Below are 51473 nucleotides of genomic sequence, written 5' to 3' on the forward strand. Positions count from 1 at the left end.
TATAAAGACTAAGATTCGTCGCCCCTCAAAAGCTAAGAGTTCAGTAGCATATAAAGTAATAGGTCCAGTATGGTGTGATGAGTGCGTAAATATAGGCATGTGCAAGGTATGGTGGCATAAAGGACTTCGTTAGAAGACTCTAGAAATCAATGGAAGCAGCTAGTGTAACTAGAGCAGGGGGAATTCTGGGAGATACAGCTTGACAGGTAGTCGGTCCAGATCACAAAGTGCTTTTCAAGCTGGCAATGGGAAGCGACCAAAGAATTTTAAATAGAGTAAGATTTGTGTAATTAATATTTAAAGATCCCTCCCAATATAAGCTCCATGTGGGTGGGACTATTTGTTTCATGGTTATGGTCTCAGTGTCTGACACATAGTAGTATTCCGTTTGTTAAAAGGAAGAAAAACTGGTGAGATTCTCATGTTTGACAGATCACGACAGCACTATGTATATTAATATTGAGACTGGAATCAGAAGACCAATTCAGAAATCTTTTAACTGGACTGCACAAGAGATCAAGAGGGCTTGAACTACCAGGAGCAATGAAGAAAGAGGGGAGACAGTAGAGAACATTTGAGGATTGACCGATACAAGGAGTGAGAGAAAGAGTTAGGGATTCAAGAATCATTTGGCATCATTAACTCATTTGAAAGATGTCAACTGCCAAATGGTCATAAGACATGGGCCTGCCATCACGACATTTCTAGGGTATTGGGGAAGATGTAGGGTTATACCAACTATTATGATACTGTGTAATGTTGACCATGTATGATAGAGGCACATACGGGAACTCAGAGGGGGGACAGGGACTTCTAAATATGCTGGAGAGCAGGGAACACTTTCTGGAGGGTATAGTCACGGAGTTTTGAAGGATGATATGAGTTATCTTACAAAGTTAAACGTTTAGGACGTGCTGAATATTAAGTGGAATGATAAGAATAGGGAATGCAACACATTTAATACACAAATCACACACAGTTTCAAAGGCAAAGCCAAGATCATAACCTTCGTTCTGGATCCCAGGCATCAATCTTTTCACTTCACGATGCTTGCTATTAATCACATGCTCAGTAGGTGGGGAGGCCCTAATGAAATGATTAGCATCGATTCAACACCACTGGATATTGCCAAAAGGATTTAAGAGGGAACAAAACAATGACCCCTTCAGGGTAGTGTTCATCCTAGTAAGCGGTTATACACTGTAGGAAATTGAAGCATGTCCTTCCAAAACTCAAGTTCACCCAGAACCAAAGACCTTGTTTGGACGCAGGTTCTTTGCCAATGAAATTAGCTAAAGAGCTCAGCGTGAATAAAGGTAAGACCTAAATCCAATCATTGGTAGCTTATGAGAGGTCAGAGACACAAAAGGAAGATGGCCATGTAAAGACCAAAGCCAAAGTTGGAGTTCTGCAATCACAAGCCAACTAATTAATGCTAGGGGTCTTTAGAAGCTGGAAGAAGCAAGCAAAGATTCTCCCTGTGATTTTGGCCCATGGTCCCGCTGACACCTTGATTTCAGACTTGTGGCCCCAAGAACAGTTGAGAGAATACATTTCTGTTGTTTTTAGCTACCAAGTTTGTGATGATTTGCTGCTGCTGCCATAGGAAATGAATACAATCACATTTTTTCCTGAATACATAATACTGTATAGTTAAAAAATCAAGAATAAAATTGTATACAGTGAAAAGTGTCCCTCCCATCCCTGCCTATTTGCTTGCCTCCTTTCCCATCTCAAACCTGTAGGTAACCTCTGTGTTTCCTATATAGGCATCTGGAGATGTGTAATGTAAATAAACAAGGAAGTAAATACATATTACTGTACATAGACACAAACTTCCTTTTTTAAAAAAATCAGAAAAAATGGTTTGCATATTTTTTCACTTCATGAGATCATGATTTGCTTCCACAGTTAGTCCACAGTTCCTTAAGGACACCCATGCATTGTTTCCCCATTATAGAATTGTGGACTGTGCACATAGGAGCATTTGCTGAATGTTAACTAAATCCTATTCCCAAGCACCTGGTCCTCACTGGACTCTCCACTTCCTTACCTCCTGCCTGTCTCTTCTGTTCCTCTAAACCTGCACTCACCAAAGTCACCAATAGTCTCCATAGCAACACAGTTTAGTGGAATCTTGAGAAGTCCTTATGTTGCAGCAACTGACACTGACTGCTCCTTGAAACGTCCCCTTCTCAGGGCTTTGATAACTTTACGCTGTCCTCCTTTTTCCTCCCTTGCCCTCCACTATTGCTTCTCTACCCTCAAGTTTCTGTTCTAGAGCTTCTCAATCTCTTTCTTTTCTCTAGATGATTTTATTCACTCCTGTGAATAACTCCCTGTTCTATAACAAAACCAAGTCCCTGAACTCCAGCCTATCTTTTTAAAAAATATGTATTTATTTATGGGGAGAGTGCAAGTGGGGGAGGAGCAGAGGGAGGGGAGAGAGGATCCAAAGCAGGCTCTGCACTGACCGGTTGACATCAGCGAGCCCAAAGTGGGGCACCAAGGAGACCATGAACTCAACCCAAGCGGACGCTCAACTGACTGAGCCACCCAGGTGCTATCTGTCTGTCTCTCATCTATGCACCCACCCATTACTTGTCTCACGGCCCATAGTTATGTCAAATTCAACATCTCTAAGAGGTAAACTCTATCTTCTCTTTCCCAAACCTTGCCCTTCCTCCAGTATCCCCATCTCAGTGAACACTGCTTCTGCCTAGTGGCTGCCGAGGGCAGAAACCCAGACATCGTCCCCAGTGTTTCTGTGTCCCTCCCTCCCCGCTCTCACCAAGTTCTGTTGAGTCTCCATGCTTCCTAATTATCTCTCAAAATGGTCTCCTCGACTGCAGTTCACTACTCCAGTCCAAACACTATCAGCTCTCCCAAGATTCCTTTGACAGCGTCAGCTTTTTTCTGTAGCTAGTGATCTTTATAAAATGCAAACCAGAGCACGTCTCTTCTCATTTAAAAACTCTATATAAACTCCCTTATTGCCTTTAAAAGGCAAACCTTCCTGGGAGCATCTGGTGGCCCACATTGGGCTGTCCGCTGTCAGCTTCAGATCCTCTGTCCCTCTCTCTCTGCCCCTCCTCCAGTCTCTCTCTCTCAAAATTAAATAAACATTAAAATATATATATATATATATTTTAAAAGCATACCCTTCTTAACTTAATTTCAAGGTGCAAAATCTGCTTCTTCTCTGCTCCTTCAGCTTCATCAAACCCCTTCTCCCACTTTCCTAGACTTTTCAGTTTCTCCAACTCCTACTTCCTCTTCAGGGCCAGAACACAGACACTAGGAACTAGGTGTATAGATTTGGATCCTAGCATGGCAACCTACTAGTTGACCTTGTGCACCCTTCTTTTCTTAACCTCCCTGTGCATTAGTGTCCTTATGGGTAAAATAGGGATTGTAACAACACCTACATCAAAGATTGTATTAAATTCGTTAATATATGCAAAGTAGTTTAAGAAGAATGCCGACCCTCCAGTAAGCTCTATATAATTAGTAACTACATTTTTACACAAGTGCCAGGTGTTGGGGGATGCAATGCTGCCTTTTTCTTAATCAGGCTTTCAGTCTGAGAGGAGGAGAAAGATATTAAATAATTATATGCAAATGTGATAAGCAGAAAATACAAAGTGGAAAACAAAAGAACATAGAACCCAGGTGTTCCTTGTCCAGACCCCTAATGGCCTAAAAATCCATAGCAATGGGTGGGAAGCGGAGATCCTCCAGACCCTAGGTGGCGCTGCAACACCCTCGCAAGCTGGCCAGATAAAGGGAGATGGCAGGACGCGCTACACAGGTCACGTGTCCTCGCATTCACCGCTCCGGCGTTCACTAGCCCCTAGTTCCACGTGACTCACACTCTCGCGGATGATTGGCCTGTGCGAGGCACGTGGGCAGGGGCGGCACGAGGCGGGGCGGGGCAGGGTGGGCGGAGGGGTGGGGCCGAGGGGCGGGGCTGGAGGGGGGTGGTTCGGCGCGGGGGCCGTTGGCTCCAGACAAATAAACATGGAGTCCATCTTCCACGAGAAAGTGAGTGTCCGCGTTCGGTGGGGAGCTGGCTGTTGTGCCGCAGCTGCGGTGGGGCGCTGTACTGCTTCCTCCCGCAGAGCTGGCGGAGGCCCGAGTCGCCCCCATCTCAGTCTCGCCCCGATCCCGGTCTCGCCGGGCGGGAGGAGCTTCACAGGGAGGGGAGCTTCACCGACGCCCCCACCGCGCCCTTTGCCAGAGAGGCCGGTGCCGGAGGTGTCCGGGGCTCGAGATGCCCGGGCAGCTGGGAGGGAGCGAGGGCAGGGCCGGGGACACCACGAGGGCACCGGCAAGCGGTGGCACCGAATGGGTTAGCTTCTGCGCTTCCCTTCCACTTTCCGTGGGCTTTGCTCTCCAGTCCCGTCTCCCCCAGGCTCCCTGGGTTCTAGCTAGTCTCCTCTTGGACACTGCCCTCGACCCTCCCCATCTCCACCCCACTCCCCCAGTCCCACTTCTGGCAGAATTAACTTTTCCTCCTCTGGGCTCCTCAGTTCGATATTGGAACCTCCCGTCCACTTAGATCTCTGCGGTTGTGTTCTCGTCCTCCTGCACGGGTCCCTGAGCCTCCCGAGGGCGGGGACCTTGGCTCGTCCCTCGTAGGGCCTGACACTTGGGGAAGTGAGGTCGGAAATCCTGAGCGCCCCTAAACAGGGAAGTCGTCACAGGAGTTTTTGTTACGGGATGTCTAGGTTTCGTTTCTTCTGGTAGTTGCATCTTTCCGAATCAGGAGGCCCGCTTTCCTGTTAGTTATGAGGGGTGGACTGGAATAGTTTCGTTGTCCGCCAGCCTGTTTTGCTTTTAGTCTTTGGTGACCACGCACTTGAAGATACTATTGCTGGCATGTGGAGAAACAAGCTATTTGGGTGTGAGTGAAACCTTCCTCAGGACAACTTTGGCACATCATAGAATTACTGTTTCATAATAGTTTCGTGTTTGGAAAGGATTGTTGGGAAGGCTTTTATTTAGTAGGAGCAAAGGGGTTTGGTTTTGTTAAATGCTTGTAAATGATCATTTATCCATTCACACACAAAACAAACATCACACACAAAAGAGGCACAGGATAAATCTAGACAAGTTGTTCAAAGGGATGTTTTTCTTTGTAGAAAATATCTTAGAACGTTTTGGCACTGGCCTAGACCAGTTTTTATGTGTGTGGAAGGAAGGACTCGTACAAGTTATCACTAATCTTGTGACTTGATCGACGTGGCTGATGAATCTTGGACAAGAGAAATGTAGTTGCCTGGCTACATTGGATATAGAGAGCTCTAAATATACACTTTTTTGTTACTAATTTTCAAAAGCTTTGTTATAGGACCAGAGGTTTCATATGGAAGACTTTAAACTTTCCACACTACCTCTGGAGAGTTACATATATTTACAGATATTGATTGACAGACACAGGGCACTGTTTGGCTAGATTTTGCTGAAGGTTAACTAACGGGCGGTTTAGTAGCTGGGTGCCAGCCTCATAAGGGTCTGCTTTTCCCGAAAGAAGTCACTCTCGATTATCAGCATCTGTGTAGGCTTCAAGGTGCTTAAGGAATACATGTACCCTTATCATCAACTTATACATACTTAACAGATGAGGGCTTTTAAAGTTTTTAAGAGATGTTTCAAGAGTATGGAAAATACCTATAGCCATAGGGCTAGTTGTTAATCTCATACCCAGTCCATTCTGGGAATGTTTGAGCTTAATATGCCATTTTCCAGCACCTTCCCTTCCCCATCTGCCTCATACGTACAACCTTTGCCAGAGCACCGGCGTTGGCTCTAAGGAAGCTGTGTATACAGAGATACCTGCCTACACCAGTCCTTGCAGCTACTTCCTCCTGAGTATTGGTTTCCCCATTCTCAGCACCACTTTGAGAGCCCTTTGTCAAGTTAAGATGTAAACTGAACAGTTCTTCAGTGGTATATCCCCAGTGCCTAAGATAGTACTTAGCACATAGTAGTTGCTCGGTAAAGATTTGAATGAATTGAGAGAGTTCCTTGAGTTTCTAGGATGTGGATGGTGGTGGTTATCTAAAGTAAACCATTTTTCTGTAAATATTTTCGGCTTTGCAGGTCCTCTGTGGTCTCTCACAGGTTCTTGTTTCCGTGTGGGTGTATTACCCAACCATCTAAAATCATAAAGACCACTCTTAACCACTGGAGCAGGTTGTATTTGGCCTCTTGGCTAGAGTTTGCCAAACCTTAACCAACCCTAGTACTAAATGTCCACTAACCGCTCGGTGTTTCTGGTGGTTGTTTTAGTTCTGATGTCTGCGTTCTAGTCATTTCTGTTAGCCTTCCTATTGCTAAGTGCTTTCTGTAAGGTCACGGTGCCATCCAAATTGGTACTTTCAATGTAAATTGAGAAGGTAGCCAAACTTGTTGGGATTGTGTTTAAAATTAATGAAAATGCTTAGAAGATGCTGAGCTTTGACTTTATGATGTTCATTTGGCCCTTTTGTGATTGTTAGTTTCTAGCTGTCTTTAGGATAGTTGGGGTTTAGGAACAACCAAATTCCAAATAAGTGGCTCTAATGATAGTACAGACTTGACTTCTGCCTGAGTTTGAATCCCAGCTCTGCTATTTACAAACCATACGGTCCTGAGCCAGTTACTTATTATCTCTCTCTGTGCCGTTTCCTCCTCTGTGGTGTGAGGACAACGAAGTATCTACCTCAGTGGTAAACCCTTGGACTGCTTCCTGGCACAGGTGCAGCGGAAGTACCGCCATTGTTACTCAGATACTTGAGTTTAGTGGACCTCGTAATGGGGGTGAGACCTTATCCTCATTGAGATTCTGGGTTGATGGTGTGGCCCTTCAGGCCAATCCTAAGTGCATTTTTCGGTTTATGCCCGGTTTCTGTTGTAATCAGTAGTGTCTCTGGGAATTTGAACTCGTTGCCGGTTGGTCCTGAAGACTTTAAGGAGAATGATTTGGTTACATTTACCCTCTGTGGTTTTGTAAAATATCCTGGTAAAGCTGAAACATACAGGCTTGTTCGTCCTCTGATCTCAATACAATAAGTCTGGGTCTAAAATCATGGAATTTCAATACCACTGAACTTTGACCAGAGCTCAGATAAACTTCTGTCCAACTTTGGTTAAAGCTCCATGAGAAAGACGTGGGTGGGGATAAATTGGAGGCTGGGAATGCATAGTACTAGGTGGGGCCCCTTGTACCTTTTTTGGTTTTTTTTTTTTTTTTTGGTTCATGTAGAATTTGATTCGCCTTGTGACTTTAAAAAGTGATTTTCAATTTGAACTGAACACTTTGTTCTTCAATTAAATCATATTAGAAGTACAGAACTTGCTATTCCCTGTAGCAATACAGTTTTACTTAGATAGGGTTTGATTTCAAGTGTTTATTTTTTGTATTTCAAAGCTAGTTTTTTAAATTCTTTTAGAGAGCCCAAACAGAGAAGAGAGGCAGAGGGAGAGAGTTTCCCAAGCATGGGGCTCAATCCCACAACCCAAACCCAAACCAAGAGTCAGCTGCCCAACTGCCTGAGCTACCCAGGCACCCCAAAGCTAGTTTTTATAGAGGGACTTTTTTATTAAATAGGTGGATTTACTGTTTCAATATATGTATTAAATGTGATGACCGTAGTTTGAGAGCACCCAAACTGAGGCGTGTAACCTGACAGCCAGACAGAAAATTTGCATTAGGACTGTTCCCAGAAAATCCGGTGTCTGGTGACTTTAGCAGGAAGTTCTTGGGTTTCCAGGGTGGTGGTTCAGTCAGTTGAGCGTCTGACTTCGGCTTAGGTCATGATCTGATGGTTGGTGAGTTCTTGCCCCACATCAGGCTCGCTCTGTGCTGGTAGCATGGAGTCCCCTTTGAAACCTCTGTCTCCCTCTCTCTGCTCCTCTCCTGCTTGCATGAGCTCTCTCAAAAATAAATAAACATGGGATGCCTGGGTGGCTCCGTCATCCAAGGGACCAACTCTTGCTTTCAGCGCTAGGTCATGATCTCACAGTTCATGAGTCTGAGCCGCACATTAGGCTCTACTGACAGTACGGAGACTGGTTGGGATTTTCTCCCTCTCCCTCCTTCCCCTCCCCCTTCCTCTGCCCCTCCCCCCCCCCGTGTGTGTGTGTGTGTGTGTGTGTGTGTGTGTGTGTGTGTGTGTGATTTGAATGTTAGCTGTAACAAACACATGTTAAGGGCATATAAACCATGAGTGCAGCTCAGTGAGTGTTCACACTTTGTTCACATACAAAGTGAACACACGTGTAAATAATTCTTAGATCAGGTAACAGAACATTTGTTTGTTCCACTTTCTCCAGAGAGGGTCCCTCCACCCAACATTCACCCTTTTGAGGGTGATCGCTGTCCTGAATTCGAATATCATAGATGAATTTTGCCTGTTTTTGAGCTTTTGTAAATAGCATCATACGTACTTGAAAGAATGCGTACTCTTCAAAATCTATCTTCTTTAACCTCGATTCATCCGTATTGTTGCAGGTAGTTGTAGTTCATTCTCATTGTTAAATAGTTTTCCCTTGTGAATATAACAGTTTACCCATCCTATGATGGGCACCTGGATGGTTCAGGGTGGGGCATTACCGGTAGTAGTGCTATGAATATTTTTATGCATGTCTTTTGACAAAAGTATGTTGACATTTCTGTCGTTGGCATTATGTACCCAGTAGTGGAATTGCTAGATCTTGGCTTCATATATGTTGTTTTCGTAGATACTCCAAATAGTTTTCCAGAGTGGTTGTACTAATCTACATGGCCGCAAATAGTATTTTGATGTCTCTAATTGCCAACATTTTAGCCATTTTGGAGAGTGTGTAGTAGTAACATAGTACAGTTTTAATATATCCTTCCCTGATGGTTAATGACATTGAGTCTCTTTTTGTCTGTTTGTGAATACTTGTTTGTCTTGCCCATTTTTCAGTAGAATATAAGTAGGATGTCTGTGTATTTGTTCAATTCATTTTGTATTGTTCAGAGCGAGTTGCTTTCTAGCAGTAGCAATCCAGTCAAGGGAAAAAGAGGTGGAGACCCATTCTCTTACTATGTGGCTGTGACTGGAGGAATCGCGTCTTCAGCTTCAGGCTACTTCTTCTATACTAAAATACGAACGTAAACTTATTTCGGTCCCCCGTCTTGCACTCAGACTCTCTCAATGCTGCCTTCCTGTTCCACTGCATACACACACCCTATATCATTTTCTGAAGCTGAATTTTGTTCCTAGAGAATTAACTAGTCAGGAAAAATATGTGTCTCACAAGGTGCCGCTCTTTGGGGTCAGTCACCAGAGAGTTCTGTGTCACTCTTGAGTAACCCTGGGTGAAGGTGTTGACTTTACTGCAGAGAGGGAGAACTTAGGGGGCCAGGGTTAGAGAAGAAGTGTTCCCCTCTTCTGCCGTCACTCCACAGAGGGGTTTGTGTTCACAGGAAGGGATCTCAGTTACCAGTGAGGTTCCCTTCTTCCAGGGCAGACGTAGGAAAGTGACATTGTTTTGGGGAGCAGGGTGATAAGCAGACCACTTGGGGCCAGGCAGCTTGGATTTAGATTTGGGGTACCAACCGTGTGAGAGCCAGCTGCTCAGCAGTCGGAGACCCTGGGGCCCGTGGGAAGCTGTACTCCCTCCACCCCCTACAGTATGAAGCCAGCGATGCCAGTGACACCATGGCCACTCGGATGCAGCCCTCCTTGCTGGCCTGTCTGGAAATGACTCCAGGGCTGGTTCCGGGGAGGTCCGCTGGTTGTACATACCACATAGACGTTTTGTGCAGAGTTCCCTGCAGAGAACCGTGGTTCCGTCGCTGCGGGTCTTCATTAACACCGAGCAGGATCTTCCTGACCTGTGTCAGTTCTTGAGATTCTTTTGTTCATTGATTTGAAACTCCTTGAATAAGCATTTAGATTGAGTAGATTATCTTGTGAGAAGAACCCAAATGTTCTTGGGATTAAAATTCCTCTTTCAGCATTAGTAATTTTCCATGGAACCTCCAAAGATGTATATATTTTATATACTGCATATGAGAGACGCTAATGTTTTTGTAGAATAGTTTCTAGTGAAATATGAAATTTGGCATATTTGATAGTCATGCTTATATAAATCATTCTTTTTATTACATTTTTTAATGTTTATTTATTATTGAAAGACAGAGTGCACAAGCATGGGAGGGGCAGAGAAAGAGAGACACAGAATCTGAAGCAGGCTCCAGGCTCTGAGCTGTCAGCACAGAGCCCGATGTGGGGCTCGAACCCACAGACCGTGAGATCATGACCTGAGCCGAAGTCGGACACCCAGCCGACTGAGCCACCCAGGAGCCCCACATAAATCATTCTTCAGTTTTTGATCATATACATAAATAATCGTAGCTTCATTAATGGTAAAATTGTAAAATAAGTGTTAAGAAATGAAAATTCAGATACTTCTGTTACTCATGCTGCCGAAAGCCAAAAAGGTTCGGTTTGGCTGTGTTAAGTTAATGATTAAACTCTCGAGAGTAAGAGAACTATATAAATCTGTTCAGCAAATCACATTTGAATTTTTTCTTTTGAAACATTAGCAAGAAGGCTCACTTTGTGCTCAACATTGCTTGAATAATCTATTGCAAGGAGAGTATTTTAGCCCCGTGGAGTTGTCTTCCATCGCGCATCAGCTGGACGAGGAGGAGAGGATGCGGATGGCAGAAGGAGGCGTTACCAGCGAGGACTACCGCACGTTTCTACAGGTGCGGACCCTCCCCTCACCGAACCGGGTGTGGGGGGGGGTGCGGGCACTGTTTAGAAGAGGATGAGGCATTCTTCGTGTGGGGATCTGACTTGCTAATTATAACTATGCTCTTGACGTTCTAAATGGGCGCAGTAAGATGTTATTTTAAATATGCACACTAATGACAGGTTTTATCCTTCCCTGCCCACCCCCAACCCCCGCCTCGACGGCCCATGCGAACTGAACAGCAGCCCTCGGGAAACATGGATGACAGTGGCTTCTTCTCCATTCAGGTAAGTGGCTGGAAGCACTAAGGGTTGTTGGGGCGCCAGGCGCTAGCTGTCACGCTGAGGACGTGGTCCACACGCATCTCTTCTCGCAGCCTTTCACGATCACTGTAATGATGCGACCTTGGGCAGCCCTTCTAGTGGATTGTGTCTAAGAGTATAAGATGACTGAAAAATAAAAACAAAGCTATAGAACACGAGGAAAAACCTGGGAAAGAAGTGTAAGATCATACTCTCGGGTGCTAGATTTTTATAGAGATAAACATGAAAATTAGAATCCTACAACCTTCATTTTAGAGTAGGGCACTTTGAAAGGAGATTATGTAGTTTAATTTGGATGCTGCTAACCATAGTTTCAATAAGTCAATGTATTTCAGACTTGCTACATCTGGATAAATTTGAGAAAATGCAACACCTCACTACCTTCCATTTAAATCCACCTGCCAGGATTGGATTCCTTTATTATGGTCTGTGGCTTTTGCTTTTTCTTCTTTTTTCAAACTTTCAGCTCCCCTTGAATTCTCTGGGTGAATGTGTATGTACTTGGGGGCCTCTTTCACCTCACCTGTGGGTGTTTCATTCTAACAGCCGGCAGGTATAGCCAGAGTTCTTCCAGAAACTCTCTCTCTCTCGAGGAGCCTGTTTCTACACTCCCGTCTGTTGCGTTTCCCTGTACTGTCCTCCTGGACCCCTCGTTCAGTGGCGTCTCCATCCAGCATCCTCCGCCTGGGCGGTGCCCGGGGGGCGGGGGGCGCTGCCGCAGCGCCCAAGGAGGCTTGCGTGGGCCCTGCGCTTGCCATTGCCTCCTTGTGTGACACTGGGACACTGGTCTTGGTGCCGATTCGCGTCTGCCCCCTGCGTGGCGTTCACTGTTCACCTGTGCTAGTGCCTGGTTGGCTCGCTGCTCTGTTGGCTGCCTTGGAGGGCAGGGAGTGAATTTTCAGAAACGTCCTTTTTTTTTCCCTCCTCAGACAGTTTGAAGTAATCGGGGTTCTTTCCCCCTTACAAATTACAAAGCCATGATAATAGTTCGAAGACTGAAAGCTCAGTTTAAATTCCCAGGAAGATCCCATGCAGACAATATTTTCATCACTACTGACATGCCAGGTAGTGAGTTGAATATAACTTTTCTAAAGCAGGACCCGTAGCAGCCAGATTATTGCGTGTGTACAGTAGACTAGTCCTCACTGAGTAGAATATACATGTGGATTTTGGAGACGGTTTTATCTAGGAATTATGTGGTTCTCTGGAACGTTCCAGAAACCTAGCGTAAAAAGCACTCTTTTATAGCTACTTTTTTTCTTTAATGGATTTAGTTGATGTGTCTATCCACACACTCTTCAAGAAGCATAGCCTATAGGGAAAATGATGAAGTACAATTGTTTATACAACTAACATGGCTGCACTACTTAATTTGAAATTGAATGGTTTAGGTCATGAAAAGTTGCTATTTTTTTTTAACAGGTTATAAGCAATGCCTTGAAAGTATGGGGTTTAGAACTAATTCTCTTCAACAGTCCAGAGTATCAGAGGCTCAGGATCGATCCCATGTAAGATTTTTATTTTGCTTTTCCATATTGCTTTTCCTAAACTGGATTTTTAAAGTTCTAATTTCTTAAAGAAGAAAAGCATATTTTGAATGCTTTTGTTTTGCTGTCCCCTGTCTCATTCCCTCCTTTCCCGTTACACCTTTTTGGGGACGTCCAGGAACATCTCCTCCCCACTTACCGCCACCCCCCTGCGGGCAGCACAGAACTTGTCCGTAAAGGCTGTGGATGCCAGCAGATTCTCCTGGCATCACTCACCTGCAGAGAGATCGATACTGTTTGGGTTTTGTTTTCATTTTGAATACCGTTTGGTAAAACTTCTTAAAACTCAGTGATACTTAACGGTAAGCATAATCCTAAACTATCATGTTTTATATAATACTTGCTAGTAGATAAGCTAAATGACTATGAACTCTATTATTTCAACTTAATATTGTGTATGTATTTTTTTCTAGAAATGAAAGATCATTTATATGCAATTACAAAGAACACTGGTTTACAGTTAGAAAATTGGGAAAACAGGTAATGCTTCTCTCTTTCTTGTCTTTTTTCTCATTTTGCACTCCATTTGCAACTAAAATGTAAAGGATTGGTACCTTAAAGATGAAGAAACTTATCAGTAATGTGTGTGTCTGGTATGGATTTAATCTTAAAAGAGATTTGCTATCTTAAAAAATAGTGTTAGTTTCCTTTATAGATTTATTTGTAACAACCACACACAGTTGATGTTTGAACAACATGGGTTCGAACTACATGGCCCCCCTTACAGGTGGATTTGGTTTTTACAGTACTGTACGTGTATTTTCCTTTTATTTTTAGGATTTTCTTAGTAACGTTTTCTTTTCTTTAGCTTTATTGTAAAAGTAAGTAGATCAGAGGTGCCTGGCTGGTCAATAGAACATGCAGCTCTTAATTTCAGGGTTGTGAATTCAAGCCCCATGTTGGCATTGGAGCCTACTTAGAGAGAATAATAATAGGTATACAGTACATATACAAGATGTGTGTTAATTGTTTATATTAACCGTAAAGCTTCCGGTCAGTGGTAGACTATTAGTATTGAGTTTTTTGAAGAGTCAAGCTACATGTGGATTTTCAGCTGTGCACGGGGTCAGCACCCTTAACCCCTGCAGTGTTCAAGGGTCAACTGTACGGTTTAACTATATAAGAAAAACTTCCTATTTAATACAGTACAGAAGTGGTTACTTTTAGTGAGTTTTTATGTGATAAACATGTTCTTCCGGTAACTGTGACTTTATAGATTTGTGTCCGGCATATAGTAGTGTCACGAAGGCTGAAATGGCGTCCAGCATAAATAAAAAGTTTTCAGTCCTGTTTGCTTTAGCGTATCAAGATTATCCACATTCCAGAATGCCATGTAATACGTGCATCTACACAAAATTGTTTCAATTTTTTTTTTTTTAAAAGAACATGGAATGTGTCTTGAACAGGCCTTTCTTAAGATCAAGAAATGTACCCTAACATGTTTTTTTTTCTTAATCTTTTAAAAGATCTTTGAAGTCCTTTTTAGGGTCATCTGGGTGGCTCAGTTGGTTAAATGCCTGACTCTTGATTTTGGCTCAGGTCATGATCTCACTTTTGTGGGTTTGAGCCCCGCATCAGGCTCCCCACTGACATTGTAGAGTCTGTTTGGGTTTCTCTCTCCCCCCTCTTTCTCTCTGCCCCTCCCCTGCACACATTCTCTCTGTCTCTCAAAAATAAATAAACTTTTTTAAAAGTCCTTTTTTATTAGATTTTTGAATCTTGGAGCACCTGGGTGGCTCAGTCAGTAAGTGCAGGGCCTGCTCGGGATTCTCTCTCTCTCCCTCTCTCTCTGTCCTTCCCCAACTCACACTCAAAATAAACAAACAAACCTAAAAAATGTTTTGAATCTTTGAAAGAGGGATATTATAAATGGCCCAATATAAAAAGAAATGAACAATTGATATGTTCAACAACATGAATGAGCTTAAAAATAATTATGCAGAGTAAAAGAAGCCAGATACACGATAGTCCGATATACTGTATGGTTCCATCGATATAAAAGTCTAGAAAATGCAAACTGACCTATAATGACAGCAGATTAGCCAGCTGTCCCTGGGGGTGAGGAAGGTGAGCAGTGAGAGAGGAGGGCCATCAGGGCCTGGCAGCTCTTGTTCGCAGTGACGCTTTCTTGGGCGTGTGCGTGCGTTATAGCTTCAGGTTGAACACTTTGAAATGTGTGCAGTTTCTCGCATGTCAGTTGTATCTCCATAAACATTTGTAAGAACAAAATAAGACAAAGCAAAAAGGAAAATGAAATCAAGAATGACTCCACTGAATTAAATCAATAAAAAATAATTCAGAAACAGAAACCTGCTATGATCTTTTAAGTCAGCTGCCTAGAAGCAGCTTTATGTGACGTGATTATTTCTAAAGATCCCTCCTGAGGGACAGAGAGCCAGTAAGGAGGTGCGGTGCCGGAGAGGCTGACCTGAGTGTGGGGGTCAACTCTAAGGAGAAATCAGAGGGGATGCTGCCAAGGTTATTTAACCGTCAGCTTTTATTTATATCTTTAAAAACTTAGATCGGGGCACCTGGGTGGCTCAGCCGGTTAAGCGTCCGGCTTCGGCTCCGGTCATGATCTCACGGTTTGTGAGTTCGAGCCCCACGTCGGGCTCTGTGCTGACAGCTAGCTCAGAGCCTGGAGCCTGCTTCAGATTCTGCGTGTGTGTGTCTCTCTCTCTGACCCTTCCCTGCTTGCACTGTCTCTGTCTCTCAAAAATAAATAAAAACATTAAAAAAATTAAAAACTTAGGATCAGGTATTTTTCTATATAAAATAATCATTGGGGTTTTTTTAAGATCTGAAGATTTAAGTTCCAGAAGTTCCTTTGGTGAATTGCATTATTATTTTAAACTTGCATTATTATTTTGAGAACTTTTACAGATTTTAGTTTAAAAGTGAATTTTCACATTTTAAATTACTTTATCTTTGATAAATACAAGAAATGTCAAATTTTAACTTAATATATTTGGCCCTAATTTATATTTTTGTTTACAGTTACATTTTTCACTGTATACTCTTTCATTAGAGGTCCTTATATTATGAAAAAGATGACTGGAAAAGGTTTTTTTCCCCAATATATATTTTTAAATTCCAGTATAGTTAACATACAGTGGTGTGCTAGTTTCACGTGTACAGTGTAAGTGATTCAGCAGTTCTGTACATTACGCAGTGCTCACCACAGTAAGTGCCCTCTTGGTGCCCTTCACTCTGATAACCCATCCCCTACCCCTCTCCCCTCTGATGACATCAGTTCTCTATAGTTAAGAGTCTGTTTTGGGGCGCCTGGGTGGCTCAGTGAGTTGGGCGTCTGACTTTGGCTCAGGTCATGATCTCACAGTTCGTGAGTTCGAGCCCCACATTAGGCTCTGTGCTGACAGCTTGGAGCCTGGAGCCTATCTTTGGATTCTGTCTCCCTCTCTCTCTACCCCTTGCCTGCTCACACATACTCTCTCTCTTTTTTCTCTCTCTCTCTCTCTCTCAAAAATAAACATTTAAAAACGAGTCTGTTTTTGGTTTGTCTCTTTTTCCTTTGGAAAGTCCCACATATGAGTAAAATCCTATGGTATTTGTCTTTCTCTGACTTATTTCACTTAGGTTTATACTCTCTAGATCCATCCATGTTGCAGTAGCAAGATTTCATTCTTTTTTATGGCTGAATAATATTCCATCAGGAGTGGGGAGGGGGAGAGGGTGTGTGTGTGTGTGTGTGTGTATTCTATCTTAACCATTCATTTGTTGGTGGACACTTGGACTGCTTCCATGATTTGGCTGTTGTAAATAATGCTGCAATACACACAGAGGTGTGTATGTCTTTTCAAATTAGTGCTTTTGTATTCTTTGGGTAAATACCCAGTAGTGGAGTTCCTGGATCAAAGGGTAGTTTTAATTTTTTTGAGGAAACGCCATACTGTTTCCATACTCCATACTGTCTGTGTTCCTACCCACAGTGCAGGAGGATTCCTTTTTCTCCACATCCTGGTCAACACCTGATGCTTGTGTTTTTGATGTTAGCCGTTCTGACAAGCGTGAGGTGATAGCTCACTGTAGTTTTGATTTGCATATTCCTGATGGTGAGTGATGATGAGCATCTTTTCATGTGTCTGTTGGCCATCTGGATGACTTTTGTGGAGAAATGGGTGACTAGAAAAAGTGTTATAATCTTTGTCAAAATCCAGGAAAGTAGCTGGTCATGATGGTGACAGTAACTTTGGAAACTTCTGTACCTTGTGGGTTACATTAGGAGTCTTTTAAAGTCGTGACTGAGTGATTTTAATTACATGTGATCCTTGTAAAATCAATTGGCAATTTTGATTTCCTTTCCTGGAATGTTAAGTTTTCTCACAATTGGAATCTTTTGACGAAAATTACCAGCAGTGGGAAAACTTTGTGTTGTTTTATTTTTCTTCAGTATAATGTGATTAGCGTTTTGTTGGACTGAAACTTTGGAAAAAGGTTTGATTATACCTATCAGTAAAGATACTTTAAAGTAGTATCAATTTCTGTACTCTTTTGGGTGGAAGATACAACGTTTATGACTTAAAGCAAAATTTTAATTTAAAAAATACTTGTTTGTGTTTTTTTTTTTTTTTTTTTTTTAGAGAGAGACACACACACAGAGAATCTGAAGCAGTCTCCAGCCTCTAAGCTGTCAGCACAGAGCCTGATGCAGGGCTCAAACCCACGAACTATGAGACCTGAGTGGAAGTCGGATGCTTAACCGACTAAGCCACCCAGGCGCTCTGCAAAACTTTATTTTTAAACCATTTCATACTGGTAAATCTGCAACATTTATTTCAGTTTTTAAAAATCATATTAATTACTTTTTAAAAATCTTGGTTTGACGTTTTCAGTGTTTAGATAGCCTTAAGTTAGTTTAGGTGGGTTATATTTATTCTTAACATATGACACCCCCCTATTACTTATAATGTACATTAACTTAAGTACTTAAAATTTTTTTCCAGTGGTTCAACTTGAATTCTCTCTTGACGGGTCCAGAATTGATATCAGATACATACCTTGCACTTTTCTTGGCTCAATTACAACAGGAAGGTAAATAAAGACTGAAATTTTTATATTATCATCTTTCAAAGTAGCTAAATAAAACTAGCTCTATTAGGTGTAAGTATAACAATGCTGTTTTTATGGCAGGGACAGCGAAATCATCTTTATGTTGTACTCGGCCAACTTTAATCTGTGATTTGGATGATACTGTCCGGTTAGAGTTTTCACTGCGACTTGGCCCTCCCCTGCGGTGGCTCCTTCCTTTGCAGCCCCACTAAGTCATGGCTCTTTTTCCTTCCAGACCCACAAACCCCCTGGCCAGGCGTGCTGGGTGGTGGCATTCTTGCTTCTCCTGACCCTTTCTAGGCTACTGTTCTTACCTAAAGTCTCCAGCTCCCCTAAAATATCTGGCACGAGAGTAAACTCTACCGCCTGCTCTTTTCCATTCACATGTGACCCTCCTTTTCCATGGAAGATTTTAGGGTCTGACTCACTGTTTTCTCTCAGCTTGAACTCTTCATCTTTCTGAGTGACTTCTACGTCAGAAATCCATCCTTCGGTACCTTTTGATTTTCAAAGACCGTTTTTGTGCATCTTGCCTTTGCCTTTGCCATTAACGGGAGCACCTTCAAACCCCAGCTGTAAACCTTTTGCTCTTCAGCACTTGTCTATCTTGATACCGTATTTTCTCTGTTTTCTACATCCAGCAATTCTTTAAACCCTGCCCAATCATTCCCTATGTCCTCACTCCTGCCTGGCCCTGCTTGTTTCTGGAACCTGCCGTTATAATGAATCTGATGCATTTCTCAGCTCCTCTTTGTTTCTGTCTGTCATACTTCAGGACAAAATGCCAGCCTGGGCTAAAACTAGGTCTTGGGCTTGTCCATTTCTGCGTCAGAGCAGCTGAACATGGCTACATACCATAAGATGACTGATTTTGCTTTAAATTTATGATCACAAATTTCAAATGATCCTTTAGGGCTACTTGACATTGCTACTGTGTTTTCATAGGATGGTGGCATTCTTGCTTCTCCTGACCCTTTCTAGGCTACTGTTCTTACCTAAAGTCTCCAGCTCCCCAAGATGGTGATTTCCCAGTTCAGCCCTTTAGGCCTGTAACCACACCCCTCTCCCTGACTCCTAGCTATGACCTTCCTTTGTGTCCACTGACAAAACAGAAGCAATGTAAAGAGGGGTGTTGGGTGGTACAGTCGATTGAGCATCCGACTTTGGCTCAGGTCATGATCTCGAGGTCTGTGAGTTTGAGCCCCACATCGGGCTCTGTGCTGACAGCTCATAGCCTGGAGCCTGCTTCAGATTCTGTGTCTCCCTCTCTCCCTCACACTCATTCTCTGGCTCTCTCTGTCTCAAAAATAAACATTAAAAAAATTTTTTTTTAAATAAGCAATGAAAAGAGAACTTCTTCTTTCTGTCAGCAAATCTATTAACTTGCCTGTATCCTAGTCTGTGCGTTGAGCCTATTAAAGTAAGTGAATTGTCCCCTGCTCCTGACTAAGACCAACCTGTCCACTTTGAGACTAGATCCCAGTTCCTCTCACCTCCTCAGGGTCTTCCCTCTTGTTTTTGTCTTTCTGCTTTCCTACATGGTCCCTCTCCCTCCCCTTCTGTATTACTCCTACCAGCAGAGAAATAAGAAAAAGGTTTTCACTGCACGCAAGGCCGCTGCCTCCCATTGTCATTTCCTCCCTAGAGTCCCCTCTAGTGTGTTGTCTCCTGTTCCTGAACTCATTCCACGTACCTCGTCATAGCCAGCATTTCACCAGAACGCTGCCTTCTCAATGTCATCAGTGCCTCCACATTTGGATGCAGTTCTCAGTCTTCTTTTTCTTTGACCTCATCTTGAGGGTAGAGTTGATTATACTCTCGTGTAGAACAGAACTAAACTTCTTCACTGAAAATTTCAAACAAATAAAAAGTAGAGAAAATAATGCGATGACTTCTCATGTACCCTTGACCCAGCTTGAACAGTTAACCTTGTGGTCAGTCTTATACCCATTTCCTTCCCCTGCTAATTTTGAGCATCTTATTTTCTCTGCAAATTTTAAAAATTAGAATATTTAAAAGCAAACACTCTTAAAGTATATATACACATGTATATGCGTGTATATATGTATATAAATATACACATACATATACATCCCCAGTACTGTAAGCACACAAAAAATTGAGCCATGATGCTTAATTAACAACGGATACCCAGTCTGTGTTCAGAACTCCCATCTCCTTGGTTGGGTCTTAAGACTTACACAGTTAACCAGGTTGAAATGAAGTTTGCTAATTGCATTGATTGATACGTCTTCCAAGTCTAACTATAGGTTTCCTTCCGTCTTGTTTCCCCTTGATTTTTTTTTTTTTTTTTTTTAAGAAAATGAGTTGGGGTGCCTGGGTGGCTTGGTCAGTTGAGGGTCAACTCTTGATTTTGGTTCAGGTCATGGTATCATAGTTGGTGGGTTCGAGCCCTGCCTTGGGCTCTGCACTGACAGTATGATGCCTGCTTGGGATCTTCTCTCTCTCTCTCTCTCTCTCTCTCTCTCTCTCTCTCTCTCTCTCTTAAGATAAATAAACTTATAAAAGAAAAAAAAAGAAAATGGGTCATTTGTTCTTTCCCATACTCTGAATTTTGCTGATTATATCTTTATTTTCCTCTGAGCCCTGAATATCCAACAGTCTGGTCTTTAGAGCCAAGCTTGACCAGATTCAGGTTGATTTGGGGGTGGGGTGGAGAGACCCTGGAAAACTTGACAGATCATCTGACACTTGATGTCTGGTTGTTTCTCTCTCTTTTTTTTTAATGTTTATTTTTGAGAGAGAATGAGACAGACACAGAGTGCAAGCGAGGGAGGGACAGAGAGAGGGAGACACAGAACCTGAAGCAGGCTCCAGACTCTGAGCTGTCAGCACAGAGCCTGAAGTGGGGCTCGAACCCACAAACCGCGAGATCATGACCTGAGCCAAGCTCAGACACTTAACCACACCCAGGCACCCCTGGTTGTCTCTCTTTTTGTGATTTGAGCAACTACTGATGATCAGTGCCTGGATCAATTATTTCATTAAGGGTTGCAAAATGGTGGTGCTAGATTCCCATGCTTCTTTATGGATAACCTTCGTCAGTTATTTGGTTATTCTGAAGTATAATTCATATAGGAAAAGCAGAATAAATATTCTTCCGTTTTATAGGTTTTTAAGATAGGTTGGTTTCATAGTGCTCTTCCTCCAAAGATAACCAGTTAGCAAAAATAGAAAAAGGAGGGAGATGCGTGGGTGGTCCAACTTCCCTTCAGGTCATGGTCTTGCAGTTGGTGGGTTACAGTTGGCCAGTATGAGCCCTACATCAGGCTCACTGCTTTCGGCACGGAGCCGGCTTCAGATCCTCTGTACCCCCCCACCCCCCGCTGCTCCCCCACGCATGCATGCTCACAGTCTCTCTCTCTCTCCCTCAAAAATAAATGAATAAATAAATAAATAACATTCAAAGATAACCTGTTAATTTGAGGTTCTTTGCCATGGTAAACTAATCCATTAAAAAAATAGTTTGTGTCTTTCAGTCCATTGTGATTATTCATATCGATACTCAAATCGTTACACTTGTATGGGGGGCTACCTTTTGAAGTTCACTCCTAAGTTCCTGAAATGACCTCTGTAGCTTTTTGAAAGCTAAGGCTTTTTTTCTCATAAGACAAGATGTTTCAGGCCTACCTTGTTCGTTTCTTGCTCTTTTAGTAATGTGTAAAGCTTAGTCCGGGTACTAGCCTGCTTATTGCTACTGGGTTGGTTATCACGTTGTTCTTTTCAATTCACATTTAGGGTTATAATATTTTACTTCTTTGATATCATACTCTAGTATTTTTTTTTTCTTTTATGCCTAAGCCTTGGTTCCTGAGTATAGTCTTCCTTTTTGAACCACTGTGCACACTTGGCTTCCAGTCCACTGTGCTCTGGTTTACCTCCTATCTCATTGGCTGCTTCTTTCAGATTCCTTTTGTAGATCTTACTCTCGCGAATTTCTTATAGTTGAAGTGACCCAGAGGTCAGTCCTTGGACAGTTTCTTGATTATGGGCTGTCCCATTATTATTCTTATTTTGCTGTCGTATTATTTTAAATATCATCTCTAAGTAAAATCTCTACACCCATAATTCCTAAACTCTTATCTTCTGCCTGCACATCTGCCCAGAACACCAGACTCCTAACTTTGACGTCTCCACTTGGGAAGCATTTCAACCTGAACATGTCTGGAAAGGATTTAGTTTTCTTCTCCCTATGTATGTTGTTCCTCAGGTTTTCTGTTTTAGTAAGGTGCTGTTTTCTTGCACTCTGGTTCCTACATATTAAATTGCTAACGCAGCCCGGATTGCTTTTTAAAAACGTAATGCGTGTTACGACACAGTCTCTCGTCACCCTTCAGAGTCTCACGGCAGGTGCCTCCAGTAACCCCTGAGGTCCTCACTGGGGCACCTGACCGAGACAGAGCGTCTGTTCTTCCGGGGGCTCCTAGCGGATGCCCATGGTGCTGACACATTTACTTTCGGATCTAGAAACAGTTTACTTGGCATAGAACATGCCAGACCATCTGAACTCTGAGCACATTTGTCTTTGTTTAAATGAAGTATATTAATCGTATTAGGTACTTGTTCAAAAAATAGATATTAATGTACCGTTTTGTATTTTTCCATTACTAGTTCTCTTGATCTTTGTTTTATTCTCTTTTAATACTCACAAAGGCTATCCAGTAATAAGTACCAAAGCTTAAGAAAAATTTATGGTAGAAAACCTTAAATTAATTAGAATGACTTAGGTATAGGTCCACCCATGTTCAAATTTTGTGTGGAAGATTTCGCTGGGAAAACGCTGGTTTTCTAGGATTACACTTATAAAAAATTACACTGAATCAGTGTAATTATTTCAAAATATGAACCACATCATCAACAGTTTGGCTAGATTTTGAACATTGGTTTCCCAGCTCCAGTATTCATTGGGGGGGGTCAATCGGGGGGGGGGGGACAGCTATTTCTGTAGATTATTCATTTTACCCATATTTTACATTATTACACATTGTCTGTGTCCTCACAACAGCCCTGTGAGGAAGGTACCAGTATCATGGTTTAATGGTTTGTACACCAAGACATAGCTGGGTAGTGATTTACCAGAGAGCATGCTCGGTCTTGGAATTGGAAGAGCTGGGACCAAAACCCTGACAATTTGATCCGAGTTCCTTGCTCTTCCCCACCCCCTCCCCCGCCTCTCCATTACCATTTAGTAACAGCGGACGTGGTCACGCGCTGTTGTGGTGGAGGCCCTGGACATCATGCCATTTGTATCTCACAGTCACTCTGTGAGATGGCTGTTCCCAGCTTACAGACAGAGGAAGCGGCCCAGAGACTTTGAGTAGTTTGTCCGAGATCAGTAAGTGTACGAGTCAGGATTTGAACCCAGGTCTTTTTCACTCTTAGCTTGTGTTCTTTCCACTGTGCTCTGCTGCCTTTCTATCTGCTATCATTTTAAATCTACTTTTAATCTCCTACTAGCTGCTTTAGTTTATTTTTGCCTTTTTTTTATAGGTTATTCTATATTTGTTGTAAAGGGTGATCTGCCCGATTGTGAAGCTGACCAGCTTCTACAGATGATCAGGGTCCAACAGATGCAGAGACCAAAACTCATCGGAGAAGAATTGGCACAACTAAAAGAACAGAGGTAAAATTAAGCCTGCAGTGTGAAGTATATGGTAGTATTCCATATTTCATGGCAAGAATTATGTGTCCTTCCTTCCTTCCTGTTTTTAAAACTTTGTTTTAGAGTCATCTCTGTCCCCAGTATGGGACTCAAACTCACAACCCTGAGGTCAAGATCATGCTCTACTGCCTGAGCCAGCCACGGACATTTTCACGCGCACATTGAACGGGTGGTCCTTTTATTGTTGGTGATTTTTTTTTTAGACCTTTTATATTTTTAGTGAAGTTTATTGGCTCAAACTTGAATTGACTATTTGAATTGCTTAATTAACTTAGATGCACATCACAGCATAATCTTTATATTATTAGATTATCTGCCAGAAAATGTGTAATTTTTGACTTTTAGAAAATCTTTGGGGGCCCCTGCCTGGCTCAGTTGGTGCAGCACATGACTCTTGACTTCACGGTTGTACATTCTAGAATGCCCCACGTTGGATGTAGGGATTACTTATAAATAATTAATCTTTTTTTAAAAAATTATTTAAACACTTTTTTGGCTTATATATATATATATATATGTCTGTGTTTTATTTAGAATAGAAGACTGGACTGCAGTTACTGTTAGTGTTTTTGTCCTTTAGAGTCCAGAAAACGGATCTGGAACGAGTCTTAGAAGCAAATGATGGGTCAGGGATGTTAGACGAAGATGAGGAAGATTTGCAGAGGGCCCTGGCACTGAGTCGCCAGGAGATTGACCTGGAAGATGAGGAAGCAGATCTCCGCAGGGCGATTCAGCTCAGCATGCAAGGTACCAACTCCGACGCGCGCTCCGCTTGCTGTCGGAGGACTGAGTCAGTTTATCCTCCGTTCCCCTGGACGTTAATGCGCTGTTGGTAGAAGTTCTTTGACAATTACTGTGGAAGCAGTACCTATGTACATACGATCAGCTGTCTGTTTAGTTTTCTTATACCTTGAGTTGTTATGTCATGGGGTGCTGCAGCAGAGAGGAGTACAGAGACCGGGTTCACCCTCACCCCACTTCCTGTTGCTTCTAGTAGCGAGTGCCGGGGCGTCTCTCGAAAGTTAAAGAAGGCAACGCAAGTGTGATGTTAGCGGCTCTTCCTAACAGACTGGCTGTTGGACTCACAACCTCACATCCGCTGGATCGCAGATGGGTGTGGACACAGGTCATATTTGACCCGCCCCATTCAGATTTGTCCATGAGACTTTCTTCTAGTTAGAACACAGCACAATATTTTTAAAAATTTTTTTTAATGTTTTATTTTATTTTTGATACAGAGAGAGACAGAGCATGAGAGGGGGAGGGGCAGAGAGAGAAGGAGGCACAGAACCGGAAGCAGGCTCCAGGCTCTGAGCTAGCGGTCAGCACAAAGCCTGACGCGGGGCTCGAACCCACGAACGTGAGATCTGACCTGAGCTGAAGTCGGAGACTTAACCGACTGAGCCACCCAGGTGCCCCAGCACAATATTTTTAAGAAAAAGAACTTTTTGAAAGTTTGCTCAAAAAGCATAAACATACCATTGCTTGAAATGGTAAATAAAATGATTGGGGGTTTTTTTGTTCTGTTTTCTTTTGTTTTCAGGTAGTTCCAGAAATGTATCTCAAGAGATTCCACAGACATCATCAGGTCCACATCTTACTTCAGAAGAGCTACGGAAGAGAAGAGAAGCCTACTTTGAAAAGTAAAGTAGTTGGTACAATATTAAGATTGCATACTTAATGTGTACTTTGATTTGTCTATAATTTGTACACATAGAGCTTTGGCTTAAATTCTTTTATCTAAGATTCTCTCCTTTTAACAGATTGGTTACTATCTGAACCCTGTGAACATCTGAGTTTTGTTTTGTTTTGTTTAACTCACAGCCAATAAACAGAAATGATACGTAGTTTTAGGGGGAAAGTCTTTGCCTCAATACTAATTAGGTTTATATATGAAATAGGGTGAAGGAAACCCAGTCAAATTTAAGTCATCCAAAGAAAATGGAATCGGACCAAAGCAAGAACGATGTGTAATGGTCCTTTGGCTGTGCTTCTCGGTTATCTGAGCAACCTTGGAAGTCCTGCTGTCGGTGGACAGGGGAGAGAGCACTGTGGTCGGGAGCACACGCCCAGGTAGAGGTGGTGGTTCATTGTCCTTCTGATTGCCACTTCAGGGGTCCTGCGGGCCTGTCCACAGCAGGGACATGGGGCAAACCTGAAACCCTAAAACCTAAGTCTGTCAGGGCTCTCAAATTAGAAAATAAGAATTATCATCCTTTCCAGTAACTACCGTTCACAGCGCGTCTTCCCATTTTCTTTTTTTAATGATAAGAAAAAAAGGTTACAAGGTAGTATTTAGATAGGATATTCAGATCCTCCGATCCCAGGTCAGAAAACAAAAAGTCCAGCGCCGGAATCTGGCCTGTTCACTGTATTTTGTCAATTCTGAGATGTATATATTTTCACATTTCAACATCCCTACAATTGAGAAGCATCTCCGAGTCATAATTGGCAGTATTTGCGGGAGCGTTATGTTGGTGTAATGAGGATAATATTTACCTTGTTTTCTGTTTTGTTTTTTAAGTTACAACTCAGAAGTATATGAAGGAAAGTTCTGATCAACTGACATCCTCTTAATGTGAGATATTTCTAGTCTTTATTCAGTGATAGATTAATGGATTTAATTATATATAAAATTTCAAAATAGTGATTATGAGTGCTTTTCACTTCCTTTCAGGTTTTAAAGTGAACTTTAAAATTTTTTAATGATAAACTTCAAATACTTATAAACGTAGAAAAACCAGCGTCATGAACCCGTCTTTACCCATTGCTCACACTTAACAAATGCCAGCATGTGGCCCGTGTTGGTTTTCTGGGTCCCCATCTTTCATGCTTTCCACTCTCCCCCTCCCAAGCTGGGATTAACTTATATCAACCCTAAATTATTATATCATTTCACCCCATTTTGAGGGGAATATAGCCAAATGCTGTTGTCACACTGTTAATAATTATATAATTATTGATACTTTTATAATGTCATCAGATGTCTAGTTAGTGTTAAAAAATAACTAGCTAGCTCAGTCAGTGGAGCATGTGACCCTTGATCTGTAAGTTTGAGCCCCATTTGGGTGTACAAACTATTTAAAAATAAAATCTTTTAAAAAAGTAAAACTATTTAATTAGATAAAAACTTATATTTGAGAAAATTCATTTTAAGATATATCAAAATTAAAACAATCCTATCTTTTGGTGTGTCTGGGAGGCTCAGTTGGTTGAGCTTCTGACTCTTGGTTTCGCTCACAGTCTGTGGGTTCAAGCCCCTTGTTGGGCTCCGTGCTGACACAGAGCAGAGCCTGCTTGGAATTCTCTCTCTCCTTCCCTCTCTGCCCCTCTCCTGCTTACGTTCTCTCTTTCTCTCACTCTCTCCCTCCCAATGTGCCTCCCTCTCTCCCCTCCCCCCCCAAAATAAATAAACTTTAAAAAGTCCTTTATTTTAATAACTCACATTAGTATTTTGACACATTTTCTTCTACTCACACAGACACACGTATGTGGTATATGAGTACACCCACCTCCCGTCATAGTAAGTAGCCTTTGTAGTTCATGTTTTGTAAAATGAACATATGTACTGTAATTTTACATGAATCTTTGATTTTTGCTGTTATAATTAATAATACAATGAACAATCCATGTTCAAATTTCTCATTATTTCTTCCAGTTCCTCTCAGGTTTTTGGGTTAAAGGACAGAAACATTTTTCTTAAGGTCTTGGTATAGATTTCTAAACTGCTTCCCAGAATGGTTCTCAAATGATACTTCTATCATGCTTATTTCATATTCTATTTTTTGCCAGAACAAATTGATCCAAACAGACGTACTTTATAGACAAACTGCAAAATTCACAAGTAGATCTAAGAAAAGGAAAACATCCTTAAATTAGAAAAACAAATCCCTTTTTTATTTAAATAACTTTTTTAGGTTGGGGAGGCCTGGATCGCTCAGTCAGTTGGGCATCCAACTCTTGCTTGAGGCTCAGGTCATGATTCTAGGGTCATGGGATCGAGGCCTGTGCTGGGCGTGGAGCTTGCTTAAGATTCTCGCTCGCTCTCGCTCTCTCGCTCTCTCTCTCTGCCCCTCTCCCCCGCTCAGGTGCACACTCTCTCTCTCCCAAAGTTAAAAAAAAATTTTTTTTACTGTGTGAGCATCAGTGCGGCCCCTTCCCGGCCAGTGGACAGTGGATTGGGGGAGGGGCCGGTGCACAGCAATGGTTTCCAGCTTCAGCGCCGTCCTCTGCGCCCTGGCATGACCTTCCACGTACTGAGGGGAGTCTGAGGAGAACTGGAGACGATCTTACAGAGCCACATGCTGCTGAGAGGTGCTGAGAACTGACTTCTCAGGGTTTCTCTCCACCGTCGTCTAGCTTCAGAATCTTGTTAGACTCAGTAGTAAAGGACCTGCGGAGCAACAGTAGTCTCAGATACTAGGCCTTTCCCTAGAATTCCTGATTATTAAAACTACAAGTTCTCTCTCGCCTCTGTCTTTGGGAACTTGGCTCCAAGGTTGTTGAGCTCTTCCCTCTGACCCTCTCCAAACTGACCCTGGTGCTAACCGTTACTCAAATTTTGAGTTCAAATTTAGGCTGGGTTTTTTTTTTTCATTCAAATAGTTTATTTTGTTATTCATTCTAATAGTTTTTTCTTATAGAGTATTTGAAGCTTCCTGCCTAATGTAGTGACCACAGTATTCAGGCTTGATCAAGCATAAAAATACTGTGGAAAAACCTACCTGTTACAAAGTCATAGCATATGAATGAGTGTTAAATAATATTTTCACGGCCATGTGTTTTTTTCCCAGTAGTAATCTCTCAGTTCATTTTACCTGTTTATAAGGCCAAGTTAACCTCTTACTCTCCCAGCAGTGTCAGTGTAAAACCTAACTCACAAATTGAGCATCGAATCAGGCAGTGCGTGTAAAACCATCGTGTAAACTGTAGTTTCCCACAGATGTGTTAGCACTATTGTCTTCTCCAAGTGTAGCTCTGTAATGATGCAGATTCTTTGCTTCTGTTACTAAAAAAAAAAGTGTACCCGACAGAGAGGCACTTACTGGGCATTACTTCCATGGGCCCAGGTTGCTGTCAGGTTTTCATTGTCTGGCACTTGAGGCACACTCTAGTGGGCAGAACGGGATCCACGTTAAGAGACAAGCTACTAGAGGGATGTTAAGCAGTAAAGGATTTAACACAGAGAAACTCGGGCCTTGTGCAGTCTCAGGAAGAGCGGGAGGTACAGGCTGTAGCCAGGCTTCCAGAATTTCATAGCTCGGCCTGTTGGGAGAGCTGCAACCGCCGCCCCAGGCAGGAGATGGGGAATCAGGACACGGAGTTCAAGAACGCATGGCCGTGGCCGTGATCCGAGGGTCGGAAGCCTGCTGCCACAGTTGCCTACACGTGGAAACAGGGAGCCTGTCCCTGGCCCCTGGGACCGGCCGCTCCCTGGCCTGACTCGCCCGCAGAGGACACCCAGACACCCAGAGCAGCAGCAGATGGCTGGGCCTCGGGTCAGCCGGTTGTCAGCTGGTCACCAGATCCTCGCCGTGCGGTGACCTCGGGTGGTGGTTTTAGCTTCCGGCTCCCTGATTCTGCAGGCCCCTGCGGGGCCACTGTGGGCGCTGGCTGGCCCTCTGAACGTGCCGGGGCTTACCGTGTCGGCCAGCACAGGAGGCGCCAGGATTGTTTCAAGGTTGGCAATTCGTTTGCTTCCCACTTTTCATAAATTTCAAGTAGAGGAAAGGCTGTCTGTCCCGGTCTTGTGTTCTGACACGTTGGCTTGGCCAGAGGGGCAGGAGCGGGCAGGGAGGCCTGGTGCGCGGGGCGTCCTCCTGCCCCTCGGCCCGGCCTGCTGTGCACGCCCCGTTACCGAGAGGGGCTGCAGGAGCCCGCCCTCCTGTGCACCCTTAGCCACGCACGCCGGAGAGGAAACCGAGGCAGGAGGTCATATGCTTGGGTTTTCCTTGTCGCACATATTTAAAACCAAGGACAGACTCTGGAGAAAGTAGTGTGCTATCCTATTTGTAGTGTTGCTGGCCAGTTTAACATTCTGGTTCCTTGAGAAACCCTTCTGTGCATTTTTTGACAGCTATGGCTTCTCCAGGGTGTCAGCTATTTAGAGGTTTTGTGTTTTTTTAAGTTTCAACATATTATGTATGTATTATGTGAAATAATTTGAATTTACTTAAAAGCAGAACTAGTTCCCAGAACTGCTTAGACCTTTCACCCGAATTCCCTAATTGTGGACATTTCTGAGGAATTTGAGAATAACTTGCACACACGACTTCCCAGTACATTTCAGTACTTCAGTGTATATATTTTTTTTTAAGTTTATTTATGAGAGATAACATGAGTGGGGGAGGGGCAGAGAGCGGGAGGGACACAGAATCTGAAGCAGGCTCCGGGCTCTGTGCTGACAACTCTGAGCCCAATGTGGGGCTCGAACCCACAGACCATGAGCTCATGACCTGAGCCGAAGTCAGACGCCCAACTGACTGAGCCACCTAGGCTCCCCTTCAGCGTATATTTTTAAGTACAAGGACATTGTCCTACATATTTACATCCTAACCATCGTGTTTAAATGTTTGAAAATGTGGATTTTTCAGACATTGTTTTCCTTTCTGCAAAAAGTCCAGGGAAAACTTATTTTAATGTAATAAGTGGTACTGAAACTTGATAATGCATCTTAAAATGTTCTTTCGACTTCTTTTCATTCATCAAGTGGTTGGTGAATGCATAGTACGTGACGGGCAGTATTTTAGCACTAGGGAAAGTAAGATAAGGTTTGTGCTCCTGTTAGCTTACACTCCAAAGAGGGAACGTCAGATGGTGATAAGATGATGCCAGAAATTGAAAGGAAGTGAGGAGATGGTGAGAATGGCCGGTGGCTTCTGGGGTGCTGTCCAGAGAGGGCTGTCTGAGGACGTGCTGAAGCTCGGGGCCAGATGACAGGGTGGCAGCCATGATGGTAATTTGAGATGCTTAGTGTTCTCAAAGGTGCTTGTTTCCAGCGACTTCCAACAACACTAAGGATGCTACCGGCAGATGCTCTCGTTTCTGTGTTACTTTGTGGTGAAAATCTTTACCTGTTAATTTGTCTGATAATTCTGATTTTATGTCTTGGTCTCCTGGTATCAGCATCTTGCTACCTTTAAGCAATGCATATCAGAGTGATGACTCTGGCATTCTTTTGTGGAGGTCATGACTGACTCTTTTGTTTTGTGGAACCATTTATTTTCCAGGTGAAGTTTTTCTCATAGCCTATTTATTCTCGGGGTTTGGTTTTTTAACATAAATTCACCTTCAAATGTTTCAGGCAGCAGCAGCAGCAGCAGCAGCAGCAGCAGCAGCAGCAGCAGCAGCAGCAGCAGCAGGACGACCCACCAGCACAGCTTTCCCAGCCGTGTGAGAGGCCAACCACAAGTTCAGGTGCCCTGGGCAGCGATCCAGGTATGCCTCCCTGACCGTGCTGTTTGACCTGAGCTCCATGTGATTTGTGGCTTGACAGCCTTTTTTCTCCCCTCTTGAATTAACACTGAAACTCACGTATGAATTTGTAATCTGCTAAACTTCCTTAGATTAAGAAGCAAGCAAATCCCATGGATTTGTTGCTTTAAAATTATAAATAGCACTTGCGACTTCACAGTAATTGCTGCATCTTCTGACAGTTCCTCAGAGGTAAGGATATTGGTAGGGGGAGATAATTAACCCTGACCACCTGGAAAACTGAAAACGCCAAGTGGAGTCTCAATAATAGGAAATCGAGAGTTATTGATCAGGCCGTGGTTTAATAGGTCCTAAACTTCGGTCAGTTACGGACAGTGCCAGCCGAGTGACAAAGCAGCTGTGTGACAAAGCCTTTTAAGCAGGACATGTATGTGAAGGACTCTCAAAACTGAAATAAGAAAACTCAAGAGGCAAAGGATTTGAACAAATACTTCACCAAAACATGGTTGACAAATAAGCACGTGAAAATACGGTCAATATTAATAATCGTTAGGGAAATGCAAATTAAAACTACACCCCTTATTGTAAATATGAGATACCATTACACACCTTAGTCTAAGAACGGTTTAATAAAAAAACAAAATCGACAACTCCAGGTGCTGACTAGGACCAGGGTTACCGTGACGCTCGTGAAGTGTTAGTAGGTGTGTAAAAGGGGGCGGCAACTTTGGAAGCTGGTTTAGTATTTTCTTATAAACTTAAATGCCCTCCCCTTAACCATATGATTCAGGCATCCCACTCTAGGTATGTAATGAAGAAAAAAGCAAACTTAGGGTCACAGGAGAACTTGTATTGGAATGCTCATAGCAGCTTCCTAATTGTCGGAAACGCGGAGCTACCAGAACGTCCTTCGGCTGGTGAATGGGCGCACGGCTGCGGCGCCTTCCCACAGTGGACCATGTTTAACATGAAAAGGAACGAACTGGTGCTCTTTCCGATTCCTCCTGCTGTTTATAGCTAGTAGCCGTGGACATTCGTATCAAATGAACCTAAGAGAAATCCTGAAAGGTGGAGAGCAGACGGACTGCCTGCAAGGCCTGGGGCCAGAGGAGGGCCGTCGTGGTGTGCAGCCTGGGGTTGCTCTCTGCCTCCTGCAGCCTGGGTTTGCTGAGGAAGCCCTGGCGCAGACCAAGAGGAGCCTGCTCTGTGTCGTCAGAAGGGACTGCTTAGCGCGTAAGAACTTTGATATAATAAACACTCTCATCCCGCCAAACAGGATCATAAACCAACCTTGTCACCCGACCGCCTCAGCGCGGGCCGAGCGGGAGCACCGGCTGCGATCCCCAGCTGGAGGCACGAGCCGCACCTCCCGCGTCCCCTGGCCAGGGTGGTGTCAGAAAACCACGTGGGGAGCTGGGATTTTCGTCTCCTCCAGGAGAGGACGGGGGGCCCTGTCCCTTGGTGTCTGTGGTCACTGGGAGCCTAGACCCCCACCCAGCCTTGCGAGGCGGCCCTCTGGTTTCCCGGTGAGTGGTTTCAAAAGAGGCCTAGCGGAGGATAAGGAGGCAGCGCGGGGCAGTGACAAGGCCACACACTGTGTCCGCGAGAGGCCGTCAGGAGGCGTTTCTGCCCTTCCGGTCAGGGAGATGGTCACGGAGGACGTGGGGAGCCAGAAGCCCCGCATGTGCACAGCGGTCACGATCACACGCACGCTCCCCTCTCTGGCCGCGGCAAGGCAACCCTCTCTCCCCCACGGGCGCTGTGTCAGAAGCCCCGCGTGTGCACAGCGGTCACGATCACACGCACGCTCCCCTCTCTGGCCGCAGCAAGGCAACCCTCTCTCCCCCACGGGCGCTGTGTCAGAACAGGCCTGCTGAGAGAGAAGATCGAAGTAAGACGCACAGTCTTGTAGCATGCAGCACGGCAGACCTAGGATTCGATCAGAGGGGTCTGTCTTACCAAGAGCCAGGAAAAGTTCGGCTTGAGAAGAGATCCTTCATATACCACCACCCAGGTGACATTGATGTTAGAATTAATGCCACAAGGATTTCTGTTTTATTTGTTTAATTTTATTTTTCCCGAGAGAGGAGAGAGCATGAACGGAGAGGGGCGGATAGACGGGGAGGCGGGAGAGAATCCCAAGCAGGCTGTGTGCTGCCAGCACAGTCTGACACGGGCTAGGTCTCACAGACCATGAGATCACGGCCTGAGCCGAAACCAGGAGTTGGACGCCTAACCGACTGAGCCACCCAGACGCCCCTTACAAGGAGTGTTAAAGCAGCTATCAGAAAAATGCTGCACTGAGCAGTTATGAACGTGCTTAAAACCAATGAAAAATAGCTTCAAGAAAGAAGATAGAAAGATGAACTAAGGGGAAACTTTTAGAACTGAAAAATAACAGTGCCTAAAATTTTTAAAATGCAGTGGGCGAATCCAACAGGTAAATGGAAGGACAGGGGAGAGGATACATGAACTTGAAGACAGAACAACAGAAATTACCTATTCTGAGCAACAGAGAGAAGTCACCTGGACAGAACGAATGAAGCCTCGGACACCCGTGGGAGTGCAGTGGAAAGACCTGAGGGGTGCGCCGTGCACTCGGCAGATGAGGGGGGAGGGCTGCAAGAGTGTTTGAAGAAATGATGGCGGACAGTCCCCAGCTTGGGCAAAAGATCTAAAACTCCAGATTTAAGAAATTGAGTAAACCTCTAACAGGCCCAAAGAAATTTATGCCAAGACATGAGAGTCTGCCTTTTGAAAACGGAAACAAAAGAAGATCTTGAAACCAACTAGAAACATCTTGCCTGCAGCAGCTTGCGTGGCAGCAGCTTTCTCATCTGAAATCATGGAGCTCAGTAGGAAGTGGCACAAGATTTGTCAAGCGCTGAAAAGAAGACACTCTCAGCCCAGAATTCCCAGGGAAAATTTCCTTCAAGAATGAAGAGAAAAATTAAGAGAATTTCTCACCAGCAGACGCAACCTAGAATAATGGCTAAAGGAAGCTTTCGAAACAGAAATGATGAGAGAATTAATCTGGGAACCTCAGGAAGGAAAAAAAAAAAAACAGTAGAAAGAGTGAAAATATGCATACACAATAAATGTTCCTCTCCTTTTGAGCTTTCTAAATTATGTTTAATGATTGAAGCAAGAATTAGAACACTGATTTGGTTTTTGGTGTCTCTGTAGAAAATATTGGGAGAGAAAAGGATGTAAGAGGAGGTGAAGTTTCTACATTTCAACCAGGACAGCCAGTCTGGAAAACAATTGTCAGTGTCTTTAAAAGCCGACCAAGTTCTGATCACACAACCCAGCAGTAAGACCCGTGGGCACTTACCCCGGAGCCATGACAGCTTAGCCACCCGTGCCCAGACCTGCACACGGTGTTCAGAGCAGCTCTATTTCTCATGATCACAAACTGGAAACAACCACACTGTCCTACAGGAAGATGAGTGGCCGAACGAACGTAGTACATCCGTGGAGTACTGGTCCGGACTGAAAAGAAACCAGCTGCTGACACCTGCCACTACCTGGACGAGTCTCCGGGGCGTTAGGCTGAGTGCAGAAGAAAATCTCAGAAGGTCTCCTTACGGTGTAATTCAGTTTGCATAACGTTCTAAAAATGACAGATTTGTAGAGGTGGAGAGCAGATGAGCTGGTGCCTGCAGTTAGGGAAGGTCGGGGCAGGGAAGTGGCTGTGGGTCAGGTCGAGAGCAGGAAGGAGAGCGTTGTGGTACCTCAACAGTTCTGCATCCCGATAGTGGTGCTGGTGGTTACACGGATCTGCACCGAGGCTGAGACAGCGTGGCGCAACGCAACGCTGGTGCCACTGGCGTATCCAAGTTCAGGGGTGAGCCGTGGTCACTTAGGCTTTAGCTCCGGAGGGAAATTGAGCTGACGCGCACCCAGCACCGCTCTGAACTGTCTTTGCAACTTCCTGTAAATAAACAGTCATCTCAGAACAGAATTTAAGTAGCAGATTACATATATATACACACAACTAAGTTCAGTCTTCTTTCACAGCATAATGCCCTTGGTTTCAAACGTAGAATAGATGTATTCTGGGGGTTGGCCACAGAGGGGCAGCGCAAGCACATTCTGGAGGACAGGGGAGCAGTTCTGCGTCTGGGTGGTGATGCTGGGTAGACGGCTCTCCGTCAGAGCCTGTAAAGCTGTAAATGAACGCACGTTACTTTAAGTAAATATTAAAAACCAAAACAGGAAGTTTTAGTAGTCAAACCGAAATACATTCTCTAGGAGCTTGTTTTTGATGACTTAGAGAATTTTCCAGAAATGTCTAAGAGATATGCTTGTTTTCTTTTCCGGCAGATGCTATGAGTGAAGAAGACATGCTTCAGGCGGCTGTGACCATGTCTTTAGAAATTGTTAGAAATAATTTCAAAACGGAAGGGAAAAAATAATACCTTTTACAAATCATTTAGACATTCATACTTCCCAACATTATCCTGGGTGATTACAGCATAGAGGGTCCATTTTAGTACTGTGTTAAAAAAGCAGTGTTCAACAGAGGAAATAAGACTTCAGACGGTTTGCAACAAAAAGGTGAGAAAGTGGAAAACTGTGTCAGTTGTAGGGCTAAATACTGGCCCTCCAAACACTAGCCAAAGAGGCATTTAGCAATTAAAGAAATTGAAAATAGTTTTCTAAATGTTCCTTTTCTTTTTGAGTGTGCAATATCTAACGTATCTAAAGCTAGGGCATTTTTCTTGGCTCTTTTTGCAAACCAACTAATTAGCTCTTGCCACGGAACTTTTTCCATACGTTTTCTTTTCATATTTTCTGTTCTGGTCGGTTGGCTCACTTTTTCATCGTCTCTTAGTTGCTTCTAATTCTCATTAACCAAGTAAACCTTTTAAGACAGCGTCTCTTTTCTATGTTGATAGTAGTAACGGTTCCAGAAGGATTAGCTGCTCTCCCTCCAATAATGTAGCGTGCCCTTGGATATTTTCTCCTGTTCCTTTCTCTGACCACAGTTTCTTGGGGACTTGGTTTTCCTTACTTATCTACAACTCTTTTGAAAGATGGTAATCTTTCTTGAGGTTTTGCTCTCTAAGCCCCCAAAGTGGGATCATTGTTTCATGGTTCTGAAGCATTCCTATACTCTGAAATCAGCTCTGCACAAGTATTTGAGAATAAATGAGAACTTTTTAAAGATGTGAGCACATCCTTTTCCAGATGCTTTATGAATGTCTTCTCAATTATGTCAGACCTTTACAGCTTTGCTGTAGCCCTTTCTCTGGCACCTTGGTATTTCCTTGTTTTCTCCAATTGAGAAAAACAGGGAGAAGCAGGGTATATAAGCAAGTTTCCTTCTATGTGAGACTTAAGAAATAATACCCACCATGAATGTATGAGAGACAAAGTTTGGCTTTTGATTTACTTGCGGCTTCATTTTCTTCCCTCCTGTGCCTGGAGCTGTCCGTTGTGTTTCCGATGGAGCCGCGGGGCGGAGATGTCTGCCGCTGCTCTACGTCGTGAGGGGGGAGAGATAGCTTGCCAGAGAGGATGGTCTGGAGCATAAAAATAATCTACTAACAAAAATATGTTTAAGTTTATACTGTGATTTGACACTCGCATCATGTTTAAGTAGCTAAAGAACTACAGAAGTCACACAGTACTCACTGGGTCTGTAAATACGAAAGTCTTTAGTTTTGATAAACATTCTTTAATCGGAATGCACAGAGAGTTTGTTGCCAGGTCAGTACAGCCATATGATTTTGGCGAAAACTAACTGTCTCTCTAAAGGGACATTTCAGATTCTGTCACGAATTCCCCATCCCTCATTCTCCATCCCTCTTTTGAAGCTCTTTTGAATGTCGAATCGATCATAAGCTAAAAGTTAGGAAATTTCAGCCGACGGCTTAGAAGATTAGAGTATGATGTGTCGCCACGACTAGTGTATGGCTGTACACATTTTATCAGGGAACTTTTTTGATCTGGGATTTACGGCTGAGTTGAAAAGAGATGAGAAAATGACTTTTTATGATTATGAAGTAGCTTTTTTTTTTTTTTGGATAGAGACAAATTATTTTTAGTCGTTATTTTGTGCCAAACCTTGCACAATTAGACAGTTTTACTTTAAAGTCTAAAGTGTTCTTTTGAGAATTGAAAAGGTTTTCAGAAGAGTTATAAAACTTTAGAACTACAAGGGACTTTGGAGTTTAGTCCTGCTCTCTCAAGACTCACAAACCAAAATATTTTAAGACTGAACATTTCTGTCATTATCCCCAGAAAGCTTGTCCTGTTTTCCACTGATATTTGGCTTTTACCTTTTCCCATTGAAAAGTTACATTCAACTTTTCGTACACTTGAATGGATGAGCTACCTAATATAATAATGAGTAAAGAAATATGCAGAAAGTTTTAACCTTAGAGTTTATAAAGTTCTTATATTACATACCTTTATTAAAGCACTTAAGAAAATATATAGCATGTTGATCTTTGTTTAGGGATTTTTTTTTAACAGAGCTAAGTACACACTGGAAACGTTTGTGAATGTGTTTATTTAGTTTTTTATGAATGTTACATTCAACAGGCAGATCCAGGATGACTGGGGGACTGCCAATTTGTTTGATTTGGCTTAAACTTAATTTAGATTCCATTTCTTAATCAATTGGCCAGTGTGAAAAGATGCCAATGCCGGTAACTACAGTATCAGAAAACTTAGGTAGAAACAAAGTATAGTTCACACGTCAGGGACTGCAGTTTCCTGGCATCCTCCTGCAAGAAAGTCAGTACAATGAAATTCACAATAGCTGACCTGCTAAGAACTCCGCATAAAGCTTTCCATTCTGTTTTACCAATTGGGAACACCTTAATGTTTAATATTTAAACTGTTGGTATCATTTTTCTAATGTATAAGCTGCATTACCAGGATAAAACAGGTACAGTGGCTATGCTGGTGTTTAAAGTGTAAACAAGTTTTGGAAACACCACTTTGATATTTTGAGATGTCATGGATTTAATAAGTAGTTATTTATGTTCTTAAAATTCACAGCAGTTAAAAAAATTCACAGCAGTTAACCTCTGTTCTAAAACCATCAATAAATACTTTTTACAGTAATTAACATACAAATATTTCAATAATGTAAATTGTTTGAAAAGAGTGCTGCAGGTAAACTCTATTTTAACTTTTAAGATCTAGGTCAAATTTACAATTCACAGAATATGTAAGGAGGTGCTTTTTTTTCTTTAAAACTTGATTTTTCTTAATGAAGACTTTATTCATGCCAAAGTTAATAAGGGGAAAAGCTCAAAACTGGTTGAAGATCATTATAGGTAAAACTACCAAGAGTCTGTGTTGTTTCATTTAATATTAAGTTGAATAAGGTAATTTTTATTCCTGTCAGAGCCTAAATTACAATTTTCATGTCTGCATGTTTGATACTTCTTAAATAGTACCATGCGAGTGCCAAGATTTATTAAATGTCTTAAAATTGGCCCATTGAACCCATGCAGATTCAAAGAAGACGGAGTCAGTACATAAGCAAAATATTGTGATAGAAATTAAAATGTCTCCCATTGAAATCTAGGTTTTTAAATTCTCGAGCAGACTCAATAATTAATATTGATGACTTCCTATTAACTTTATTTGCAACTGGAAAGCCCAGCGGCCACTACTCTGAAGTTGTTGTATCTGAGCCCTAAGAAATACGGAGATATTATGTATGTGATCTTAATTACGAAAAACCAGATTGGATCAATTAATCATTTCAGCGGTGTTGATAATTTTTATATTTTCAAAAAGAAAACTTCCCTTTATTCCTGGTCCCTTTACAAACCAGTGTTTTTTTGCTAAAGAAACGAACTAGCTTGTATTTTTTAAAGTCTTACGTTAACAAAAATATTTTGTTCCATTTTGCTTTCATGAATGAAAAGATTATTAATATGGTTGGTTAATTCTTGAACTTTTATTTTTTTTTTGAAGGAAAGCTATGCTATTTTTGTTTTCCCAAAATGTCCCAGCATTTTAAGAATTCATGCTAGTAACATCACTTCTGAATTTACAGTTACTTGGCTGTCATGTTTAATTAATAATACTATATCAGCAAATGTTTTAAGACTGGATTCATAGACAAGGAATGGGAAGCAATAGTAAAATATATGTGGAAATTTCTGGTTCATTTAGGAAGCACTTCCCTTGTTTCTTGCATAGTTCAAAGGTGAGTGCTTCCGGGAATTTTTTAAAGTTTTTTTTTTTAAGAGAAAAACATACATTTGAATGTGAACAATAGAATTTCTACAACACTGGTCTACTAGAAACAACTTTTTAAAAATTACTCTTGTGTATAAATTACTTGAAGTTCAAGTACAAAACACACCTGAAAAAGCATGGTCTTTCGGCCATGACACAAGGGCACGGTGGCAGTGCCGTTTGCTCGGGACCCCGCCACGCAGCCCTCTGGGTGTGTTCCTCCCCGCGATCCTGCGGCCACTGCACCCCCGGGCCTTCCTGTCTGGTCCTGAGGAAAGCCGGGCTTCCATAGCACTGTTGAGCACCGAGGGTTCTCTTGTACATGCGGATGACCAATGAGTTGTATTTTAAATATCAAAGATTATTAAATAAAGATAATGTTTGCTTTTTTATTTCTGTTTTCATTTGTATTTACTAATTCCTAGCCTTGCTGTGCAGAGTGTGTTGGAAGGACCGGCAGCGTCTGTACAGCTGAGCGCTCTTCAGAATGCAGAGCTCCAGGCCACGCCTGGAATCTGTGTCTTTAACAAGACCCCCAGGGACTCACATGCAGATTCAAGGTTGAGAGGCATTTTATGGGCTGCTTGGCAGGGATACTCAGTTCCAGCTACCCGCTGCCAAAGGGCCTGTTATTTAATGTTTATTTATGTTTGAGAGAGAGAGAGAGAGAGAGAGAATGCAAGTGGAAGAGGGGCAGAGAGGAGATGCAGAATCTGAAGCAGGATCCAGGCTCTGAGCTGTCAGCACAGACAGCCCGATGCAGGGCTTGAACCCACAGACCGTGAGATCATGATCTGAGCTGAAGTTGGAAGCTTAGCCAAGTGAGCCACCCAGGCGTCCCTAACAGTTTTTAAGAGTAATGTTTTTTCCTCATTTTATCCAATTCTGGACACCAGAATCCAGCTGTAGTGATCGGAATCCACTTGGACTGATGAATTCTAGAATCCTCAAATAATAATGGGGTTGTATATCCATTTTATCCTTAATTACGGTTGGGCAAAGATGTTGAAATATAAAATTTTCAAATTGATTACATGCATCTTTTCAGCAAAGCCTCATAGAAGGACCATTTCGTTGAATTTGGATGCCACCAAATGGCTCTGATCTCATCAACACCTACTTGTGGGCTCTATGAAATATGTTGATTCAAAGGCTCATGTTACATGTCAGCTAAAAACCTAAACTTATAGGAGCACCTGGTTGGCTCAGTCAGTTAAGTGGCCAACTTCGGCTCAGGTTGTGATCTCCCAGCATGTGGGTTCAAGCCCCGCATCAGGCTCTGTGCTGACAGCTGACAAAAGGGAATTTGAGAGTTGTCTTTATCTTGAAGACGCTTGAGGACCCTTTAGCCATTTTGTATCTGTGTCACCAAGTGCTCACAAGTTTATTTTTTAAGTAACTTGGCTCAGGTTGTCCTCTTGATATGTCCCCTGTACACACTGTGGTCCTAGCCGGCCTCCTTATCGGTCTTCAAATAATCTGGGCCCTCTCCCACCCCCCACCCCTACCCCCAGGTGCCCTGTAACCTTCTCCCCACCCCCTTCCCTTTGTTCTTCAGCTCTTCCTGCCCCCATCCCCTGCCAAGAGGTCGCTTTCAGCTGGGACTGACAGCCTTTGCTGTGCCAGGCTCTCCCCACCGCAGGATTGTTCCAGTTCTTTCTGTGGCAGGAACCACCGCTGCTCCGTGTCTGTCTCTGGCTCCCAGAGAGAAGTAATTCCTGTGGCACTCGTTCACTCATTCGACAAAACATTTGCGCACTTAACCGTGTGCCAGGCGTGGTTCGGAGTTCTGGAAGCAGTCATGAACAAGATACTGTGCTCTCATGGTGCTCGCATTCTGATTGGCTGTTGGGCAGAGGAAGTCTTTACGTTAGTGGACATAACTTCATAGCATGTAAAGAACTATGCTCTGTGAGCTGGTTACGGAGACAGATAATGGAGTGTGGTTGGGAGGAAGAGCTGCTCCGCACGGGCTTCAAGAAAGGCCTCCGCAGAGGTCACGGTCACACAGACTGGGCAGCCGTGCAAAGGTGAGGCGCGTGACCCCGGTCTGGGGAAGCCACGAGCGCGGCAGCTCGGACGTGAGGGGTGACTGCCTGGGTCAGAGGGGCGGAGAGAAGGCTGACGAGGCCCGCGGGAAGAAAAGAGGGAATCAGGGTGTAGGGGTTTTCGTACGCTTTTATAGACAGATAAGCTTGTTTTGTGTTTATAGTCTATTCTGCCAAGCCATCTGGCTCCATTTTCTAGAATATTCCCAAGAGCACAATTATTTAACAACAATCATTTAAAAGGCTCATAAGCTATGTCTTCTACCAAAGAGCATGCCGGTGCTCACCTTAAGCAACCCAAAAAACTGGCTGAATGTTTAACATTAAAGGTGGTGTTTAACCTACCTCCCCACTTGCACATTTTCTCTTCCTCCAATATCTGTGGATTTGTTTTTGTCTCTATCAGAAACCTATAGCTCAATTTTGAGATCTTGGCATCATATTTTGGTTGGTTTAAAAACATTTTTTATGTTTATTTGAGAGAGAGAGAGAGAGAGAGAGAGAACATGTGTGTGCATCCAAATAGGGAAGGGGCAGAGAGAGAGAGAATCCCAAGCAAGCCCTGCACTATCAGCACAGAGCCTGACACGGGAGCTTCTCACGCATCGTGAGATCATGACCTGAGCTGATACCAAGAGTCAGATGCTCAACCGGCTGAGCGACCCAGATGCTCCTCATATTTTGTTTGTTAATCCACATCATCAGCTGTGGTGACTAATACCTGGATGTGTCCCAGTTACACCCCTTCTGTCTTTCTCCGCCCCCTTTTTGCCCAGAACACCATCCCTCACATGCAAGCACTCTTCACTTGGACTTCAGCCTCCCTGTTTTGAGCCCAGCCTTCCCAAAGCTTCTTAGCCTCCACTCTAAGTGAACCTTCATTTCCGTCAACATGTTATTATAGGAAATAATATGTGTAAATATCAGATTTGGTTGTCATGGAAAAACTTAGTATAACACTGACTTTATAAGCTATAAGTTTTTTCTCTTCAGGAAATGTAGACGGGACGCCGGGGTGGCTCAGTCAGTTAAGCCTCTGACTCCGGCTCAGGTCAGATCTCATGTTCGTGGGTTCGAGCCCCGCGTCAGGCTCTGTGCTGACAGCTAGCCCGGAGTCTGGAGCCTGCTTCCGGTTCTGTGTCTCCTTCTCTCTCTGCCCCTCCCCCTCTCTTGCTCTGTCTCTCTCTGTATCAAAAATAAATAAAACATTTTTAAAAAATTAAAAAAGGAAATGTAGAGATTGCTAATCCAGAGCTGATAGGACATCACACAGTGTGGCTTCACTGCTAAGATCAACTCCTAGTTCAAGACAGCTGCCATGGAGGGCATGCTTACATCTGCAGCCCACTCCAACCAGAAAGCAAAATGACGGTGGAAGAAGGCCATGTGTCTTTTTTTTTTAATGTTTATTTTTAAGAGAAAGAAAGAGAATGTGCAAGTGGGGGAGGGGCAGAGAGAGAGTGAGGGACTGAGGATCCGAAGCAGGATCTGTGCTGACAGAGAACCCCATGTGGGGCTCAAACTCATGATCTGTGAGATCATGACCTGAGCCAAAGTCAGATGCTTAACCATCTGAGCCACCCAGGTGCCCCAGTGCCCTTTTTTTACAAAAATATCTTCCGCTCACACGCCAGGGTGTGCTGAGCCGCGTGGCGCCTGGCTCCTCCATGGTGCCCCTGGAGCGCTCCAAAAAAAAAGAAAGAAAGAGAGAGAGAGAGAGAGAGAGGGAGGGAGGGAGGCAGGGAGGGAGGGAGGGAGGGAGGGAGGGAGGGAGGAAGGAAGGAAGGAAGGAAGGAAGGAAGGAAAAGATTTATTTTACTTAGTTAAGCTCCACACCCAATGTGGGGACTAAACCCATGACCCTGAAATAATAGTTGACCCTGAGGTCAAGAGTCATAAGCCAGGGGCCCCCACGTGCCTTTCTTTCAGGTTACCTCCTCAAAGCTGCACACACCACTTCCACTTGTATTACCTGGGCTGGAACTGAATCACATGACCACTCCCAGCTCTAAGATGGTTTTTATTCTGGGTGCTCATGTGTTAGCTTGGACATCCTAGAGGCTAGGCCCTGAGATGAAGGAGGAGTCCTGTGAAAATGATTTTTTTTAAAGTGCTCCCACTAAAAGAAAAATTAAAAAAAAAAAATAAAGTGCTCCCACTAAGAAATGGAAGGGGTATCGGCAGGTAGGAAAGTGGAATAAGGAAAGGAAGCCAAGCAAGGGTGTGACAGCGAGCAAAGCCTCAAGCCTGCAGACAGGCAGAGACGCATTCTCTTCACATCCCAGAGCTGTCACGACACGGGCAGGGGACCTGCGTCATTTTACCTGCTACTAAACAAGCTTGTTTCAGCTCTCTGGGCACACACGCGATGTGGGCAGCTTGCCAGACAGATCCTCTCTGCCAGACAGAAATGGGTGCTGGCTGCTGGGATTAAAGCACCCCAGGAAGAAGTGTGCACAGAAGTGGTAAAGGGATGAAGGGACCAGGAGGGGCCTCTGGCATCTTCTGCCATAGCATCGATCCAGGCACAAAGTGAGGGCCCGATAACCTCGCAGGAAGGGGAGAACAGACTTTGGGGCACAATTAGCAGTCACTGCTGGGTGAGGCGACAGCAAAAAGAAGATGTAGCACGTTGGGGGGAGAGGGAAAGCCGACACAGGAGTGAGCAGAGATAGGGAAAGGAAATGAGGTTAAATACAAATTGTTAAAGAGAAGTACCCCTAATAGTAAACACGAAACTAAAGAAACAACTGTCTTGGAAGGTGCAGGTAGGATGTGGACTGAAATCAGAAGAATTAGTCAGGATTAATGAAAGGTCTCTGAAAATAGCAGATTCCCCAGAGAGGAGGCATTCATCAATTAAAAAACAAAACAAAAACAAAAAACAACAACAAAAAGCCCTTTTAAAAACTAGCAGAACTAAAAGATATGGTTTTTGAAAGGGGTTGCCGAATGCCCAATACACTGAGGGAAACTACAAACACATCCCAAAACACATTATTATAATTTCAAAGCATCAGAGGTAAAAAGGCACAGAGAATAATCAGAGAAAAATGGAGCAGGAAAACACAGAGCTCTAGGTAGAGAGATTGAGTCTAAGCAAATAGAATTCTTGCTGTTTTTTTGCAAACAGTATTAGGAACGTGTTTTACAATTCTCGTGATAAGTTCTAGAAGGACTTGTGATTCTGTAGTAACAGAAAAATGTGCAAATTAAAAATAAGGAACCTGATGGGGCAGGGCGCCTGGCTAGCTCAGTTGGAAGATTATGCAGCTCTTGATCTTGGGGTCATGAGCTCTAGCCCCATGCTGAGGGCAGAGATTAGTTAAATAAATAAACTGTTAAAAATATAGAGGAGCCCCTGGGTGGCTCGGTTCGTTGAGTGGCTGGCTCTTGATTTTGGCTCAGGTCATGATCAACCTGAGTCCATGAAATTGAGCCCCACGTCTGGCTCCATGCTGACAGCTTGAAGCCTGATTGGGATTCTCTCTCTCCCTTGCTCTCTGCCCCTCCCCTGCTCATACTTGCTCTTTCTCCCTCTCAAGATAAATAAACATTAAAAAATATATAGAACCGGTTAACCTCAGGAAAAATAGAACTGAAAAACAAAAGAAATGTAATCTTTTTTAAATTTTATTTTTATTTTTTATTTATCTTTAACATTTATTTATTTTTGAGAGAGACAGAGACTGAGTTCGAGCGGGGGAGAGCCAGAGAGAGACACACACAGAATTTGAAGCCCGCTCTAGGCTCTGAGCTGTCAGCACAGAGCCCACCGCGGGGCTCGAACTCACGAACTATGAGATCGTGACCTGAGCCAAAGTTGCATGCTTAACCAGCTGAGCCACCCAGGTAGGTGCCCCATCTTTCTTTCTTTCTTTCTTTTTTCTTCTTAAAGAAATGTAATCTTAATACAACCACTTGGCTCAGTGATAAACAATGCTGATGTCGTTACACAAGGTAAACATCAATTACCGATTTACCAATAATTATGATATCACTATACTGGAAGCTCAAAGAAAAGTAGAGGCATAGGCTAATAGAAAAGTACTAAATCTCTTACTTTGCATAATAGAAAGTCAGTAGGCAATGTCTAAAATTAATGAGAAAGTGGTAATTTTAAGCATCATTTGTTTAGAAATTCAGAGGGAAGTTCAGACTAATACTTTAAAGTCTGCTTTAAAATGGGCTTTTGGGGTGCCTGGGCGACTCAGTTGGTTAAGCATCTGGCTTCAGCTCAGGTCATGTGGGTTTGAGCCTTGCATCGGGCTCTGAGCTCAGAGCCTGGAGCCTGCTTCAGATTCTGTGTCTCCCTCTCTCTCTCTGCTCCTCCCGCGTTCATGCTCTGTCTCTCTCTGTCTCTCAAAAATAAGTAAACATTAAAATAAATTTTTTTAATGGGCTTTTGTGGGGTGCCTGCATGTTTGGTCAGTTAAGCTTCTGACCTTGATTTCAGCTCGGGTCATGGTCTTGATGCGGGAAACAAAGACAAGAAAAATGTATTTTAAAGTAAATCTCCTTGCAACTTGTGGCCCACCGATGCCCAAGACACACAGTGTGTGACATCTCTCAAGAAGTTCATGGTTGCTTTAATGCCTTAATGTTTACACTTCACTAAAATAAAAAAATGACCTTGACAATAGCTAAATATTCAAGGTCCTGTAAAACCCTGATTTCAGAATACAAAAGTTCCTTAGTAACCCACGTTACCTCTACCCCTGCTCCCTCCACAAATTAAACTCTATAATCAGCCACCCCCCACCCTGCAAGTGCAGTTCTCTGGGCCCCTGAGTCCTGTCCCCGTGCTTTCATAAAATCACCTTTTTGCACCAAATAGTCTCAAGAATTCTTTCTTAACCATTTGCTCATGAACCCCATTTCATAGTTCCATCATTGTGATGTCTTTACGAGGGGCTTCACATGTTTTTATCTGGACTCTGAGTCTCAGTGCAAACTTGGTGAGTATTTTCCTTCACTCTCACTTCGGGGCCTTTTCAAGGAATATAGTCTTATTGGATCACTTTCATGTCCATTGCTCAGGCTGCAATCCTGTAGCCCGTGGCTACTCTATGGGGGAGAGAGCCTACCTTTTAGCTGGAAGTCAGTACCCTGGCCAGAGTGATAGTAAGACCCAGAAACTTGACACCCCCTCCTTCTCCCTGTCCTTAAACAAAGCTGTCTGTCTTCTGGGCATGGGAGAGCCACCCAAGTCACTAGACTGGCTGCCAATCTTAAAGACCCCCATGTGAGGCTGCCCCCTCATTGGTCTAATGCGATCCCCTCCACATCTCTGGTCTAGTGGCTTCTGCCCAAGAGCCCTCCACTGGGAGCCGGCTGAAACCAGTACCCGACTGAATTAAAACCCACTCGGGGACCCTTTCCTAGGGAAGTTGGCTGTGAAGATTACATGTGTCAGAATGTCACTTAGACCATGATGGATTTCTATCTTTACTATTTTTTCATCAGTGTCCCCTACTCACTCCTGAAGTTACAAAATTGGATAATTTCCCCTTGTAAAACTTTTTGAGTGTTTTTTTATGGGTTAAAAACAGCATGGCCTTAATAGTAAGGCATGGGATGGACTTCAAGGCAAGGCAAGGTATTTCGGTCCATTTACCAGTCACCCATCTGTAGCCTAGGATGCAGTGGAGAAGGGTAGGGGGGACACCGGCATCCCTCCTTCGGGGCCTTTATGGTGGAATGGTGATCAATAGCAATTACATTTGAAGGACGCCTCTGACTGCTTTTGATGCCTGGGACTTCTAACGTCTCCTGTGTGGGATGCCACCTGGGAATCAGGGGGGATTTTTTTGGTCATGGAGCTTTTTTACTTTTCTATGAACGTGGGATCTTCTTCAGTCCTCAAGACCTTGGGGGGATGCCTTTTAACCCACTGGAATCAATTCGGATTGCAAGGTCTAAATAAAACCCTAATCTGCTTTTGTAATATTGCCTGGCCTCAGTACTCCCTAGGAGATGAGGGAAAATGGCCCATTAATGGAACATTAAACTTTAATACACTCTATCAGTTACATCTCTTCTGGAAGAAACAGGGCAAATGGACTGAGGTACCCTATGACCAGGCTTTCATGGCCCTAAATCAGGATCCAGACCTGAGGGCCTCCTGCAGAATGTGTCTAAAGTTAATAACCCCCCGTCTGGACATATGGGATGATGAATATCTAAATGGACCCATGCTTCCTAACAAACCGGTGCTGCTGCAAGAATTACCGGCCAGTGCAGACCGAGAGGACCCTGGCTCTGTTACTAGCCCCTTCCTCATATGCCCAGGACCCTTCTGCTCCCAGCCCGGCCACACATACTAGGAGTGGCATTCCTTCTCTCCCAGGAGCTCCAGCTAAATTTGGATTGCATCCTCTTAGGGAGGTTGCTAATGGAGAAATGGACACAATTAGAGTCCAAGTCCCGCTCTCCGTGGCCGGTCTGGCTCAGATAAAACAACAAAGAGGGCAATATTCTGAAAGCCCTTCGTAATTTATTGAGGGCTCAGCATCTATTATATTTCATCTAACTTGACAAGATATATATATATATATATCATATTAACTCGTTGCACCTGGGAGGAAATAAAAACGTATCTGCGCAGCGGCTCACAAGGTCACTGATGAACTGGCAATGAAATGAAGAGACAGGGAACGCTATCCAGTAGGGGGCGCTGCTGTCCAAATATCGAACCACAACTGGAATTACCAAGGGATTAGATTGGGAAGGGACAGGCGAGATCATTTGATCACTTGTTTAATAGAAGGAATGAAAGAAGGATTCTCTAAACCTGTAAACTATGGTAAAATTCAGGAAGTTACTCAAAGAACTGATGAGAATTCAGCTCTTTCAGGGCCATTTAATAGAAGCCACCCATAAATATACAAATCAGGATCCAGCCTCTCCTGAAGGAACCACTATACCAAACATGCATTTTTTAAGTTACTCAGCAACTGACAACGGCTGAAAACGGACTAAAATGGCTCTCGGCCCTCAACCCCCCATTCAGGGCCTACTAGAGGTGGCCACTGGGGTCTTTAATAGAGATGTGGCCTTAAAGCAAGGAAGGACCCAGAGAACTAAATTGCAGTGTAAGACACGGGCTCAAATATTGGTTGTCCCTATTGCTGATTCCCCACAACAGCAGAAGAACCAGGGGTCCAAGAAAACTCCGGTATCAGACAAAGAGTCAAGTAAGTCCCCATGCTATGGGTGTGGCCAGACTGGACATTGGAGTAAAGAATATCCAAACAGGGGCACCTGGGTAGCTCAGTCAGTTAAGCATCTAACTCTTGATTTCGGCTCAGATCATGCATGATCTCAGTTTTTGAGTTCAAGCCCCGTATCAGGCTCTGCGCTGACCCTGCCAAACCTGCTTGGGATTCTCTCTCTTTGTCCCTCCCCTGCTCCTGCACTGTCTCTGTCTCTCTCAAAATAAGTAAAGAAAAAAAGAATGTCCAAACAAAGACTCTCCCCCGGGGCCATGTCTTGTCCGTAAAAAGAAAGTGACATTGGAAGAGAGGAAGGCAGGAAGTCATTTCCCTGCCTGAGAGCAGGAACCAGAATATCAGGTATAATGGGGCCCCGAGGTTGGGCTGGCTCCCTTTGACATCAAGATGACTGATGTTACCTAGGGTTTGCCTGGATGTGGAAGGTAAGGTTGTCAATTTTCTTATCGATACAGGAGCCATTTACTGTGTTCTTATTCAGCACTTTGGATCTACCTGTTTTCTAGCCATAAAATTGTTGGCACAGAGGGGGGAACTAAAGCATGCCACCAGACAATGCCTTTAACTCATGAATATAAAACGGTCACTTGGTTACTCATGTTTTTTATTCTTCTGTCTTATCCCACTCCATTACTTGGACGACACTTAATGTATAAGCCAGGAAGCAGATTTGCTCTTACTAATGAAGAGGACAGCTTGTTCTCTTTCACATCTGGGAAATTAAAACCTTATCCCAGTATCCCTTCTAATATCTGGAAGGAAGTAAATTCACAGGTCTGGGATTGCGATGTCCCAGGACGGGGTCTTAAAGCCCAGCCAGTTTAAAGTGAAACTTGAAAAAGTTTCAAGTGACCTTGAAGGACCCTGTCATTATCCCTCTTAAAAAAAAAAAAAACCTATTAAAACCTGAGGCAAAAGCTGAGTTACACCCACTTATTGAAATTTCTCAAACATTGAAATTTCTCAAACATGGTATTTTAGTGTCTTGTCAATTTCCTGGTAACACTCCAGTTTTACCAATAAAAGAAGCCAAATGGTACAAGATTTAAGAGCCATTCATTTCAAAGTGCCAAATCCATACACCATTCTCACCTAGGTCCCTGGTGATGCCAACTGGTTTACAGTACTTGATTTAAAAGACGCCTTCTTCGGCACCCCTCTAAGTGAGCAGACATGACCACCAATTGCTTTGGAACCGGCTTCACCTTCAAACCCACAGGCTGCTCAATTAACTTGGACATTTTCCCTGCAGGGATTTGGAAACAATCCTCCCCTGTTTGGTTGCACTTAACAAAGACCTCCGTGATACCTCCTTGCCTCATGGGACTATACTTCAATCTGTGGCTGACATTTTAATCTGTGGTCCCACTAAAGAAACGTCTGATAGTAATTCAATAACTTTACCTAACTTACTGGCTCAGAGGGTATTGGGTCTCCCCTAAAAAGGCACAAATATCTAGACAAAAAGCACAGTACTTGGGATATGAACTAACACCAGGACATCACACCCTGTCTACAGGCAGAAAAAAGGCTGTCTTAGATCTCGGACCCCCTGCTACAAAGAGACAATTCTGCACTTCCCTGCGTAGGGCAGGCTTTTGCCACCTGTGGATTCCTGGATTTGGACTCTTAGCCAAACCATCATATGATTCAATTAAAGGCCCCAAGGAAGAACCTTTACTCTGGACAAATGCCCAGCAGACAATCTTTCAAACATTAAAAACTAAACTTTCATTGGCCCCACCTTTGGCTCTACCAAATTTAGAAAAACCTTTTACTTTATAAATAGCAGAAAAGTAGGGACAAGCTTTGCGAATTTTTACTCAAAAATTAGGAAATAAGTGGGCGTCTGGGTGGCTCAGATGGTTAAATGTCCAACTTCGGATCAGGTCACAATCTCACAGTTTGTGGGTTCGAGCCTCAAGTTGGGCCCTGTGCTGACAGCTCAGAGCCTGGATCCTGCTTCAAATTCTGTGTCTCCCTCTCTTTCTGCTCCTCCCCTGGTTGTGTTCTTTCTCTCTCTTTCAGAAATAAATAAATAAACATTAAAAAAATTAGGAAATGAAACAAGACCAATGGGATATTTTTCAAAGTCACTTGGTAACGTAGCTCAAGGGTGACTGATTTCGAGCAGTGTCTGCCACCGCCCTCCTGGTAGAAGGAGCTTCAGAACTTATGATGAGACAGTCCTTGACAGTGAGGACATGACTCCACATCAGGTTCAAAGTGTCTTAGAGACCAAAGGCCACCAATGGATGACGGGAGGCTGGCTTACTGGCTGTACTTTTAGCCACACCTGAAATACTACTTAAAACCTCTCAGACTTTAAACCCAGCTACCCTTATGCATGGACTTGACCATCACACTTCTCTGTTAGAACATAACTGCTCAGAAATTACTGATCTTGTTTACTCTAGTAGACCCGACTTAAATGATTCCCCTACTGAAAATGCACATGACAATTGGTCGATGGACGGCACTAGCATCCTGGATGATGGAGAAGGAAAAGCTGGATATGCGGTAGTTAGTGTAATTGTGACCACTGAGGCAGAAGCCCTTCCAATAAATACTTCTGCTCAAGAGGCTGAATTAATAGCCCTTGTCTGTGCTTGTCAATGGGCAAAAGGCCTCTAAATATGCTTTCCTGAGACCACATGCCCATGGGGCGATGTGGAAAGAAAGGGGATTATGAACAAGCCGAAACTCCCCAATCAAACATGGGCCTGAATAATTACTCTCCTTGAGGCAGTACACCGACCTAAGCAGGTAGCTGTAACCCACCTCAGGGGACATCAAAAGGACACGACTTCAGCATCTAAAGGAGATAATTTGGCAGACCACGCAGCCAAGCAAGCAGCACAAAATAAATCTTAAGTCTTATACCGGTTTTGACTCCAGTAAAGTCCTTAACGCCAGCCTACTCAGACCCAAGAGGCTCACACAGTACAGGAATGGGGCTATTCCAAAAAGGCACAGGACTGGCTTGTTCATGATGTAGGAAAGATCTTTATACCCCAAAATAACCAGTGGAAGGTAATATAGGGTTTACACCCGGTTACTCATTTAGGCAAAAATGTCTTAGAACATTTAATTTAAAATACTCCACCAGAAGCCTTCTAGAACTGATCAATGAATTCAGTAAAGTTGCAGGATACACAATCAATGTACAGAAATCAGTTGCATTCCTATACACCAAAAATGAAGGAGCC

At 43.4% G+C, this 51473-nt stretch overlaps 1 protein-coding gene across 11 annotated transcripts; it reads left to right on the forward strand.

Annotated features, from left to right (window-relative positions):
* The first annotated feature begins 3987 nt into the window (after positions 1 to 3987).
* Positions 3988 to 39376, forward strand: ATXN3 (ataxin 3). Of its 11 annotated transcripts, none has more exons than XR_003912853.1 (12): positions 3988 to 4044; positions 10565 to 10729; positions 10959 to 11003; positions 12462 to 12547; positions 13000 to 13066; positions 17551 to 17638; positions 23168 to 23300; positions 23920 to 24086; positions 24883 to 24982; positions 30643 to 30776; positions 33960 to 34364; positions 35100 to 35184. XR_003912853.1 is itself a non-coding variant. In XM_029950363.1 (11 exons), the coding sequence occupies exons 1-11, from the start codon at positions 4021 to 4023 to the stop codon at positions 35189 to 35191; spliced, it is 1101 nt and encodes a 366-aa protein (XP_029806223.1). In that variant the 5' UTR covers positions 3988 to 4020; the 3' UTR covers positions 35192 to 39376. The 11 variants fall into 11 exon arrangements, 4 of the variants coding, with proteins under 4 accessions (XP_029806223.1, XP_029806225.1, XP_029806224.1 ...); XR_003912855.1 differs by having other exon boundaries at positions 24883 to 24981; positions 30648 to 30776; XR_003912854.1 differs by having other exon boundaries at positions 10962 to 11003.
* Positions 39377 to 51473: the final 12097 nt, after the last annotated feature.

The sequence above is a fragment of the Suricata suricatta genome, chromosome 9 (genome assembly GCF_006229205.1).
Source record: "Suricata suricatta isolate VVHF042 chromosome 9, meerkat_22Aug2017_6uvM2_HiC, whole genome shotgun sequence".
Lineage (NCBI taxonomy): Eukaryota > Metazoa > Chordata > Mammalia > Carnivora > Herpestidae > Suricata > Suricata suricatta.

Bases quoted from the DNA above. Each gene is read 5' to 3' on its own strand.
- ATXN3 (XM_029950363.1), top strand. From the start codon at position 4,021: ATGGAGTCCATCTTCCACGAGAAA. The intron at 10,730-10,958 runs GTGCGGACCCTC...CGAACTGAACAG, and splicing joins ACTACCGCACGTTTCTACAG to CAGCCCTCGGGAAACATGGA. The intron at 12,548-12,999 runs GTAAGATTTTTA...ATTTTTTTCTAG, and splicing joins AGGCTCAGGATCGATCCCAT to AAATGAAAGATCATTTATAT.